At 37.8% G+C, this 72,089-nt stretch overlaps 1 protein-coding gene across 1 annotated transcript; it reads left to right on the plus strand.

Annotated features, from left to right (window-relative positions):
- Nucleotides 1-2,550: 2,550 nt before the first annotated feature.
- LOC102915145 (killer cell immunoglobulin-like receptor 3DL1) lies at nucleotides 2,551-50,390 on the plus strand. The gene is made up of 10 exons (XM_076572342.1): nucleotides 2,551-2,644; nucleotides 2,899-3,183; nucleotides 4,329-4,634; nucleotides 6,269-6,562; nucleotides 43,511-43,795; nucleotides 44,943-45,248; nucleotides 46,926-47,219; nucleotides 49,361-49,486; nucleotides 50,041-50,063; nucleotides 50,166-50,390. The coding sequence occupies exons 1-10, from the start codon at nucleotides 2,551-2,553 to the stop codon at nucleotides 50,310-50,312; spliced, it is 2,160 nt and encodes a 719-aa protein (XP_076428457.1). The 3' UTR covers nucleotides 50,313-50,390.
- Nucleotides 50,391-72,089: the final 21,699 nt, after the last annotated feature.

The raw sequence follows: 72,089 nt of genomic DNA on the forward strand, positions 1-72,089 counted from the left end.
AGAGGTTTTTCTTGTATGCAACAGAAGGATGGGTCCTGATTTCACACCATTCTGCTAGTCTGGATATTTTTATTGAGGAATGGTGTCCATTGATATTGAAAAATATTAATGACAAATGACTGTTGTTTCTTGTTATTTTTGTGGTGGTAGGGGTAGTCTCTCTGTCTCTCTCTTTCTCTGTCTGTGTGTGTGTGTGTGTGTGTGTGTGTGTGTGTGTGTGCTGGCAAGTACATGAACATACATGTTCTTTCATTATTTGCCTTTACTAGTTTGAAATTGTTTATATCCTCTTTTTACATGGGTGTAGTTAGTGTTATTGGGATGAAAATGTCTTTCTAGTATTTCTGTAGGGCTGGATCTAGAGACAGATATTGTTCAAATTTCACTTTATCTTGGAATATGTTGCTTTTCCCATATATGGTGATTTAAAGCTTTGCTGGATGGTAGGTCAAGAAGGGAAGCAGTATATTGAGTGTTGGGAAACTGAACCTATTGAGTTGGAGAGTTACATATGCTGGAGGGCAGCCTCTCTGTTCTTATTGCTGATGGTGGCCTTCACCTGTTCTTCAGAATATTCTGGCCTGTCCATGAGCAGCAGATATATGTCCAGGTTTTGGTGGTGGTTTCTTATACTTCTGTAATTAAAAACACTCTGCAGTTACTCATCATGGGTTTTAGATGTCTCCCATTTTTGTGTTTTCTTCTTGATCTCAACATTGTTCTCTGTAATGTTTTACTTCTCTGATTTTAATTCTTAGGCTCTCATGCATGGATACCTGTGCACTAATAATCATGAACTCCTCTGTCATTTAGAGGAGCGCACTGTTAGTAAGCTGACCTTTACTATTTAGTATAACTGGTGATAGTAGTCAGGTCAATTTGTTGCAAGCCTGGATGGGCTGACTTTGGTGTCAGCTTCTGTAGTTTGGCCTCATTCCTTCCTGTAATTTGAGATCAGCTGCTGTTGCTGAATGTACTTCCTGGTGCTTTAAGAGGCCGGGAAACACTTTGCAATGAAGAATAGTCTCTGGCAAGGATCTATGATGGCTGCTGGGTAGCCAGTGTTGCAAGATGTCTACCAGAGCTGACTGGTAGCATAGCTTGAAGTCTACATGGTCTTCACTACAGATACCAGCTATTGTCTCTTTCCTCAGGAATATCCACAAGGTGGATACAGATAAATGAACAAGATTCATGGGCTGGCCATTATGAGTCCAAATGCATTCTAAATACAAATAAACAAGTTGCTGTGTTATGCTATACTACCAGCATTTCACATAAAATGAGACTTGGAATGATGGAGGAACTATATATTAGCCTCTAGTTTATCACACTTAGTGTAGAAAATGAGCAGAATAACCTCTGTGAATTACAATTTTTACAAATGTACATACTTTTGCATTTGCACCCCCAAAACACTAACTACACCCATGTAAAAATTTTTACAAAAGTACATACATTCAAAAGTACTTTATAAGGGGTAAAGTAGTTCAAAAGACTCACTCCTCATCAATGTTATAAAACTTCTTAATTATGTGCTCCTGGGGACTACCTCTCCATCATCCATGAGTTTTGGAATATTCATGATATACTTATAATCTGAATATTATTAAATTTCTAGAGTCGGTGAATCAAGAGCTGTCATTTTCTGCTCCTTTGGTGGCATCAATTGTGATCTCTCATCTCAATCACACTAACCTTTCCTGCTACATTTCTGGTGTAATTACTTTTTAAATTATAATGATGAAATTTACTTCATGGTACCAAACTTAAAATTCTGAGCTAGAATATCATAACATGGAAGATATAACATAGATGATAGATAGATAGATGATAGATAGATAGATAGATAGATAGATAGATAGATAGATAGATAGATAGATAGATAGAGATACAGATATATAGATATAGATATATTATGTTGGATAACACAATCTTTGTCTTAGATTTTCTATTGCTGTGTGAAGGGACACCATGACCATGGAAATTCTAATAAATGGAGACATCTGATCGGGACTGATGTACAGTTTAAAGATTTTGTCCATTTATATCATGGTAGATAACCTAGCAGTATGTAGGGTGGTAATGATGATGATGCTCGAGAAGGAGCAGAGATTTCTTCATTTTGATCCACTGGCAGCAGACTGAGACTGTATTTCACACTGTTAATAGCTTGAAAATAAGAGACTATACAGTGTGCCTCCACAGTGACATACTTCCTCCACCAAGGCCACACCTACTCCAATGAGGACATACCTCCTATTACTGACATTCCCTATGTGCTGTACATTGAAACAGATGCATCTATGGAAAACATAACTATTCAAAAAAACACAGTTTTCACACTCATCACTTCAAAATGACCCTATGTGTACAACACTTACAAATCTGCTCACATCATGAAAGAAATCCATGACAGACGAAACAGTGATTGCACCAAAGATTAACTCTGTGAAACCATGGATTTACTCTGTTACTGATAGCAGTGTAGATTTGGGGTTACTCACAGAAGCAAGGGTGACTCAAACCTTACTTAAAGCACACCCCAATATGGGTGATGATCAGGAAGCCAAAACCCTGGAGCTCAGTGCACAACTTGCAGGCAGCCAAGAGGTCTTAGACATCAGCACTCAGAGCTCAGCTGGTACAGTGTCTCACTCTTTCTATAGAGCTGGGAAGCGCCACTGATGACTCTTGAATGTTTCACCTTTGCATGACAGAGAAAGTTTGTTTACTTTCTGAATATCCTGAACATCTCAGCCTCTCACATGGATGCAAGGATGTTTCAATTCAGAGAAAAGTGTTATACAAAGGAACAAAAAGTAGGGAAAATTGGAGTCTCAGCTCTCAGGGGTGAAGGAACATCATTAATTTTTTTCTCTGTGCACCCCTCTGCAGGAAGTCATGACAAGCCTTCACTCTCTGCCTGGCCAAGCCATATTGTTCCTTTGGGACAGCGTGTGGAACTTCGATGTGACTCTCATAGTGTCTATTACACATTCAAGTTGTACAAAGAGCTTGGTAATCCTATCCCTCACATCCAGGGAAGACCATTCCAGAGGAAATTTGTCTTTGAACCTGTGACAACAGAATATGCAGGGACATACAGATGCTATGGATTTAATGATCGTTACCCTTTTAAAATTTCAGCCAACAGTGACCCTGTGAAGATCATAATTTCAGGTTAGAGATGATGTTTTGAGTGCCTTTCATTTCCCCAAATCTCCCAACCTTGTAATTTACAGAAACAGTGTTACTAAGAGATTTGGACTCATAAAGGAATATTTAACACAGTCAAATATATAATGTTCTGGGCATAATAAAATATACAACACCACACATTTTTCTAGTCCCTAAGGCTTCCCTTGTGTTAAATAAGTCAAGGAAAATTGGGCTGGAACTCAGATCTTAACCAGTTGATATCAGGATGCAAGAATATCCTGAATTATTTCAGGTCTGTAGAACTACAAGGGTTGATGTAACAAAAAAAGGGAAAAATTCAGTTGTTGGCCAAAGATATCATCATGAGACAAACACCCTGTCGCTAATGCTAAACATGGATGAAGGGTACAAGTGCCAAAGAATGTACGAGACTCTAAAAGCTGGAAGTCAAAAAATGGATACTTTCTTAGTGATTTCAGTAGTTACTATCCCTGAAGAAACCTGATTTATGCCATTGGGCTTTTCAGAATTCTGATCTCCACAATACTTATATTCTTTTTAAGAATCAAATTTGTTGTAATTTGTTATGTTAGCAACTGGAAAGTAATATAGGAACTCAAGTAAAAAGCAAATTAAGTCACAAAAAAGGGATGCTCTGAGAGCAGTAAGGTCAGGATGCTAATTCATCAATGTGTTGGAGGAAACAATGTTCATGATCCTGGATCAGAAATGCCTTATAGGGGTTTGAATCACAGTGAGTGCTAGAAGTCTTTCCCTCATAACTATGTTCAATACTAATTCCTTTAACCTACCAAGGATTATACTGAATCAAAAGTTGCATAAAGAAGACACATAAAGCAGCCTGGTGGTTGAGCTTGCCATGTTTCCTGCACTTTCCAGGCTTAAAAAAGACAATAGGGCCTATGGAAGTAGTACTCAAGAGACACATTCTCATAACAAGCCAGTGGGAAGATATTGTACTAATCCTAGACTCAAATAAGTGGGAAATGGACACAAAGATGGAGGAGTCTGTGTCCAGAGTAGAAGCAAACAAAAACAAGTAAACTGGAGTACTAACAGGGAGAACAGGCCAGTTGAGGGGGAACCACCAGTCTTCAAGGACACAGAGATTTTTGACCAGGTTCATACAATTTTTTTATTCTTAGGAGTCTACAGGAAGCCTTTCCTCTTGGCCTTACAACCTCCCCTGGTGAATTTAGGAGAGACGGTGACACTGGAGTGTCGATCAGAGATTATGTTTGACACCTTCATTTTGACATCACATAAAAATGGAACAATTAAAGACTCTTTCGAGCTTTCTGCAGAACATTATCATGGGGGTTCCCAAGCCAACTTCTCAATAGGTCCTGTGACACCTGATGATGCTGGGACATACACATGCTATGGTTCCTTAAATCACTCTCCATATGAGTGGTCTGAATCCAGTGGCCCCATTGACATAAATATCACAGGTAAGAGCATGTCACCTGCTCATCATTGTCTTTGTGATACAGAAAAATATTCTATACACTAAAAACTAAGGGATATCACCAGAAAAAAAGGAGTGTAAATACTTTACATAAAGGCAACCTTGTTAATTGTTTTACTGGCATAGACAATGAAAAGAAATACAGAAGAACAGACCCTTGGTTATAACATAAAGCACAGATACAGGGAGGTACAAAGTAGATATAAACAGAAAATGACAATTAGATGAGCATAATATGAACCAGAGAGAATGAAGTCTCTCTACTGACATTCAGAAAATTACTGAATTCTACCTCTATAAGAAGTCTGTCAAGACAGCCAGACAGATCATGTGTCTGACCTGAGTCCAAATACTTAATTGGGCTGTCTTTAAGCCTTCACATAGGTGGAACCAGGAAGGGCTGAAAATTAGTAAATATGGAATGTGTGCTAAGAGAAAATCTACAAAAAGACAGAAGCCTGCATGGAAACTTTGATAGTAGAGATGGAAAAATTATAGCAGCTATTAAATATTTTAAGAAAGAGCTTGTCAGACACATGATATGTCTGGCTCTCTTGGTAGAAGTCTTACAAAGGCAGAAGTGAAAAACAAATTCTGAACTAAGTGCTTAGGAAGCAGATGATAGATCACACTTGAACAGTACACACACTAAGTGGAACAAGAGAGGAAAGATCACCATGCTCAATGTTCAAGAGAAATATAGAATTTTATGAAGTATTATGTACTTTGAAAAGAGAGATTAATTAACAGATATGTAAACGGATACAAGAATGAAAAATAGAATGACATTGGATTCTAGATTTTTATTATACATAGGATGGCAAAGTTAAAGGTCATGAAATTAGCAAGTGACCAAGGAAGAAAAATTTAATAAAGAGGGATAAAAAATAAATGAAAAACATATGACATGGAGGAGGAAATGAGGGGAATAAAGAGATCAGCAATGCTGTACAAGGGAGGAAAAAGGAAACTGTATGAGGATAATATAATGAAGACTGTTACTTGGTATGCTAATTAAAACAAAATTATATGAGTAACTCTAATTGAACCCATTGACTTGTAAAACAACTGGAGAAAAAGTGAAAGTATAGAGAAGAACAATTAGAAAAATGAGTGGGATTAGTGGAAGTTTAGGAGGAAGAAAGAATAACATTAATATTGTTAATAGTATCCATCTATAAATATATGTAACAGCAATTTTTAAAAAACATTAAATGATATAGTTCAATTTCAAAAATTAAGAAATATTTTCAAAACAAGCATAAAAATATATTATGCATGCATATGAATATTTCATTATGAAGGTTATTGCTAGATAAAATTAATTATGCTCATAAAAACATACTTTAAAAGATAGAATGACCCAATGCCAATAGAGGCAGAAAATGTCAATGAGCAAAAGTTGGCATAAAATATTTGAGTACCAGTGAGGTCATAGACTAAAGATGGTAACATAAAAATTGAGAGTATGAGAGAAAGAGAGGAGAGGAGAGATGGAGACATAGAGAGGAGGAGATGGTAAGAGGCAGAGAGAGATCAAAGAAATAGACGCAAGCAGAGGGAACACTGAGGATGAATGAACACTGATAACTAACTATCGCTGCCTCTTTTCTTCAGGTTTATACAAGATACCTACTCTGTCAGCCCTGATGGGTCCTGGGGTGATGTCAGGAGAGAACATGACCTTGACCTGTTTCTCTGACCTTCAGTTTGACATGTTCCATCTGTCCAGGGAAGGGGTGCCTGAGGGACATGAGCTGCCTTCAGTGCAGAACAACAATGGGACATTCCAGGCCAACTTCCTTCTTGGTCCTGTGGTCCAGGCAGGGAACTATAGATGCTATGGCTCTTTCAGGAACTCTTCCCATCTGTGGTCAACCCCAACTGACCCCTTGTACATTCTTGTCACAGGTAAGAAAAATTCATATATACCTCATATCTTGTGACTGATGAAATACTGAAGCCATGTTTCAGAATCCTCCAATAGATGATAGAGAGAAAGTAGCATTGGGAGCTACAAAGGACTGCTGTGAGTTCTAATGTCATGTGTGTGGGATTAAACATATATATGTGTGTGTATGTTACATTTATATATGTGTGTATGCATATGTGATGTGTATATATGTACATGTATGCATATATATGTGTGTGTGTGTGCACATATGTCATGTGTACATATATGTGTGAATATGCATAGCTTTAGCCATATATGTAACAATAATTTTCAATGAAAAAGAGGCTATCAAATTAAGAGTGGTGTGGGGATATGAGAAAGCTTGGAGGAATGGTTGCTGGGAGGGACTGGAGAGAGGAAAGGGATGGGACAAAGAAAGATTTATATTTCAACTGAAAACCTTTTTTAAAAAAATCATGGAATTTGGGACTTGGGAGCAGATTACAAAGTAACAGACAGACAGCTGCCTGAACACGTCTTATACGACTTATATGCATCCATACTGGGATATCTATGAATAGAGGTAGATATTGTAATGTGTCAGGACAGACATATTAGGGATGAGGTTCATATCAGTTTGGGCAGAGCAGAGATGGAGCAGCCCTCCCGACTTCTTGCTCACATAGATCTTCCCACAGCAGTCCTATGAATCATTCAAAACTTGAAATCAGATGAGAGAGCCAACACCTAGAAGCAATCCACTAAATGTCATCCTATAACTCTACAGGCTCAGCACTAAGAGGTGGAGTGGGTGGTGGTCATTGTCCAAATTAAAAACATTCCTTAAGGGGAAGGCAGACAGCCTCTGATGAACTTTCTCCCTCTCCTGTCCCCTTCTCTAGTTAACTCAACAAGAAATTGCACTTCATGCACAGAAGTAGACTCCACAAAGGGTGAGTAATTGATTCCTCTTCTATTGTGGAAGCTAAGAGACCCAAAGCTCTTTAGTTTATTTCTATTTCAACTCCATCTTGCTCTGTATTCTTATCATCATCATCTCCCCTCTCTGATTCTTGAACTCTTCAACATTAGATGTTATTTAGAGCAGTATGGGAAATTTAATGACTATTCATCTCTAATTTCTATACCTGAGACCTTGGTGAGTGAAAAGGAGAGTAAATTTTACTCCCTTCTCAGGATCAATGAAGTTCTCTTTCTAGCTCTGTTCCTCCTGAAGAGGAGATGATGGGGACTGAAGAAGGAAACAAGTGAGCAGAAGGGAGGATTTTATATAAAAATACTACTTCTGACAAAATAGCCTTGACTTCCATTTTTCTCTACAAGAGAATTCAATGTCTAGTTCAAGGTGTTGTAGAAGTAGAAGTTGCAAAGCAGCTTAGCTGAGCACTGGAGTCAATCTCAGATGGAGAATCTGAACACATGATTTACATATAGGGTCCTGCAGGTTTCTGCCAATAGCAAAATGTAAATATATCCTTGGATCTGTGCATTCTGCCATAGTTAATTTACTAGTAACAACATTCCTAACACTGACTCTTCTCTGAATAATTACCAATTGTCTATACTACCTTGGCTAGGGGTGGGACTTCATGTTCATCTCCAGTCCCCATGTTAAGATTTTCTCTAACTTGAGCCTGCACTGGTCATGGAAATGCAGTCACAACCTCTTGTGCAGTTCATATATGTGTCTGCCCTACTGTGTCCAGAGACACTTGCCTATAATTGTTCATGTATATGTATATTTGTACATATGTGTGTTTATTCCAGATTTATAGATACACATATGTGGTGTGTATTAAAATACTATACTGAGCATATATATATATATATATATATATATATATATATATATATATGTGTGTGTGTGTGTGTGTGTGTGTGTGTGTGTGTAGTGATATATATCACTACAATATATCAATATATAGACACATACAACAGAAACAAATATAATAATCAAAGAAAAAGAGAATATCAACTTAAGAATGGTGGGTTATATGGGAAAATTGGAGTAAGGATACCTGGGAAGTGCTAGAAAGATGCAAGGGAGAGAGAAGGGATATAATTTTATATCAATTAAAAACTTTTTAAATAAAAACAGATGAAGTTTAATGGGAGCATCCCAAATAGTTCTGACCTTGCTTGGCCAGACACACCAGGACATCGTATGTATATACAGATATAGAAAGTGGTCAGGAAAGACTCATAATGGATGAGGTTGGGATCAGTTGGGTAGAGCAGAGATGGAGCAGCCCTCCTGATATCTCAATCACATAGATCTCTCCACAGTATTCCTATTGTCTCATCACAACTTGAAATCCAAGGACAGAGTGCCAGCCTCTAAGCAAACCATATGAAGGCCTCCTATGACACTGACACTCAGAACTAAGGACAAAGTGGATGCTGGTCACTGACCAACCTGAAAGGACTTTACATAGGAGGAAGACAGACAGCATCATTGACAACCCCCCCTCCTCTTCCCATTACATAGTAAACTCATCCAGAAATTGTTCTTCCTGCACAGAATGAGACTCCAAAACTAGTGAATAAATTATTCCTCTTTTTTTATGTAAAACTGTAGTTAAACAAACCTCTTGGGGTCATGTGCTCTGTCAGCTGCCTCACAGCTCTGTAAAGTTTGCCCAGTCACTTCTCTTCTCTGACTCTCAAACTCAGCAAAATCAGAAATTATCCACTGGCACCATGGGATCCATGGGGACTCTCAATCCCTTATGTCTTCACTTGAGTCCCCTGTAAGTAAAGAGAAGGGGAAATTTGACTCCCTTCTAAATAACAGTGAAGTTATAATTCCTCTCTATAGTTCAGAAGATGGATGATCTGGCCTGGTAAAGGTAGGAAGCAAGGGGAACATTACTAACTTTAGAAATAATATCTGTGATGGAATGGCCTTGACTTCACTTTTTTTCCTTTGGGAGAAGTTAATGTTGGTTCAGTGGTGTTGTAGATATACTAGTTCCACAGGAGATTCAATGAACACTGATATGAATCTCAGATTAAGACACTTAACACAGGACCTTTACAATGTGTCCTGCCATTTTTCTGCCAGTGCCATAGGGGTGATGAGATTGAAAACTTAGGCACAAGTCACATGAAATAGAATTACTTACAAGTAAGGTATAAGAGATACAAATTGATGTTTCTAGTTATTAGAGTCTATCAGTCAAGGAATTTTGTAAAATGACAATGGCATTGTATCAATACTTTCCTTCTGCACAGTGCTTCATGGAAGATGAAAGACAGCCCATCCTGGATTTTATACACTGAAGCCGTAGGAACATACAGCTAAACTATATGGCATTTGTAGTGTAGGCAGAAACAGAGCCCAGGTTATTCTGGAATGTTCCTCCTTACTTCCATTCATACCATATACAGTACATGTTATATTAATTCTTAGAATTACATTTTAGAAAATGCAGAACACATAGTCATAGGACATTTGCCATCTAGATCAATATTTCTTAATACTTGATTTGCATTATTTTTTGACAATTTCAACCAATGGGTTTTAATCATATACACCCCCTTACTCAAATCCTCCTGGACCTACCTAAACCAGGTGTTATCTCTTTTGTCCATGAAGTTCAATTTGTGATGCACATATATTCGAGAATGTGTAGCCTCTCACTGGAGCATGGTCAAATTACTTGTCACAACTCTTTTGAAACTGACTCTCCCAACAGCTATCATTTGCTTATAGCCCCTTGACTAATGGTGGGACTTCATGAATGTGGCCTCAATGGATGCTAGGATTTGGTCTAGCATGCACATGTACTGTTCTTGTGCATGCTGTCACATCTGCATTTGAATTCATCTATGCAACTTCCTTCTTGTGCCCAGTAGATACTATTTCTTTTTAATTATCATAAACCTTTGATCCATCATTTCCACAACTAAGACTGAGACATTGTAGAATTAGATGTCATGTAAATGTCATATTTAGAGCCAAGCGTTCCATAGTCTTTTATGCTCTGTAGTGTGGAGAATTTGTGTTCCCCAAAACATTGTGGACCCTAATAAACTCATCTGGGGTCAGAGAACAGAATAGCCACTAGATACAGGGACCAGAAAATGGTGACACTTACACCTTTAATCCTAGCATTCTGGAGGCAGAGATGTGACTGGATCTCTGAGAGTTCAAGGCCACACTGGAAACACCCAGGAGTGTTAAAAAGAGATTTAAATCCCAGGAAGTGACTGAAAGCAGAAAGGTATATAATGCATGAGGACCAGGAACTAGGCTGGTTAAGCTTGTAGGCTTTGAGCAACAGTTCAGCTGAGATCCATTTGGATGAGGACTCAGAAGCTTCCAGTCTGAGGAAACAGGATCAGCTGAGGAATTGGCGAGGTGAGGAAGCTGTGGCTTGTTCTGCTTCTCTGATCTTCCAGCGTTCACCCCAATACCTGACTCCAGGTTTGTTTTTATTAATAAGATTATTTAAGATTCATGTTACACTGCACTTTGGCTATTGTGGGTACCCGTATTGATCACCATATATTGCAAATATAAACTTCCCTGCTGAGGTTTGAGGGATGCATTAAAATAGGGATCCAAAGCGAAGTCATAGGAGCCAGTTTAATACTGTGTGCATTTAGCAGAATGAGAATAGTAGCGTCTTCATCAAGAATCTTGTCCTAAAGATTAATAATATATTAGTTATCCATCTATCAATAAATGTTAGGCAATCTATTACAGGGATCTTATGATTGTCATCATATTTATTGCATTCATATGTTCCATCAGATAATCATGGGCTCCTGTATATTCTGATTAGACTGTCATTCTACGTGATGGTTTTCTTGCTCATTTTTCTCATCCATTCTTGGTGCCATGCAAAAAGGAATGTATATGAAGAAGGAAGTGAGTGTCATCTGAGTAACATGAGAAACTGAACCTGGAGGAATACAGGTGTGTGATCTTCATTTACTTGGGCTAGTACAGGGACACTGATGTGGGTCTTTGCAGAGAGAACAGCTGAGCCCTTGTTCTTTCCCTCAGTTCTCAGAGCAGTGACTAATTCTTCACTGTATATTCACATTCAAAGCAAACTAATATCTAGAAGAAGGTTTTATGAAAGAGAGAGCACTAAAGAGAAAACTAGGAGCATAGAGGAAGAAAGAGATCGGGCTGGAACATAGAGATACAGAACATCTGGTTCTCATGTATGGGAGAAGAGAAACCTTGGGTTTTTACCATATCTCTCATTAATAAATTGGTACTTGAAATGAGCATGCAAAAGTACTTTCTTAGATGTAATTAGTTACTCCTATGCTCTAAAAATGCAGTATCAATGACCAAGGGTATGAAATGAAAAGAATTTGGAAGGGATAGGTCCTCATGAACTCACACTTTCCCATGAAGGTTGAGTCCTACATCCCCTCATACTGCACAAGAATATGTTCATATAAAAGCACTCAACATTTGCCTCTTTATAGGACCCTGAAGGAAAATAAACGCAGAAAGTGACATGCACAGAATTTGATCAGTGGATCTTCAAACAGCAATTTATCAGGACCAGTTCCTCACAGCCCAAGGAAGACTCCACATGTATCAGGGTGTGCATGGGAGTTATGAAATGATGAGCTGAGATCAAAGGTTGTTGGTACCCTATGAGTTCTCAAAGAAAGATATCAGGAATTCTTCTCTAAAGACCACAGCTCTTTTGGAAGCAAAAATTAATAGACGTAGTGAAATAATTGCTCTAATCATAGGATAGAGGTCTCTAACTTTGGCACCATTTGTCATTATTCTGATATGGATCTTAATGTGGATTTCCTACACTTAAAATGCTATGGTTCTCACTTTTCCTTTGGATAGAAATCAAACTATAATATGATATTAGACTTGAAATGTTAAAGCCTGCTAAGGGTTCATTTTTGTAATTGCCTAATCTTGCACAACTTTAACAAAATTTCTTTGCATGTTTCTGTAAATTAAAGCTTGCTGGGTACCAGATGACCTTCTGTTTGCCTGAAGATAGAGTGTAATGTTAGGTACTCTGCCTTTAAAATCCCCTGATTGAGGTGTCTTGGGGCTGCCTTTGGGAACCCCAAGTCTCAGGTATATATCTGGTATCAGTATGTGAATAAAAACCTTTGCTTTCTTGAAATTTATTAATGATCAGAGAGGTGAATCTCTGAATGAGCCCACTTTCATAACGCTATGATCCTGTAAGTAATCACAATATCACAATACCTTCTTAGTTCAATAAAATAGATCTGTCTGGTTCATTTATTGGATCTGTCATGGGTGCCCTATCTGCTAGAATCAAGAGATGTATACTCTCGTTTTACCAGAAACATTCACAAAACCTTTGTACACACTAAAATTCTTAAATTCAATTTTGTTGCTGTGATAAAAGCCCATGATCAAAAGCTAATTGAGGTAAAGGGTTTCTTTGGCTCACATATCTTAAATATGCCAGGTCACAATCCATTGAGGGAAGCCAAGGCAGGAACATGGATGAATGAAATGAAACAGATGCAATGAAGATTCACCACATACTTGAATGTTCTTCATGGCTTGGTCAGCCTGCATTATTCTGCAATTGATGATGACCTGTCAAGAAGTAGAACTACCCATAGAGGTCTAGGCCTTCCCACATCAACCTTGTAACAAGAAAATTCCCAACAGATTGCCTCCAGGCAATTTGTGTGGATGCATCTTCTCAACTGATAATTCCACTTCCCAAATGACTATATCTTGTTTCAAACTGACAAAAATAAATAAGTAAATAACTGGGACACTACCAAATAGGTTCTCTTTTGCATTTTCTTTGTTTTGATATATGACAAAATGTGTTTGTTAAATGAAAAAGAACAGCTGAGCTATTCAACAGATTGTCTTCTTGTCCTATATTACACTGATTTGAGGGTCAGTCAACTAATGTCTCTCCTAGAAGCAGACATCTTAGCCTTAGTAAGTACTTAATTTCCAATGTGCCATTGCATAAAGAAATGTTGATAAATGATCCCAACTTATGCATCACTGCTGTGACATTATCTTTTGTACACTCTGAAGATAAGTTACTCTCACTGGTTTAATAAAGAGCAAACTGTCTCATAGCTAGGCAGGAATAGGTTAGGCAGGAGAACCAGACTGAGAGAACACTGGGAAGAAGGACACAGTCACCATCTAGACAGAGAGAAAGCAGGATAGTGAGTAGAAATAAGGGAAACTAAGCCACTTAAAAGAATGTAGATTTAAAAATATGGGTAAATTTAAGCTATGAGAACTATTTAGAAACAAACTTAAGCTATCTGCTGAGGTTTCATAATTAGTAAGTCTCCATTGTTTTTTAGGGAGTTCACTAGTGGGACACAAACTTCTTCCTGCACATGGCAGAGTGTAAGCATGATAGAGCAAAAACAGTACAACCCAGTCTTATCTAAGTTTTGAGAATATAAGCTAGATTTCCGGGTGTGATATTTGTAGGTGTATGCTCCTGGGTAATTTTCTGAGACTCGGGTTTTACATTTATCATTTGGGGACCATAAGATCTAACTATGATTATTGATGTGGGGAAAACATTCACAGTACTTGATTTTTGTTATAGTGAAGTCCTTTATCAAAGGACTTTTGGCAAAATATTGAAACTTATTCAGGTCTTAAAATTAAGAGTGAATCTATACTAACAACTAGTGACTCATCTGGACTTTGTTTTCCATAACTTGTAGTTTTCAACAACCCAAATCAAATAAGGAATCAAGGGTCAATCCATCCATTTATTTACTACTAATAAGTACATGTTACAGTAAGTGATGTTTTCTAAAACTTTCTTAAATTTAATAGATTTAACAAAAGATAAATGTGTTTATGACTCAGATATTAGTTTGTTCAATGCAGATATAAAGAAGTGGGATTTGCTCCATACACTTCATTAGATAAGAAGCCCCATCATTTTAATTTATTTTATTTTATTTTATTGGTATAACTTTTTAAATTTTTTTCCTACTCACTGCAGTTTGCCCTTCTACTCTCCTTCCAGTCTCCCTTGTCTTCCCATCTAGCCCTGACTTCCACTCCTCCTCCATATCCATTCAGAAATGGCCTAGCCTCCCACTGGTTTGAACAAGACATGGCACATCAAGTAGAGGCAGAACCAAGCTCTTTCCTGTTCATCAAGGCTCAGCAAGGTAATCCAGCATGGGGAATAGATTCCCAAATTCCAGATAAGCACCAGGGACAGGATTTGATCTCACTGCTAGGATCCTTACAAAGAGCTGGAGCTACACAACTATCACACATATGCAGTGGGCCTAGGTCTTTCCCAGGGAAGTTCCCTAATTGGTGGGCCAAAGTCCATGACTTCACACCAGCTCAGGTCAGCTATCTCTGTGGGTTTCCCAGTCATGGTCCCTCTGGCTCCAACAATTCCTCCTCCCTTTCTTCAGCAAATTTCCTGGAGCTCAGTCCAGTGATTGGCTGCAGATCACAAATCTGCCTCCATCAGTCACTAGATAGAGTATCTCTGAAGACAATTAACAGTAATGGCCAGGTCAGGCACTCTCTCCACTACTGCTAAGAGTCTTAGCAGTGGTTATCTTTGTGAATTCCTGGGGGTTTCTCTGGGGCCAGGTTTCTATGTAACCCTAAAATGCCTCCCGATTATGACATCTCTTTCATTACAATCTCCCTCTGTCCTACCTCCTTCCCGCTTCCAGCACCAGCCCACCAAACTCACTTTTTCAAATTCCCATCTCTCAATTCCTGCTCTCCATTCCCTTCAGTTTACCCAGGAGATCTCTTTTATTTTACGTTCCCTGGGATATCCATGCATCCCTCTTTGGGCCCTCCATGTTATCTAGCCTCTTTGGGGCTGTGGATTATCCTATACTTTACTCCTAGTATTCACTTATCAGTGTATATATACCAGGTTTATCTTTCTGGATCTGGGATACCTCACTCATAATGATTTTTTTGGAGTTCCATCCATTTCCCTGCAAATTTCATGACCTCATTGTTTTCAAATGTACCACATTTTCTTTATGCATTCTTTGGTTGAGAGGAATCTAAGATGTTTCCAGGTTCTGGCTATTATGAACAATGCTACTATGAATGTAGTTGGCCAAGTGTCCTCGTTGTATCTTTGAGCATCCTTCAGGTATATACCCAAAAGTGATATAACTGGGTCTTGAGGAAGATTGATTCCCGATTTTCTGAGAAACTTCTTTATTGATTTTCAAAGTGGCTGTACAAGTTTGCACTCCCACCAACAATGGAGCACTGTTCCTCTTACTCCACATTCTCTCCAACATGACCTATCATCAGTGTTTTCTATCTTAGCCATTCTGACAGTTGTAAGATGGTATATCAGAGTCATTTTGATTTGCATTTACCTGATGACTAAGGATGCTGAGCAATTCCTTAAATTTCTTTTGGCCATTTGAGATTTTACTGTTAAGAATTCTCAGTTTAGATTTGGATCCCACATTTTAATCAGATTATTTAATATTTTGATGCCTAAATGACTGAGGGTTTTTTAAATACATTTTGGAGATCAGCCCTCTGTCAGATGTTGGGTTGGTGAAGATCTTTTCCCAATCTCTAGGTTGCTATTTTATCTTATTGACCATGTCATTTGCCTTTCAAGAGCTTTTCCATTTCAGGAGGTCCCATTTATTAATTATTGATCTCAATGTCTATGCTACTGGTGTTAAATTCAGGAAATGGTTTCCTGTGCCAATGTGTTCAAGGCTACTTCCTACTTTCTCTTCTATCAGGTTCAGTGTTATTGGATTTATGTTGAGGTTTTTGATCCACTTGGACTTCAGTTTGTGCAGGGTGAGTTATATGGTTTGATTTGCATTCTTCTACATGTCGACATCCAGTTATGCCAGCACCATTTGTTGAAGATGCTTTTTTTCCATTGTCTAATTTTGGCGCTTTTTTTGTCAAAAATCATATGTTCATAGTTGTGTGGAATTAGGTCAGGGTCTGCAATTTGATTCCATTGATTCACATGTCTCTTTTAATGCCAATACCAAGCTGTTTTTCTTACTAGAGCTCTATAGTATTGCTTGAAATCAGGAGTGGTGATGCTTTTGGAAGTTACTTTATTAAGAATAATTGTTTTAGCAATTTGGGGTATTGTTTTCCCCTATGAAATTGAGTATTGTTCTTTCAAGTTATGTGAAGAATTGTGTTTGGGTTTAGGGGATTGCACTGAATCTGTAGATTGCTTTTGATAAGATTGCAGTTTTTACTATGTTAACCCTACCTATCAATGGGCAGGGAGAGCTTTCCATTCTGATATCTTCTCCAACTTTTCTCTTTAAATATTTAAAGTTGTTTTCATGCAGGACTTGTTTGGTTAGAGTTACCCAAAGATATTTTATACTATTTGTGACTATTGTAAAGGGTGATATTTCTTAGATTTCTTTTTCACCACATTTCTCCTTTGCATATAGGAGGGCTATTGAATTTTTTAGTTAATCTTGTATCCCAACACACTACTGAAGGTGTTTATCAGCTGTAGGAGTTCCCTGGTAGGATATTGTGGTCACTTATGTATGCTATCATATCATCTGCAAATAGTGAAAGGTCCACTTCCTCCTCTCCAATTAGTATCCCCTTGTTCTCCTTTTCTTCTTGTATTGCTCTATCTAGAACTTTGAGTACTATATCGAATAGATGTAGATAAAGTGGACAGGCTTGTTTTTTTCCTGATTTTAGTAAATTGATTTGAGTTTCTCTCCATTTGATTTGATGTTGGTTGTTAGCCTGCTTTATACTAGTTTATATTGGTTTTATTATATTTTTAAACATGTTCATTGTACCCCTGATCTCTACAAGACCTTTTCATGAAGGGGTGTTCAATTTTGTCAAAGGCCTCTTCAGCATCTAATAAGATGAAAATTGTTTTTTTTTTCAGTTTGTTCATATGGTGGATTACATTGACAGATTTTTGTATGTTGATCCATTCCTGCATCTATGGGATGAAGCCAACTCGGTCATGGTGGATGAATTTTTGTGTGCTCTAGGATTCAGTTTTCCAGTATTTAATTGAATATTTTTGCATCAATGTTCATGGGGGACATTGTTCTGTAATTCTCTTTTTGTTGCATTTTTTAGTGGTTTGAATATCAGGGTAGCTGTAGCTTTATAAAAAGAATTTGGCAATATTCCCTCTATTTCTATTTTGTGAAAAAATTAGAGATGTATTGGTATATGCTCTTATTTGAAGCTCTGTGAGAATTCTGTGATGAAACCATCTGGCCCTGGGCTTTGATTTTAGTTGGGAGCCTTTAATGACTGCTTCTATTTTCTTAAGTTGTTTATCTGTTCTTGATTTAACTTTGGTATGTGGTCCCTATCAAGAAAATCATTCATTTCCTTTAGATTTTTCAATTTGGTAGAGTACACGTTTCTCATGCTGGTACTGTGAGATGTAACACTTTTTTGTGAGTATTATGTCTGTCTGTCCGTCGGTCGGTCAGTCTGTTGATTTGAAACAGGGATGGCCTTAGTGCCCTCCAACTTGGCATAATCCTGCATCAACCTACCAAGAGTTAAGTTTTCAAGGATTTTGAATATCCTGAAGATATAAGCAAGACAGGTATAGCTAGATAATTTGATTCTACTCACATAGCTTTGGAGGGTGAACCCTGAATGGATGTGGATATCCTCTAATTGGATCAGCTGCAAAGACCACTAGGACCATCACCTATCTGAGAGTAGACAAGATGTCTCAAGTAGAAAACTCACTTCCTTCTCCACCTATTACTCAATTTCTTTCTGTCTCTGTCTCTGACTCTCTCTGTCTCTCTCTGTCCCTCTCCTTCCTCTCTCCTTTTATTCTTTTGCATTTATTCTTCCCGAAAGGGAATGAGCAAATATTACTGTTCTCTGGCTTCCAAAATAATTGGCAGGGATTTTATCTCCCATTTGTAAGCTCTACTTATACTAGTTCTTATGTGAATGAAATTGTAGAGCTATTGTTCTGAATATTTTGTTACATTTACTTTTAGTCTTAGCAAACATCCAATAATTCTTATAAATTATTTGACTCAAAGGACTGATTAGAACCTATGTTAATTATGCTGTCTAACTTAGGGGTGTGAACCCTTGTGTGAGAGGCCAGAGTTTCATAAAACCCTAATAGTGGTAATATTTTGTTTGTACTCTACCAAATAAAGCTTGTCTAAAGATCAGAGTGTAGAGCTAGTCACTAGTTAACCACAGAGTCCAGACAATGGGCACCCACCTTTAATCCCAGCACTGGTTTGGAGGAAACAGAAAGTGATAAGGCAGGGCAGAGACAGGTGTTCCCACTTTTTTTGCCTGAGAACTTGGTGAGAGGTAAGAGGTGGCTGTGGCTTGTTCCTTTGCCTCTGACCTTTCAGCATTTACCCAGATAGCTGGCCTCAGGTCTTATTGTAAACACCCATTAGGATTTGGAATACATCTGGGTCCAACTTGTGGGGCACCAATTCACAAAAAAAGCTGATTGCCTGTGACTTTGCAGCTGCCAGGATAAGCCAGAGCTATAAACAGCCAAAGTTGTCACTACCATGGAGGCTAAGGTTTTTTGCTTTTTCTCAAGCCTCTGAGTGAGGTGGGATTTTTCTGTTGCAGCTTGTCTGAGGCAAACTCCAAAACCCGCAGGAGTTAGACACTTTTGCACATTCTTCCATGCACATGGCTGGCTCTTTGGGTTCTTCTCTCTGTGTGGGTTTTGGTCTTTTCCTGGACACCCTCCTCAGGCTGCTGCCACACTAGGTAACTACCTTGAAAACATCTCAGGCTTCTCCTGTTCTACACAGAAGCAGTCAGCCTCATGTCTTACCATCATCATTGGCAGATTTGGTGAGAAAATAGGGAATTCTCAAAAGGAGAATTAATTGAAAGAGAGAGATTCTAGCACATTAAAGAAATGGAAACACTATTACAATAGAAGGAGTTAGGTATCTGTACGATAATATGCTGGACAGTTTGAAAATGGAGCAATTAAATTGGAGGGTAATTAGTATAGAGAGGATTTGCATATTATCAATTATAAATACTATTTGTTTGAAGATTCCTGTTTTATCATTAAAACGTTGGTTAATATGAGTGCCAAGATACAAGTTTTAGAAAAACTTATTAAAACAGATCATAGAAATATTCAGACTCAGGCAGAGGAATTTAAAGGAAAACCAATCTGAGCATTGAATATAAGGTTAGAGAGGAACAGCCTAAGGTTTAAAAACAGCCAACCTGAATTTATCCAGTAACCTCACAGGAACTGCTAAATGATAGTTATCCCCAAGGTGTATAACAGATGAATGGGTTCCTGTGTAAATGTTAGATTTCAGGAGACTCAACGAACTGATAGTGTCATGTGGCATGCATTCATCATATGTGAAACAGATGTTAAACTCATGGTCAACTTCTAATAGAACTATATCCCTCAAGACTGGAAAGATTTGGTTACACCACTATTGGAGCCTGGTCCTCAACTACAATGGAGGACCTGGTGGAAGAATAAGGACCATTGAACAACAAAGTAGGGCTAGAGATATGGAAATCTCCCAAGACCAACTTCATAGAGAGGAATATTATGCTGATGTACAAAGGATATCTCTATATGATGACCACACCATGCCTTTATGCCTTGTACCAGCTTTGAATGCTTGGTACAGAATTGAAGAAGTAGTAAAGAAAAGTGAGTCACTTACTAAAGTTATACAAGGCCCAATAAAATAGTTGAATCTCTGGTTTTTGGAAATGTTAATTTATAATGCAAAAGGGAAATTAGGCCATTTAAGGCAAGATCAGAACCCTTGGAGGGATGAATCTGACATACAGTAAATATTGAATCTCATAACCACTCATAACTATGAGGATACTTAGATACAAAGGTAATTTCCAGAGGTTTAAAGAAAAATTAAAATGTTAGGTGCTTAACAGGATCTATGAACCAAAGGCTGAGGGGCCCCCAACTGGATCAGGCCCCCTGAATGGGTGAGACGGTCTTTTGGCTTGATCTGTTTGGGAGGCAGCTGTGTGTTGGTGCCGGGTCCTGAGCTCATTGCATGAGTTGGCTGTTTGAATCCTGGGACTTATGCAGGGACGCTTGGCTCGGTCTGGGAGGGGGGACTGGACCTGCCTGGACTGAGTCTACCAGGTCGACCTCGGTCCTCGGAGGAGACCTTGATCTGGAGGAGGTGGGAATGGGGGGTATGCTGGGGGGAGGGGAAGGGGGCGAGAGGGGGAGAACAGGGGAATCTGTGGCTATTATGTTGAACTGAATGGTGTTGTAAAATAAATTTAAAAAAAGGGTTTAAAAAAAATAAGAAGAAAAAAAATGTTAGGTGCTTAAAGGTCAATTAAAAATAGCTTAAAAACAGGACTTTCCTACCAAAAAAGTTTTTTTTTCTAAGAACAATCTCAACAGATGACCCCTGCCTTCTGGTCTATGTAGAAGGTGTGGCAAAGTCAGACACTGGACCAATGAATGCAAATCAACAAGGGACAGCCAAGGTAACCCTTCACCATTCAGAAATCCTTTGAGGTGCCTCTTACAGTCCCCCCTGTCAAATTGGGTTCAGTTATTTCCTATCATCATGGAGGAAACTCCTTCTCACAGCAATTAAAGAACCTAATACCTATTGTAAAAAATCACATTGCTCTTGATCATAGAGCAGCTTTCAAAATTAAATTAATATTTCAAGGAAAACCATAAATAATAACTGATAAAGATTAGATTTGAACAAGAGAGTCCTCTTAATTAGCAGAGATGATAGTTTATCAAACAGCATGACCGTTCAATCTAAACTAATTTACATGACTAACAAATGCTTTTCATTTGATCAGCTATAATTTGGAAAAGGGAACTCCCCATGTTAGTGTTGAGGCAGAGTTTTATTTTGTCTTTCCAGGAAAATAAAAGAACCATCTTGAAGAATTTAAAGAACTTTGGATAAATAAGCTTCCAAAGAAGAAGAGAGAACTACCTGAAAAAGTTTAAATATGACCTAATATTTAAGCGTGAAGTCTCCAAAAGGAGGATGGGGCTCCACAGCAATGATTCCAGCAGGAATCTGACAATGCCACTAAGCTGACAAACATCACCTAAAGTTTGTCTTTGGACTGCAAACTGCTCAGGACAATTTCAGGGTAATGAGCTGAAACGATCCAGCTTCACAGACTAATAAGTCTGCTTTTTCCAATTATGAAAAGACTGGACAACAAATGATACAGCTAGCTCTTCCAAGACTTGAAAATTAACCCAATTACTTTACAGGATTCCCTAAAGATGTTGTCATATCCAGACAGCAGGAAGTAATCTTAAGAACACAACCCCCCAGAGGTGAGTATCCGGGCCCAACCCAGACCCCATCTCTGGGCACCAGCCAATCCGGGGAAGACCTGCCCAACTTGGCCCAGGTTCTGGCCACCAGGCAGGTCCACTTATAGCACCTCCTGGAAGGATACCCTTCTCCAAGACCCCTGGCACCCCCTGCAATCTCCATGCCCTGCCCCATGCCCATCTGCCTGAGACCCCAGCCACACCCTGAGACTTAGATACCGGCCCTCAGCTTCCATCCTGCCCCCAACTTTCCTTATGGACAAGAGGTGAGTATCCGTCCCAACACAGAACCAATCCCTGGGCACCAGCCACTCCGAGGAAGACCTGCCCAACTTGGCCCCAGGTTCTGGCCACCGGGCAGGTCCCCTTCTAGCCCCACCAGGAAGGATCCCCTTCTCCAAGCCCCCCGGCAGGCCCTGCAATCACCACACCCTGCCCCCACGGCCATCTGCCAGAGAGCCCAGCCACTTCCTGAGACTTAGAGACTGGCCCCCAGCTCCCATCCTGCCCTGGACTTCCCATCTGGACAAGAGGGCTCCCATACTGGCCTGGACTTCCCTTCTGGACAAGAGCTCACATCCTGACCTGGACTTCCCTTCTGGACAAGAGCTCACATCCTGCACCGGACTTCCCTTCTGGACAAGAGTGCCCATCCTACCCCAGAATTCCTGTCTGGACAAAAGCTCCCATCCTGACCCAGACTGCCTGTCCAGATAAGAGCTTCCATCCTACTCTGGAGTTCCCATTTGGACAAGAGAGCTCCCATCTGGATGAGAGAGAGAGAGACTTCCTGAATCTGTCAGCTCTGTCTGAACCAAGTGCGCTGATAAGACCAAGAACGAACCACAAGGAGATGGGCAGACGTCAAGGCAGATGTACATACAACAAAATGAAGAGCAATACAGCATAACCAGAACCTAGCCCACCTCCAACATCTAGACCTGAACATCAAAAATGGGAAGAAGCAGAAGAAAACAGCCTTATGGATAACATCATGAAGAAGGTAGAGGCTTGTGTAGAGGAAAAGACAAAAAAAAATGGGAAGAATGCTATAAACAACTAGAGGAAAGGGCAAACAAATAAGAAGAAAACAATAAAGTCCTGGAAGAAAAAAATAAAGTCCTGGAAGAAAACAATAAAGTACTGAAAGAAAATCATGAAAAAGCAATGAAACAAATAAAGGAAAAAGTCCAATACCTGAAAAGGGAAATAGAAAAAAATGAAGAAGACACAGAGAGAATGATGGAAATAGAAAATCTGAGTAAAGGATCAGAAACTTCAGATGCAAATATAACCAACAGAATGCAAGAGATGGAAGAGAGGATCTCTGGCATAGAATATACAGTAGAAGAAATAGTTTCATCAGTCAAAGAAAACACTAAAGCCAACAAAGTCTTGAACCAAAATGTCCAAGAAATTTGGGACATCATGAAAAGACCAAACCTATGAATTATAGATATAGAAGAAGGGGAAGAATACCAACTCAAAAGCACAGAAAATATATTCAACAAAATTATAGAAGAAAACTTTCCCAACTTATAGAAGGAAATGCCTATGAAGATACAGGAAGCCTATAGAACACCAAACAGACTAGACCCCCCAAAAGTCCCCTCGACACATAATAATTAAACAATTAAATGTACAGAATAAAGAAAGAATATTAAGAGCAGCAAAGGAAAAAGGCCAAATGACCTATAAAGGCAAACCCATCAGAATAACATCTGATGTCTCAGTGGAGACTTTGAAAGCCAGAAGGACCTGGACAGATGTAATGCAGACACTAAGAGACCATGGATGTCAGCCCAGAGTAATATACCCAGCAAAACTTTCAATCATCATCGACAGAGTAAACAAGACATTCTAAGACAAAGCCAGATTTAAACAATACTTATCCACAAACCCAGCCTTACAGAAAGCACTAGAAGGAAAATTCTAACAGAAGGAAGTCAGATACACACTCAAAAGCACAGGCAATAAATAAAGCCACAGCAGTAAACCCCAAAGAAGAGAAGTACACACACACTACCACCAAAAATAATAGTGATGAACAATCACTGGTTGTTAATATCCCTTAATATCAATGGACTTAATTCACCTATAAAAAGACATAGGCTTACAGAATGGATACGAAAGCAGGACCCATCTTTCTGCTGCATACAAGAAACACATCTCAAATTCAAAGGCAGACACTACCTAAGAATAAAAGGCTGGGAAAACACTTTCCAATCAAATGGTCTTAAGAAACAAGTGGGTGTAGCCATCCTGATATCCAAGGAAATAGACTTCAAACTAAAATCAATCAAAAGAGATCAAGAAGGGCATCACATCCTCATCACAGGAATGATCCACCAAGATGAAGTTTCAATTCTGAACATTTATGCCCCAAACACAAGGGCACCCACATATGTAAAAGAAACATTACTAAAGCTTAAACCACATATAAAACCCCACACATTAATAGTGGGAGATCTCAACACCCCACTTTTACCACTGGACAGATCTCCCAAATCAAAACTTAACAGAGAAATAAAGGACTTAACTGATGTCATGACCCAATTGGACCTAATAGTTATCTACAGAACATTCCATCCTAACAAAAAAGAATATACCTTCTTCTCAGCACCCCATGGAACTTTCTCTAAAATTGACCACATACTTGGCCACAAAGCAAATCTCAACAGATACCAAACAATTGAATAACCTCCTGTGTTCTATCAGACCACCATGATTTAAAGTTAGATTTCAATAACAACAAAAACTACAGAAAACCTACAATCTCATGGAAATTGAATAATGCTCAACTGAATCATCAATGGATTAAGGAAGAAATAAAGAAAGAAATTAAAGACTTCCTAGAGATCAACCAAAATGAAGACACCACATACCCAAACTTATGGGACGCTATGAAAGCAGTGCTAAGAGAAAAATTCATAGCACTAAATGCCCACATAAAGAAGTTGGAGAAATCTCACACTAGTGACTTAACAGCACACCTGAAAGCTCTAGAACAAGAAGCAGCAAAGTCTCCCAGGAAGAATAGACGCCAGGAAATTATCAAAGTGAAAGGTGAAATTAATAAAATAGAAACTAAGAGAATAATACAAAAAAATAATGAAACAAAGAGTTGGTTCTTTGAGAAAATCAACAAGATAGACAAGCCATTATCCAAACTAACCAAAAGACAGAGAGAGAGAATCCAAATCAACAAAATCAGAAATGAAAAGGGGGACATAACAATAGACATTGAGAAATCCAGAGAATTATCAGGTCATATTTCAAAAACCTCTACTCCACAAAACTGGAAAATGTAAAAGAAATGGAGAATTTTCTGGATAGGTACCACATACCTAAGTTAAATCAAGACCAGATAAACTATTTAAATAGTCCAATAACCCCTAAGGAAATAGAAACAGTCATTAGAAGTCTCCCAACCAAAAAAAGGCCAGGACCAGCTGGTTTCAGCGCAGAATTCTACCAGGTCTTCAAAGAAGAGTTAATACCAATACTCTCTAAATTGTTCCACATAATAGAAACAGAAGGAACATTACCAAACTCCTTCTATGAGGCTACAATTACCCTGATTCCTAAACCAAACAATGATACAACAAAGAAATAGAACTACAGACCGATCTCCCTCATGAACTTTAATGCAAAAATACTCAGTAAAATACTGGCAAACAAACTCCAAGAACACATCAGAACAATTATCCACTATGATCAAGTAGGCTTCATCCCAGGGATGCAAGGGTGGTTCAACATACGAAAGTCTGTCAATGTAATACACCATATAAACAAACTCAAAGAAAAAAAAACACATGATCATCTCACTAGATGCAGAAAAGGCATTTGACAAAATCCAACACCCCTTCATGATAAAAGTCTTGGAGTGATCAGGAATACAGGGAACATACCTAAACATAATAAAGGCAATTTACTGCAAGCCAACAGCCAACATCAAAATAAATGGAGAGAAACACAAAGCAATTCCACTAAAATCAGGAACGAGGCAAGGCTGTCCACTCTCCCCATACTTATTCAATATAGTACTTGAAGTTCTAGAAAGAGCAGTAAGACAACATCAGGAGATTAAGGGGATACAAATTGGAAAGGAAGAAGTCAAGCTTTCCCTATTTGCAGATGACATGATAGTATACTTGAGTGACCCCAAAGATTCCACCCAGGAACTCATAAAGCTTATAAACACCTTCAGCAAAATAGCAGGATACGAGATCAACTCAAAAAAATCAGTAGCCCTCCTATATACAATGGACAAAGAAGCTGAGAAGGCAATTAGAGATACATCACCCTTTACAATAGCCACAAATGACATAAAATACCTTGGGGAAACACTAGCCAAGCAAGTGAAGGACCTATATGACAAGAACTTTAAGTCCCTGACAAAAGAAATTGAAGAAGATTTCAGAAAATGGAAAGATCTCCCATGCTCATGGATAGGCAGGACCAACATAGTAAAAATGGCAATTTTATCAAAAGCAATCTACAGATTCAATGCAATCCCCATCAAAATACCAACACAATTCTTCACAGACCTGGAAAGAATAATACTCAACTTCATATAGAAAAACAAAAAACCCAGGATAGCCAAAAGAATCTTGTACAATAAAACAACCTCTGGAGGCATCGCAATCCCTGACTTCAAGCTCTACTATAGAGCTACAGTAATAAAAACAGCTTGGTATTGGCATAAAACCTGACATGTGGACCAATGGAATCGAATTGAAGACCTGACATTAACCCACACACCTAAGAACATATAATTTTTGACAAAGAAGCCAAAAGTGTACAATGGAAAAAGAGAGCATCTTCAATACATGGTGCTGGCATAACTGGATATCAACATGTAGAAGGCTGCAAATAGATCCATATCTGTCACCGTGTACAAAACTTAAGTCCAAGTGGATCAAGGACCTTAACATAAATCCAGCTACTCTGAACCTGCTAAAAGAAAAAGTAGGAAGTAGTCTTGAATGCATTGGCATAGGAGATCACTTCCTAAATATAACACCAATAGCACAGACACTGAGAGAAACAATCAATCAATGGGACCTCTTGAAACTGAGATGCTTTTGTAGAGCAAAAGTTACAGTCAACAAGGCAAAGCGACAGCCTAGAGAATGGGAAAAGATCTTCACCAACCCCACATCTGATAGAGGACTGATATCCAGAATATATAAGGAACTCAAGAAATTAGACATCAAAACGACCAACTGTCCAAATGAGAAATGGGTTGTAGAACTAAACAGAGAATTCTCAACAGAGGAAACTCAAATGGCTGAAAGACATTTAAGAAATTGCTCAACATCCCTAATCATCAGGGAAATGCAAAGCAAAACAACTCTGAGATACCACCTTTTGCCTGTCAGAATGGCAAAGATAAAAATCACTGAAGACACTTTATGCTGGAGACGAAGTGGAACTAGGGGGACTCTCCTCCACTGCTGGTGGAAATGCAAGCTTGTACAACCACTTTGGAAATCAATATGGCGCTTTCTTAGAAATTTGGGAATCAATCTCCCCCAAGATCCTGCTATACCACTCTTGGGCATATACCCAAGAAATCCTCAATCATACCACAAGAGCACTTGCTCTGCTATGTTCATATCAGCATTGTTTGTAATAGCCAAAACCTGGAAACAACCTAGATGCCCTTCAACTGAAGAATGGATAAATAAATTGTGGCACATATACACAATGGAATACTACTCAGCAGAGAAAAACAATGACATCATGAGGTTTGCAGGCAAATGGATGGATCTAAAAAAAATCATCCTGAGTGAGGTAACCCAGACTCAGAAAGACAAATATGGTATGTACTCACTCATAGGAGGATACTAGATGTGGAACAAGGATGACTGGACTGCTACTCACATCACCAGTGAGGCTACCTGGAAAACAGGACCCAAAGAAAGACATGAGGATCACCCAATAATGGAGAAATGGCTGAGATCTACATGAACAACCTGGACATGAGTGGGAACAATGAAGGGCAAAGGGTGAGGGAAAGAGAGCAGGAGATCCCAGCTGGATAAAGAACATAGAGGGAGAACAAGGAATAGGAGACCGTGGTAAATCAAGACCACATGAGAAAAGGAAGAAACAAAGTGCTAAAAAGGCCTAGGGAAGGCTGCTATGTGTTTTCTATCACAAAAATACTTTAGTGGTCATTGGACTATTAACCATCTCTGTTCCTGTTTTTTGGAGCATGAGGGAGTACTTGACTGTGCAGATAATGTAAAGGATTCAAAGACTATTAAGCATCTGCAGTCCTCATTTTGGGAGCTTCATATGGCCTGGCCTTTCAGAGAAAACAGTTTATACAGACTATTAGCTACTTCTAGGCCAGCTTATAGGTAATTCATAGATTCTGCCCCTTCAGACAATAGAGACACCAGGCTATTGATCACTTTTAATTACCAGCTCTCTAGGAAAAAATCAGGATATACATCTGTTTTTTGAAAAGACAACCATGGATGGTTGACATTCCTGGCTTCACTAGTTGGAACTGGGCACAAATATTTTGTTTTCCTAACATGTATACATAATGAAAAAATTAAATAGAAATGTTTTAGAAAACTGGCATCAACTGGAAATCATAGTTTATCCTAATGAGCAAGTTTCAGAAAGATAAACTACCATATGGTGATATTTTATTTGTACTGAAATGTGATTTTAATTATATGTTAATAAATAAAGTTGCCCTGGGGTCAGAGCTATTAGAGCCATAGCAAGAGCATGGTGGTTAGAAGAGCTAGGTAGATTTCTGTGTGTTCAGGGATACAGCCAGTATTGGAAACATACGCGTTTAAGACCTGGAGGGCGGTACTTACAGGCAGTGATGAGGCAGTCATGTGGTTGGGTTTACAACCAATGAGAAGGCAGAACAGAAAGACTATTTAAACACAGAAAAACAGGAAGTAGCTCTATCTTGGGGAAGCTAGGAGCACTGCAGGAGGTAAGATTTTATCTCTGAGCTCTGACCTCTCGGCTTTCTCTTTTACGTTGGCTCTGTGTTTCTTATTTTAAAAAGATGATTGGTTACATCTACATCTGGCGCCCAACGTGACAAGAATCCATTAAAAACTGCTTGGGGCCAGCTCCCTAGCTGGAGCAGCTGGCTCCCTAGCCCGAGCAGCCGGCTCCCTAGCCAGAGCAGCTGGCTCCCTAGCCCCGGCCCTGATCTGCTTGTCCTCAGGCCGGACTGTGAGCTGCTTGTTTAAAGCCAGTGCTACAAACAACTCAGGCCTGCCCTGCCAAACAGGGCCCCTGCCTGTCAAACCAAGCCTTGACTCGGCTCAAGAGGGAACAAGTGGCTGGATTTAAGCATTAGCTGGCTATGCTTTCACTTTCACTTTTGCTTTCACTCCAGTCTCAAAGACTACTTGAATAAGGACTTGAGATAAACCCTGAACTTTGGTATTATACACAGACTGGATAATAATGAAGGATATAGTTACCTTTCCTAGAATTTGACAATTAGCCTAAATTTTTTCTTTCAGGATAAAGATAACTTCACCCATACCCAGCAGGAAGCAATTTTAAGAATGACGCCCATATTCCCAAAGAGGTGGTGTGGGGCGGGTGGTTTTTTTTGGTCTTTTTAATGGGTTTTGGGTCTGGGATAATTTTCATTATTTAGGGGGGTAGGTTACAAGTTGTTGTCAAGGGTTAGGAAAAAGGCTAAGCAAAGTAGATTAGATTTAAGGTTCTTGTTTTTTTAAAAAAAAAGAAAGAAAGAAAAGAAAAGAAAAAGACAATTACTAGTTGTAAATACTTTACATTATTACCAACTATTAGGATATAAAGAAATGAAAGTTAGTAGTTAGACATTACCATAGAGCTTGTAGTCATATTAGATAATGTTTTAAAAATCGAGCAGAGATGTTTTAGACAGGTCATCTTCAAACCCTTCAGAGATCTACCGAATATGGCATTTAAAATGTTTTAATAACTTAGAAAATTTTTCTTTTTTGAGACATGTCGGCTCCTGGCAGTACCAATCTACTTTAGAGAAAATATGGGCATTGAAGAAACTGCATATGGAGTCAACTTTCATTGTGGCAAAAGTTAGCCACTGGACAACAAAGTATCCTCGAATCAACAGGACAAAATGGACAGACAGAACACGAAACAAAGGACTACCGATTCCTGCCAAAACAAATGTGGTTATGGCTTTATCAAAAGGCATCTTCTGAGGCCAGGACAATATGGCACCATCCCTGAAGTGGCCTTCACAATCCGGAAAAGGTACAGTGCCCTTTTCTTCAAAGGCAGCTGAACAGGCAGTGGGCTGATGGCTTCTGTTGTGCAATGGAACAACAATTGAAAGCTCACGCCTCTCGATAGTAGACTGGCATTTAATAGAGGGATGTGGAGAAGAAGGGGATGCTGAGATGAAGCCATATATACACAGCCAAGAAGAATGGACAGCTGAATTCAAAAAACCATCAACAATTTCCAGAATTTAAAATCCTGAATCATGACATGACATTAGTGGAATTCAGGTGTTTCTGGTACATGGACTGCTCTCACCCAATGTGAGGTTGAACTGTTGACCTTGTGTACAACCTACTTCACAAATGAGTCTGTCAGATACGATAAGCCTATAGGCTGAAGATTATGCCCCAAAACTGCGAAGAAACCTCACATGACTGCCCAGGCAGCTGGCTGTTTCTGTCAACTCACAAAATTTTTGGAAGTTGCTTTTGTGCACTTCCTGTTTTTATTTTTGTTAGCTAATATTATTTCCTTCTTGGGTCTCTGAGGGAGTTGAAGTTTAGTTAGTTATAGTTGAAGATTAATTAGGATAGAAAGTGAATTAGATACATTTTGGACTTACTAAAATAAGATAGATAAGGGAATTATTTTCTCTGATTTGTTAAATACAAATGGACTAGACATCGTTTAGGTATTTGTTACTTGTATATATTGTATATAGTTATTGTACTTTTGTATATAGTTTTTCTTTTGTTAGTTATAACCTTTTGCCTATTTTCTTTTTATTAAAATAGAAAAGGGGAAATATGGTGATATTTTATTTGTACTGAAATGTGATTTTAATTTTATGTTAATAAATAAAGTTGCCCTGGGGTCAGAGCTATTAGAGCCATAGCAAGAGCATGGTGGTTAGAAGAGCTAGGTAGATTTCTGTGTGTTCAGGGATACAGCCAGTATTGGAGACATACGCATTTAAGATCTGGAGGGCAGTATTTACAGGCAGTGATGAGGCTGTCATGTGGTTGGGTTTACAACCAATGACAAAGCAGAACAGAAAGACTATTTAAACACAGAAAAACAGGAAGTAGCTCTCTCTGGGAAGCTAGGAGCACTGCAGGAGGTAAGATTTTATCTCTGAGCTCTGACCTCTCGGCTTTCTCTTTTACATTGGCTCTGTGTTTCTTATTTTAAAAAGACGATTGGTTACATCTACACTACCACATATTTCATTATGTTGAATTAAATTAAGAATTATGTTTCTATATTTTTAATTTTATTATTTTTTGTTAGCAACAAAATATAGCATTTATGCCATATATGTATATATATATGTATATATATGTGTGTGTGTGTGTGTATATATATATATATACATACATATATATATATATATATATATATATATATATATATATATATATATAGAGAGAGAGAGAGAGAGAGAGAGAGAGAGAAGAGGAGAATAAAAATTAAGGATGGTGGGAGAGAAGTGCATGTAACAGGAAAGCAGAAGAGATACCAAGCTAGAAGTAAAAAGGAAACCAGCAGGAGCAGTGGGTGTGATCTAAAGTCTTTCAAGAACAAATTCAGGCATTTCTCGGACACATCAGCCCGAGAGTCCTAAAACACTATATAGAGACAAATGGCCATCTTGGAACATCTACAGCAAACCCATCCAAGCTTCAGGGATCATCACAAAAGAAGGCTTTGAAGAGCGCATAAGAACTAGAAGATGGGAAGAAGTACAGTGAGAGGCTGGTCTCTGAACATGACAAGGCTGTTATACAAATGAAAGCACCACAGCTGTAAAACTACCTAGTGGATCAACAGACATGAATGTGCAACTGTATCCATGGTGTGCTGATGACTAACAGTCCTTCATAAATATTCTCAAGAAAGGTGTCCTCTTGTTTCTAAATGTTTTAGGCAATTGTAAATGGCAATATTATCTTGATATATCTACTTGTATGAATTTTAATTTAAAATGTCAACTTGCCAGAAACAAGAATCATTTCAAGAATCTAAGAGTTGTAGAAATCACAGAGAGTTTGCATATGGGCTTGTCTGGAGGGAAATATTCTGGTTCAGTATTATTGGTGTGAAGAGACCTACCCAATATTTAGTGAGTGGCATAATTTCCTTAGGAGGAAGTCCTTAAACCTTTAAGAATGAAGTACACAAGTTAAGTATAAGCATATATTCCTTGATCTGATTTTTATTTGTAGATACAATTTGACCACTGTCTCCTCAGTGACAGTAATTTTGATTCATCCACAATGATGAAATTGCAAGTGAAACAAAACTTTGCTCCTTCAAAAATAAAAATAAAGATAAAAATGGTTACAGGCAAGTATGGTAGTGAACACCTATATTCCCAGATTTGGGCAGGATGGAGGAGAATTAACTCAAGTTTGAGACCAGTCTTGGCTTCATGACTGAATTCTGGTAAAACCTGGACTGCACAATATAGGCTGCCAGGAAAAATATAAAAATAAATTTAAGATGGAAAGAGGGACAGGAATTTGAGCAAACTTAGACATTTATAGGGAAACCCTCCTTTCATGTTGGAAATATAAACAAAAGGATTCTTTCTTTCTTCTGCAACTCTTCACAAGGCTAAGTATTTCAAAAAAGAACTGCTTATTTTGCTATTTCAAAAAAGAACTGCTTATTTTGCATGTGAAGTAACAAATTTAGAAATGTGTGGTCAGTAACTGAGACCTCACACATCCTGTGGGTCCTACTACCTCTCAAGTACCTGTAGTTTTGAATGCACACAAACAGGAAGCTAACTGGACTGCAGCTATATCAGCATTTAAACACACAAAAAAACACCTTCCTGTGTCCCCAGTGAGTCCTTAATGAAAGCAGGTTATCAAGGATGACAAGGCTCCCACAAAAGCTAGACTGTCTCTTAACAGGAAGACTAACTTATTTTAGTGGCAGGCAAAGATAGTCTAACCTCCTAAGCATTCTGCTAATGTGACTGAAACTGTTTCTGGAGTTGTGGGGCTTGGCTGCCTCTCTTCAACCCATGACATTCTGTCTGGGTTTCAGGGTGAATGAACGTTACTGAGAGGACAATGAGTGACTGAAAACTACATAGAAACCCTCAAGACTGTGCTTATTTGAAAAGAAAAGGTGCTGTGAATATACAGAAAGACAGGGGGAATTTCTTAGCCTGGTGTAAGAGCACACACTGATTAAATGATGTGTGAATATGTGCATGTGAGTTATGGTGCTTATAAGGGCAGAAGAGGACATTGATGGGATCCCCTGGAGCTGGAGTCTCAGGCAGTTGTGAGCCTCTTGTGTGGGCACTAGGAACAGAAGTTGGGTCCTCTGCAAGTTCAGAACACACTCTTAATGGATAAATGATTTCTCTAGCCCTGTACACTCAACATTCTTTACCAAAAACACCAGATATGTATTCTTATGTCGTGTTGTTTCACTTCATTGTTGAATGGTTGACTTAGAAATATCTAAGAATGTTTAATATGTATAATTTGACAAATGTTTTTGCATATTTTCAGACATTTTTATTTTACAAGGCTCTTTCCTGACTCTACAGCACTTGCTATTTACTTCAGTAGGACATATGTCATCTCGACAAGGAACCTAGAAAAGAAACATCAATATTCTCATAATAGAGAATATTCTTTCTAGAAGATTCTGTCAGGTGTGAGAGCTACATTTCCATGTATCTATAAGGAGAATATTTACATATTTAGAATGCACTTAGGGATTATACTCATTTTGAGTTTATTGCAATTGATAAGTATGAAGCTATTTGCATTCTTCTACATGCAGCCATACAGTTTGATCAAACCATTTGTTGAAGATACTGTCTTGTTTTCGAGTGAATGTTTTGGGTTTCTTTAGCAAAGATCAGATACACATAGATGTTTAGAATTCTGTCTGGGCCTTCAAATTGATTCCGTTGATGAACCTGTCTGTCTTTGCACCAATACTGTGGTGTGTTTATTCACATAGGTCTATAGTATGACTTGAAGTTAGGAGTGGTGAGACCTCCAGCATTTGTTTGAGTTTTCATGATAGTTTAACTATCCTGTTAGTTTCTCTGTGTGTTTACATTAAAGCCAGAATTTGTCTTTTTAAGATCTGTGTAGCATTGTATTGGAATTTTGATGTGATTGCATAGATGAGATTCTTTAGATTACTTTTGATAGGATGGCCATTTTTACTATGAAATTCCTACTGATACATGAGCAGGAGAGATTGTCCATCTTTTGATATTTTTTCAGCTTTTTAAAACAAATTTCAAATACAGCAAAACCTTACATGCTTTGTTTGTTTGATTTTTAAAAAGTGGAATTTTATTATTCTAAATACCAACATGATTAATTAAGAAATTGAATAACTATAACCTAAAACTTGAATAATAGCAGTATAATCATTTTGACTGACACATTAGGACTATTCTTACAATATGAAAAATAATTATGGGACATGTTGTATAGAATGCCAGAGGAAACACTGAGTCGTGAATTAAAAAGGCAAAGAACACATCAAAAATTTGAGAAAAATAATCAGATTGAACATTTTGAATAAAGGGACTGGGTTCAAGATGCAATTCATTTGTAGTCAGGGTCCATGCCTTTGCTGAAAAGCTAAAGTCTGAACAAATTCCAAGAAGTTATGATCCTCAAAGTCAATGGCAAAAGAGATTTTTTTAACCTACTATGAGAACATACACATTTAATCGAAGCACTTGGGAGGCAGATGCTGGTAGGGCTTTTAATTCAAAGCCAACGTAGCTTGGTCTACAAAGTGCTTTCCAGTATAGCCAGGACGACAGAAAAACCCTGACACACACACACACACACACACACACACACACACACACACCATAAATGAGGCAGTGAGAGCGGATGTTTCTGTTGGTAAGTTTTCCGTGCTGTGGTCAGGTAGACACCTCCAGCCTCTCACATCCTATAAGTTTTATTCTGGTTCTGCCTCTTGTCAGCCAAAGCAGCACCATGCTGTCTGTGCTCCTAAACCTGATCTGTACTGGTGAGTCCTGCTGGGAATAGATGGTGTGCAATAACTGGGTGGAAATATCATTCTGGTAGGCTGAATCTGCCTGCAGCAGAAACACTGGCATCCATGGTTTATATTAATGCATGAGTTCATCTTAACTAAGTAAGTTCTGATTCTAATGTACAGAGGACCAACAGTACAGGGATGTCAGATGGCCAGGCTACTGAAAAGAGAAAGATGAGTTCATCATGAGTTTTTCTTTCCAGGTCTCTTACTAATCCTGAGGACATTGGCACAAGCAGGTGAGTCCATCCTTAAATATTGAGATATTATCCATTGCAATAGATAAGTTTCATTCTAACAGAAGAGCAGGCATCACAGGGTGTTGGCTGTTGGCTTCTGTGAGTGACTTGTTGGTGAGCCTTCTGATTTTTGAAATTAGGACTCTGAAAACCTGCCACTCAGTTCTTTCATACATTGTCCCAGATACAGCTCTTGCCTGAGTCAGGAACCAACACATATTGGATAAATTTTTAATTTCTGGTTTCTCAACACAGGGTTTTTCTTTGTTGCCATGACTATCCTAGAATTTACTTGGTAGACCAGGCTACCCATGAACTCAGATATTCACCTCTGCCTCTCAAGTGGTGCAAATAAAACACCGGGAAACCTATGACATGCATTTATTTCAGCATAAGGGATTCCACAGATTTCCCTGAGCTTACTGTGAAAAACTCTGTCTGCTATAAGTTTTCTGATATAATTTTTATATACTTCATCTCTTAAGGAGAGTGCTATTGACATTTATAGGCAGAGTTTTTCCTTTTTCCACTCAGCTGGTCATCCTGGTCTCCTGTGTCCTGTAGGTGTTTTCTCAGAAGTCTGACATTAGCTGTACTGGAAGTCAGCCCTGTTCTTTTCCTCTTTTGTCAATCTGATGTCAGGATCTCTCATGACAATTATATGCTCAGTGATCTTGATCATTGGATTTGAATTTGTTTCATGTCATTTGACCATCTTTTGTCTGACCATTTTCAGTTTTCTTCATGTCTCAAGAGTGTTGTACAGTAACTTTTCTAAATAAGTTTTTCTCTCCTTTTTTCTAAGCTTTGTTTTTCTGTGTTTTTGTAAATATTAAACAATTTCTTTGTGAATTTCAAATTATATATTTAATAATATTCATCCTGCACCTAAAACCTCATTCTACATTCCACCTCCATCCTCCCAAGGAAAACTCAATGTTCCTTTACACTTTCTTGAATTTTTATGACTTACAATTTGGAATTTGGATGGTTTCAATTTATTTTCTTTGTCTTTTCATTCAGGTTTTGTATTGACATGACATATCATGTAATGCATGCTCTAAGCTCACTCAGACTCCCATATTATAATCAAGTAAACTGTTGGAATGTTCTCTTAACTTTTTAATTTTTACATTTCTTTGGTGAATGTGAGTGTGTGTGTGTGTGTGTGTGTGTGTGTGTGTGTGTGTGTGTGTACATGCACCATGACACAAGTGTGTAGTTAGAGAAAAACCTGCTGGAATCAAATTTCTCTTTTAACCATGTGCATCCTGGCAGTGGCTTTTGGAGAGTAAAACTTACCAGAAAGAGCCTTTGCCCACTTAGACATCAAGTGGGTGCATATGTTTTTCCAATTCAGTGGATGATTTTTTTGTCTGTGGGAGTGGTTTACAAAATGTTTATGCTGTTGGTGATTCATTTCAAAATTTCAAAACATTTTCTACCCAGAGTTTATTTTTTTCATAGTTAGATTGCATCTTTTTTTTATAAAAGATGTTTTTCATTATAAATTAAGTATATGGAGAATTTCATACATAACAGTTCTATGTACATCATTTCCAACACTTGGAATGTATCCAAAGAACTTGACATCCTATGGCATAAATGCTTGTTCAGTCATTATCTGTGCTGCTATATTTTCAATAGCCAGGACTAGGAAACAACCTGAATGTCCTTCAGCTGATGAATGGATAATAATATTTTAACACATGTACACTGTGGAATACTGTTCAAAGTTAAATATCAATGGAATTAGCATTGACATAGATAAATTAAGAAATGTTATACTGACCAAGGTAACCCAGACCCAGAAAAACAAATGGCATATTTTCTCTTTTGTCAGTAGCTGATAGCTCTAAAGCTTTATATGTGTTTTATTCTCTTAATAATTGACAGTGATTTTTTATTCTTCTCTCATATTTTATAACCCTACCACAGTTTCTCCTACTTCCACTTCTCCAGCACACACACACACACACACACACACACACACACACACACCTTCTCCAGATCTACCCCTCCTTCATTTCCCTTCAGAAAAGAGCAAAGCTCCCAAGGACATCAACAGAGAAAAGCACTAAAAGTAAGACTAATCCAGGTGATGGTGGCACATGCCTTTAATCCCAGTATTTGTGAGACAGTGGCAGGCATATCTCTGTAAATTCGAGGCTCGCCTGGGCTATAGAGTGAGTTCCAGGAAAGTCCCAAAGATACACAGAGAAACCCTGTCTTGAAAAAAAACAAAAAAAGTAACACTAAGCCTAGCACATATGCTTGTGTCAACACTGGACAAGGAAACCCAGTAGGAGGAACAGGGTCCCAAATGTAGATATAAAAATCACAGATAGGCCGGGCAGTGGTGGCGCACGCCTTTAATCCCAGCACTCGGGAGGCAGAGCCAGGTGGATCTCTGTGAGTTCGAGGCCAGCCTGGACTACCAAGTGAGTCCCAGGAAAGGCGCAAAGCTACACAGAGAAACCCTGTCTCGAAAAACCAAAAAAAAAAAAAAAATAAAAATAAAAATAAAAAAAAAAAAAAAAATCACAGATAGCATCAACTCCCAATTCTAGGAGTCCAAGAACAAACACTAAGCTACACATCCATAACACATATGCACAGTAACTATACAAGTTCCCTGATGGACTCTTCAGTCTCTGTAACTGCAGGCCAGGAGCCCATCCTACTTGAATGACTGACTCAAGCGCTGGTGATGCCTTTACCTCTTTGGCTCCTACAATCCTTCCTTTCTCTTGTTATTTGGGCTTCCTAGAGCACTGCCTAATGTTTGGGTGTGGATCACTGCATCTGACCCCATCTGCTGATATTTCTGGTTTGATGTTGAGGTCTTTGATCCACTTAGACTTTCACTTTTAAGGGTGATAGTTATCCAACCATTATTATTCTTCTGCATGTAGACATCCACTTAGACCATATGTTGAAGATGCTCTTTTTTCTGTTGTATATTTCTGTCTTTTTATCAATCAACCTCTCTAACCTCTTTTTTTTGCGGGGGGGGGGGTGTTTAAGACAGAGTTTCTCTGTAGATTTGGTACCAAATTGCATACATACAGAGAAATTGGACAACCTCGTGGTTTTCCTGATTTTAATGGAAATGCTTTGAGTTTCTCTCCATTTAATTTGATGTTGACTAAAGGCCTTCTGTATATTGCTTTTGTTATATTTATGTATGTTCCTTGTACCCCTAATATCCCTTCATCATGGAGAATTTTTAGATTAATTTCAAAGACTTTCAGCATTTTATAAGAAAATTATGTGGAATTTTTTCAGAAGTACATGGTAGATTACATTGACAGATTTTCATATGTTGAAACACCCATACATCTCTGTGGTGGAGCCTACTTGATCTTGTGGATGATCTTTTTGATGTGTTCTTGGATGCATTTTGTTAGTATTTAGAGGAATATTTTTGTATCAATGTTCATGAGGGAAATTGGCCTGTAATTATATTTTGTAATTATATTGAAACTTGTTATGGTTTGGGTATTGGGGTGACTATGTTTTCATAAAATGAGGCAATGTTACTTCTGTTTCTAAGAATAATTTAAGGAGTACTGGCATGAGCTCTTCTTAAGTCTGGAAGAATTCTACACTGGAATCTACTGACTCTGTATTTTTTCCTTGGGAAACTTTAATGGAGAACTTCTGTTTCCTTGGGGGTTATAGGGCTCTTTATATTGTTTATCTGACCATGCTTTTACTTAGGAAAATGGTAAACAATGAGAAAATTATTCAATTCTTTTAGGTTTTTCAGTTTTGTGGATTACAGGTGTTTAATGTGTGCCCTAGTGATGCCTTTGTTATCTTAGATGTCTGTTGTTATGTCCCACATTTCCTTTCTGATTTTGTTAATTTGTATATTCTCTCCCTGGCTTATAGTTAGTTTGGATTAGGTGGTGTAGGTGAAAGGTTTCCCCAGCCCTGCCCCACGGAACCCATAGCTGTTTTTTAAATAATCACTTAAACTCAGCCAATTTCTGTGAATCTTTTTGTTGCCATGTGCTCTGTGGCTTTACCTGTTTGCCGTTACATGCTGCTTCCCAGAATGCAGGCCGTCCTCTCCTGACCCAGCCTGCGTCTTCCCAGAATTCTCCTTCTCTGCTTATTCTGCTTATATTTCCAGCCTGGCTACTGGCCAATCAGCATTTATTTATCAACCAATAGGAGCAACACATATTCATAGCATACAGAACATCCCACAACAAGGTAGTATCCATTCTGTTGATTGTCTCAAAGAATGAACTCTTCATTTCATTGATTATTTGTATTATTTTCTTGGTTTCTCCATTGTTGATTTCAGCCCTCGGTTAGATTATTTCCTGCTGTCTTAGATGTGTTTGATTTTTTTTGTTCTAGATCTTTCAGATATGCTGTTAAGTTGCTAACATGAGATCTCTTCAATTTATATATGGAGGCACTTAAAGTTATGAACTTTTCTCGTAGCAATGTTCTCATTTTGCCCATTGGTTTGGGTACGTTGTGCATTCATTTTCATTGAACTGTGTAATGTTTTTCATTTCTTTCTTACCTTGATCTTAACCCAGTTATCATTCTGTATAGGGTTCTTAACTTTCTATGAGTTTGCAGGCTTTCTTTTGTTTCTGTTTCCCTGAATTCCAGCTTCAATCTGTAGTGGTCAGATATAATACAGTGATTATTTCAATTTTCTTGTATCTGTAGAAACTTGTTCTGTGAATTAGTATGTGGTCAATTTTTGAAAAAAAAATTCATGAGGTGCTGTGAAGAAGGTACATTCTTTAGCATTTGGGTGATATGTGATGTAGATAGCTATTATGTTCATTTGGGACATCATGTCTGTTAGCTCTAGTATTTCTCTGTTTAGTTTCCTCCAACAAGACCACAGCAACCCCAACAAGGCCACTCCTCCTAATAGCCCAGTCCATTTCAGGCCATTGCCTTTCAAGTCATCACAGAAGTCTCTTTTGTTACATGTTAGAATGGAAAAACCAACCTGCTTCTTATATCCATTTGCTTAGAAATTCTTTGACCAGTGCTTTATTCTGAGATAATGAGGTGATGTTTACATTCGATATTAGGGGTTTTTCTTGTATGCAACAGAAGAATGGGTCCTGTTTTCACACTATTCTTCTACTCTAGATCTTTTCATGGAGGAATTGTGTCCATTGGTATTGAAAAATATTAATGACCAATGATGGTTAATTCCTATTATTTTGGTGGTAGTAGGGGTAGTCTCTCTCTCTCTCTCTCTCTCTCTCTCTCTCTCTCTCTCTCTCTCTCTCTCTCTCTGTGTGTGTGTGTGTGTGTCTGTGTGTGTCTGTGTGTCTGTGTGTCTGTGTGTTAGCAAGTACGTGAACATATATGTTCTTTCATTATTTGCCTTTATAGTTTGAAATTGTTTATATTCTCTTTTTACATGGGTGTAGTTAGTGTTATTGGGATGCAAATGTCTTTCTAGTATTTCTGTAGGGCTGGATCTGGAGACAGATATTGTTCAAATTTCACTTTATCTTGGAAAATGTTGCTTTTCCCATATATGGTGATTTAAAGCTTTGCTGGATGGTAGGTCAAGAAGGGAAGCAGTATATTGAGTGTTGGGAAACTGAACCTATTGAGTTGGAGAGTTACATATGCTGGAGGGCAGTCTATCTGTTCTTATTGCTGATGGTGGCCTTCACCTGTTCTTCTGACTGCTCTGGCCTGTCCATGAGCAGCTTATATCTGCCCATGTTTTGTTGGTGGTTTCTTACACTTCTGTAACTTAACTAAAAACACTCTGGGAATTATTCATCATGGGGTTTATAGGTCTCCCTTTTTTGTGATAACTTCTTGAGTCTCACCATTGTTCTCTGTTATGTTTTACATCTCTGATTTCCATGCTTATGCTCTTACACTTGGATGCCTGTGCACTAATAATAATAAACTCCTCTGTCATTTAGAGGAGTTCACTGTTAGTAAGCAGACCTTTACTATTTAATATAACTGGTGATAGAAGTCAGGTCAATTTGTTGCAACCCTGGATTGACTGACTTTGGTGTCAGTTTCTATACTTGGGCTGGGTTCCTTCCTGTAATTTGAGATCAGCTGCTGCTGCTGGATGTACTTCCTGGTGCTTTAAGAGGCCGGGAAACACTCTGCAATAAAGAATATTCTCTGGCAAGGATCTATGATGGCTGCTGGGTGGCCAGTGTTGCAAGATGTCTACCAGACCTGACTGGTAGTATAGCTTGAAGTCTACATGGTCTTCACTACAAAGACCAGCTATTGTCTCATTCCTCAGGAATATCCACAAGGTGGATACAGATAAATGAACAAGATTCATGTGCTGGCCATTATGAGTCCAAATGCATTCTAAATACAAATAAACAAGTTGCTGTGCTATACTATACTACCAACATTTCCCATAAAATGAGACTTGAAATGACGGAGGAATTATACATTAGCCTCTAGCTTACACTTAGTGTAGAAAAAAGAGCAGTATAAACTCTGTGAATAACAATTTTTACACATGTACATACTTTTGCATTTCATCCCAATAACACTAACTTCTGTAAAATTTTTACAGAAGTACATACATTCAAAGGTACTTTATAAGGGGAAAAGTAGTTCAAAAGACTCTTTCCTCATCAATGTTATAAATCTTCTTAATTCTGTGCTCCTGGGGGCTACCTCTCCATCATCCATGAGTTTTGGAATATTCATGATATATTTATAATCTGAATATTGTTAGATTTCTAGAGTTGGTGAATCAAGAGCTGCCATTTTCTGCATCCTTGGTGGTATCAATTATGATCTATCATCTCAAACTCATTAACCTTTCCTGCTAAACTTCTGGTGTAATTTCTTTTTAAATTATAATGAGGAAATTTACTTCATGATTCCAAACTCAAAATTCTCAGCTAGAATATCATAACATGAAAGATATATCATAGATGATAGATAGATAGATAGATAGATAGATAGATAGATAGATAGATAGATAGATATAGATATAGATACAGATATATAGATATAGATATGTAGATATATTATGTTGGATAACACTTACAATCTTTGTCTTAGGGTTTCTATTGCTGTGTGAGGAGACACCATGACCATGGAAATTCTAATACATGGAGACATCTGACTGGGGCTGATGTACAGTTTAGAGATTTTGTCCATTTAAATCATGGTAGAAAACCTAGCAGTGTGTAGGCAGTCATGATGATGCTCGAGAAGGAGCAAAGATTTTATCATTTTGATCCACTGGCAACAGACTGAGACTGTGTTTCACACTGTTAATAGCTTGAGCATAAGAGACTACACAGTGTGCCTCCAGAGTGACACACTTCTGCCACCAAGGCCACACCTACTCCAATGAGGACATACCTCCTATTACTGACATTCCCTATGTGCTCTACATTAAAACAGATGAGTCTATGTGGACCATAACTATTCTAAAAACCACAGTCTCTCACACTCATCTCTTCAAAATGACCCTATTGTGTACAACACATACAAACCGACTCATGAAAGAAATCCATGGCAGAGCTGGAGAGATGGCTCAGAGGTTGAGACCACTCGCTACTCTTCCAGAGGTCCTGAGTTCAATTCCCAGCAACCACGTGGTGGCTCACAACCACCATCGAATCTATAATTCGATCTGGTGTCTTCTGAATACATAATAAATAAATTTTAAAAAAAAAGAAATCCATGGCAGACCAAACAGTGAATGCACCAAAGATTAACTCTGTGAAACCATGGATTTACTCTGTTACTGATAGCAGTGTGAATTAGGGGTTACTCACAGAAGCAAGGGTGGCTCAAACCTTACTTAAAGCACACCCCAATATGGGTGATGATCAGGAAGCCAAAACCCTGGAGCTCAGTGCACAACTTGCAGGCAGCCCAACAGGTCTTAGACATTAACACTCAGAGCTCAGCTGGTCCAGTGTCTTACTCTTTCTATAGAGCTGGGAAGGGCCACTGATGAATCTTGAATGTTTCACCTTTGCATGACAGAGAAAGTTTGTTTACTTTCTGAATCTCCTGAACATCTCAGCCTCTCACATGGATGCAAGGAACATCATTAATTTTTTTTTCTTTGTGCATTCCCCTGCAGGAAGTCATGACAAGCCTTCACTCTCTGCCTGGCCAAGCCATATTGTTCCTTTGGGACAGCGTGTGGAACTTCGATGTGACTCTCATAGTGTCTATTACACATTCAAGTTGTACAAAGAGCTTGGTAATCCTATCCCTCACATCCAGGGAAGACCATTCCAGAGGAAATTTGTCTTTGAACCTGTGACAACAGAACATGCAGGGACATACAGATGCTATGGTTTTAATGATCATTACCCTATTAAAATTTCAGCCAACAGTGACCCTGTGAAGATCATAATTTCAGGTTAGAGATGATGTTGTGAGTGCCTTTCATTTCCCCAAATCTCCCAACCCTGGAATTTTCAGAAACAGTCTTATTACGAGGTTTGGACTCATAAAGGAATATTAAACACAGACAAATATATAATATTCTGGGCATAATAAAATATACATCACACATTATTCTAGTCCCTAAGGCTTCCTGTGTGTTAAATGAGTCAAGGAAAATTGGGCTGGAGGGTGGAACTCAGATCTTAACCAGTTGATATCAGGATTCAAGGATATCCTGAATTATTTCAGGTGTGTAGAACTACAAGGGTTGATGTAACAAAAAAAGGAAAAATTCAGTTGTGGGCCAAAGATATCATCATGAGAGAGATACCCTGTTGCTAACTCTAAACATGGATGAAGGGTTCGAGTGCCAAGGAAAGCATGAGACTCTAGAAGCCAGAAGGCAAAAAAATGAATGCTTTCCTAGTGATTTCAGTAGTAACTATCCCTGAAGAGACCTGATTTATGCCATTGGGCTTTTCAGAATTCTGATCTCTACAGTACTTGTATTCTTTTTAAGAATCAAATTTGTTGTAATTTGCTATGTTAGCAACTAGAAAATAATATAGGAATTCAAGTAAAAAGCAAATTAAGTCACAAAAAAGGGATGCTCTGAGTGCAGTAAAATCAGGATGCTAATTCATCAATGTGTTGGAGGAAACAATGTTCATGATTCTGGATTAGGAATGCCTTATAGAGGATTGAACCACAGTGAGAGCTAGAAGTCTTTCCCTTATAACTATGTTCAATACTAATTCATTTATCCTGCCAAGGATTATACTTAATCAAAAGTTGCATAAAGAAGACACATAAAGCAGCCTGGTGTGAAGCTTGCCATGTTTCCTGCACTATCCAGTCTTAGAAAAAGACAATAGGGCCTATGGAAGTAAGATTCAAAAGACACATTGTCATCACAAGCCAGTGGGAAGATATTGTGCTAATCCTAGTGTCAAATAAATGGGAAATGGACCCAAAGATGGAGGAGTCTGTGTCCAGAGTAGAAGCAAACAAAAACAAGTAAACTGGAGCACTAACAGGGAGAACAGACCAATTGATGGGGAACCACGGGTCTTCAAGGACACAGAGATTTTGATCATTTCATACAATGTTTTTATTCTTAGGAATCTACAGGAAGCCTTTCCTCTTGGCCTTACAACCTCCCCTGGTGAATTTAGGAGAGAAGGTGACACTGGAGTGTCGATCAGAGATTATGTTTGACACCTTCATTTTGACTTCACATAAAAATGGAACAATCAAAGAATCTTTCAAGCTTTCTGCAGAACATTATCATGGGGTTTCCCAAGCCAACTTCTCAATAGGTCCTGTGACACCTGATGATGCTGGGACATACACATGCTATGGTTCTTACAATCACACACCATATGAGTGGTCTGAATCTGATGACCCCATTGACATAAAGATCACAGGTAAGAACATGTTACCTGCTCATCATCCTCTTTGTGATACAGAAAAATATTCTATACACTAAAAACTGTGCAAGGTCACCAGAAAAAGGAGTGTAAATAATTTATATAAAGGCAAGTGTTTTACTGGCATAGACAATGAAAAGAAATACACAAGAAAAGACCCTTGGTTATAACATAAAGCACAGGTACAGGGAAGTGCAAAGGAATCATAAGTAGATATAAACAGAAAATGACAATTAGGCAAGAATAATATGAACCAGAGGGTGTGAAATCTTTCTACTGACATTCAGAAAATTATTGACTTCTACCTCTATAAGAAGTCTACCAAAAGAGCAAGAAACATCATTTGTCTGACCTGAGTCTACTTAATTGGGCTGGTACTTAATGAGTCTTTAAGCCTTCACACAGGTGGAACCCAGGAAGGGCTGAAAATTAGTAAACATGAAATGTGTGCTAAGAGAAAATCTACACAAAGACAGAAGCCTGCATGGAAACTTTGATAGTAGAGATGGAAAAATTAGAGCAGATATTAAATATTTCAAGACAGAGCTTGTCAGACACATGATATGTCTGGCTCTCTTGGTAGAAGACTTATAAAGGCAGAAGCAAAAAACAAATTCTGAACTAAGTGCTTAGGAAGCAGATGACAGATCACACTTGAGCAGTACACACACTAAGAGGAACAAGAGAGGAAAGATCACCATGGTCAATGTTCATAAGAAATATAGAATTTTATGAAGTATTATGTACTTTGAAAAGAGAGATTAATTAACACAGATATGTAAACAGACACAAGAATGAAAAACAGAATGACATTAGATTCTAGATTTTTATTATACATAGGATGTCAAAGTTATAGGTCATGAAATTAGCAAGTGACCAAGAAGAAAAATTTAATAGAAAGGGGTGGGAAAGAAATGAAAGACATGTGACATGGAGGAGGAAATGAGGGGAATAAAGAGATCAGCAATGCTGTACAAGGGAGGGAAGAGGGAAGAAAATGAACAAAAGGAGCTGTATGAGGATTATATAATGAAGACTGTTACTCGGTATGCTAATTAAAACAAAATCATGAGTAACTCTACTTGAACCCATTTACTTGTAAAACAATTGGAAAAAAGTGAAAGTATAGAGAAGACCAATTAGAAAAATGAGTGTGATTAGTGGTAGTTGGGGGGAAGAAAGAATAATAGCATTAATATTGTTAATAGTATACATCTATAAATATATGTAACAATTTTTTAAAAACATTAAATGATATAAATACATTAAATGATATAATTCAATTTCAAAAATTAAGAAATATTTTCAAAACAAGCATAAAAATATATTATGCATGCATATGAATATTTCATTATGAAGGTTATTGCTAAATAAAATTAATTATGCTCATAAAAACAAACTTTAAAAGACGGATGGAATGAACCAATGCAAATAGAGGCAGAAAATATCATTTAGCAAAAATTGGCATAAAATATTTAAATACCATTGAGGTCATAGACTAAAGATGGTAACATAAAAATAGAATGAGAGAAAGAGAGGAGAGGAGAAATAGAGACATAGAGAGGGGGAGATGGTAAGAGGCAGAGAGAGATCAAAGAAATAGATGCAGGCAGAGGAAACACTGAGGAGTGAATGAACACTGGTAACTAATTATCTCTGCCTCTTTTCTATCAGGTTTATACAAGAAACCTTTTCTGTCAGCCCTGATGGGTCCTGTGGTGATGTCAGGAGAAAACATGACCTTGACCTGTTTCTCTGACCTTCAGTTTGACATGTTCCATTTGTCCAGGACAGGGGTACCCAAGCTACATGGGCTGCCTTCAGTGCAGAACCACAGTGGGACCTTCCAGGCCAGCTTCCATCTTGGTCCTGTGGTCCAGGCAGGAAACTATAGATGCTATGGCTCTTTCAGGAACTCTTCCCATCTGTGGTCAACCCCAAGTGACCCCTTGTACATTCTAGTCACAGGTAAGAGAAATTCATATATACCTCATATCTTGTGACTGATGAAATACTGAAGCCATGTCTCAGAATCCTCCAATTGATGATAGAGAGAAAATAGCATTGGGAGCTCCAAAGCACTGTTGTGAGTCCTAATGTCACGTGTATGGAATTAAACATATATATATATGTGTGTGTGTGTGTGTTACATTTATATATGTGTGTATACATATGTGATGTGTATATATGTACATGTATATATATATATATGTGTGTGTATGTGTATATATGACATGTGTACATATATGTGTGAATATGCATAGGTTTAGCCATATATGTAACAATAATTTTCAATGAAAAAGAGGCTATCAATTTAAGAGTGGTGTGGGAATATGAGAAAGCTTGGAGGAAGGGTTGCTGGGAGGAACTAGAGAGAGGAAAGGGAGGGGAAAGGGAAATAATTATATTTCAACTGAAAACTTTTTGTAAAAAAAAACATGGAATTTGGGACTTGAAAACAGAATACAAAATAACAGAGAGGGAGTCTCCTCAAAACTCCTTATATGACTTTGCATCCACACTGGGATGTATATATATAGAGGCAGATATATAAATGGGTCTGGCCAGACTCATTAGGGATGAGGTTCATATCAGTTTGGGCAGAGCAGAAATGGAGCAGCCCTCCTGAAGTCTTGCTCACATAGATCTTCCCACAGCAGTCCTATGAATCATCAAAACTTGAAATCAGATGAGAGAGCCAACACCCAGAAGCAATCCACTAAATGTCATCCTATAACTCTACAGGCTCACCACTAAGAGGTGGAGTGGGTGGTGGTCACTGTCCAAATTTAAAAAACTTTCCTTAAGGGGAAGGCAGACAGCCTCTGATGAACTTTCTCCCTCTCCTGTCCCCTTCTCTAGTTAACTCAACAAGAAACTGCACTTCTTGCACAGAAGCAGACTTCACAACCAGTGAGTAATTGATTCCTCTTCTCTATTGTGAAAACTTAGAGACCCAAAGCTTTTTGGCTTATTTTGTCTCCGCTCCTTCCTTACTCTGTCTTATCATCATCATCTCCCCTCTATGATTCTTGAACTCTTCAAAATTAGAAGTTGTTTAGGAACAGCATGGGAAATATATGGACTATTCATCTCTAATTTCTGTACCTGAGACCTTGGTGAGTGAAAAGAAGAGTAAGTTTTACTCCCTTTCCAGGTTCAATGAAGTGCTCATTCTAGCTCTGTTTTTCCTGGATAGGTGATGGGGCCTGAAGAAGGAAACAAGTTAGCAAAAGGGAAGATTTTATATAAAAATACTACTTCTGACAGATTAGACTTGACTTCACTTTTTTCCCCAAAGAGAATTAAATGTTTAGTTCAGAGTATTACAGAAGCAAAGCAGATCTAATGAACACTGATCTCAATCTCAGATTGAGCTACTGAACGCATGATTTGAACCAAGTGTCCTGCAGTTTTCTGCCACTTGCATAACACCAATATATTCCTGGATGTGTGGACCTGTGCTGGAGCATAGTCAATTTACTAGTAACAACACTCCTGAAACTGACACTCATTCTCCAACAGTCACCAATAGCCCATAGCCCCTTGACTAGGGATGGGACTTCATGTCCACCTCCACTCTCCATGATGGGATTTGATCATGCTTGAACTTGCACCATACTTAGGCATGCTATCTCAACCTCCTGTGAAGGTCATTTTTCACCTGCCCTCAGTGTACAGAAGACGGCTTTCTTATAGTTATCCATAGCTTCTTTTTGCAATCTCTTCCTCCATATCTTTAAAAATGATGCTAAACATTTGGAGAATGATTCGAGATGTAAACATCTCATTTAGTGCCATAATTCTATAGTCTCTTCATATCCACAACTTGCCCAGTTGTGGGTATCTGTATTAATCACCATCTAACCCAAATATAGATTCCTCTGACGAGAATTGAGAAATATAGTCATATCTGGGTATAATAATATTTAATTAGAAGTGCATTTAATAGTGTTTCCATTGAGCAGATATTATTAGTGGGTTCTCCATCAAGACTCTTGTCCTAAAGCAATATTTTATCAGTTATCTATTAATCGATAAATACTATGTAATCTGTCAAAATGAGGATACTGAGATATACCTCTTATTGGGTTCACATCTTCCTCCAGATAACCTCAGGAACCTGCATATTTTGATTGGACTCTCAGTTACCATGATCCTTGCCTTCCTCATCATCCTGCTTTATTCTTGGTGCTCTGCCAAAAAGAGTAAGTCTCTGGACCAAGCCAGTGAATGTCATCTGAGTAGTGTGAGAAAACAAGACCAGAGAAGTAGAGGTATGTTTTCTTAATTTATGGAAAATACTTTGACCAAGACAAGGAAACTAAGACAGAGCTTTCTAGAGAAAATCCACAGCCCCTGCTCATCCCCACAGTTTTCAGACTACTGAATAATTCCTCAATGCATCTTCACATCCAAAGCATGCACTAATATCAAGGAGAAGGTTTAACAAGAGAGAGAGAGACAGAGACAGACAGAGACAGACAGACAGACAGAGAGAGACAGAGACAGAGAGAGACAGATTGGGAGGCAGGGAGAGAAGGAGGAACAGAAGGAGGGAGGGAGGAAAGGAGGAAGAGGGCAGAGAGTATTTGCTGAAGAAAGAATTTCTAGGGTACAGCGTTGTAGAAAATCTAGTTCTAATTTGCAGTGGGTGAGCAAACTTGGGTTTTTCCATATCTCTCACTATTACCTTGCATTTGAAATGAGAGTGCAGAAGTACTTTATTACATAGGTTTGATTAATTCTGTCTTCTAAAATGCAGCCATCATGGATCAATGCTCTGAAGTGAGAGCAACACTGAACAGACAGGTAGGTCCTCCTGAGTCTTCTCTCTTCCATACAGTCTAATATACCTTTATTCTGTGTAAGATTATGTGTACACAATATCACTTAATGTTTACCTCTTTCTAGGACCCTGAAAGAGAGGAAGTGCAGGAGGTGACATACTTAACATTTGATCAGATGATCTTCAAACAAAAATTGACCATTCCCGATTCCCAGATTCCCAAGGAATTTTCCACAGATCCCAGTTTATACATGGAAGTCAGGAAATGTTAAGCTGAGATGAAAGATGTTCATCCCATGAGTTCTCAAAGAAAGTTCTGAGGAAGACCACAGCCCTTTCTCCAGTAAAGAACAATAGATGCAATGAAAAAAAGAGCTGGAATGTGAAGACAGAGGTCTCTAACTTAGGGACCATGCTTCATCATTGTAATATGATTCTGAAAGTGGCTTTCCTTTACTTACAAAGGTTATGGTCCTTGCAACCTACTCAACAGAAATCAAACTCTTTTCCTTAGTTCATGGGTCTCTATTTAATTTCTCTCTGGCAGACCTCTATAACCTGACTGGCTGTAAGTTCTTGATGTACTTGAAGCTGTAACCATGTTGAGTATCTCACAATTGCAGATCAACAAGAGGCTCATCTCTTTATTTGTGTATGTTACTAATATATAATCATGTTATACAACATAATGGGTTTCAAAACAATTTCATATATATCATATTCACACTCAGTAACCCAATCTTGTCTTCCTAACTCTGCTGTTAGAGTTATCATTCTGAAAGCCTACGCTTAACATTGGGTTTTACCATTTGCTGTACTGTGCACCCCAAATGCTGTTTGTCATGTCTTCTCTCACCAGAACCAGCCTCATATTTCTTTAATATTTCAATGTATACATCCCCATTATTGAAACATTTTCTAAGGTATGGTTGAATAAGCACTCTTCTTTTTCAATTACATTCCTGTTGAAAAGTTAGTTCCTCAGAATTGGAACATTGCCTTTTGGAAGAGAAATAATTAAGTCACCAGAACTAAACTAAACTAAACTTCAAAAGGCTCAGAAAGATTCTGAAACATACGGAATTCACAAGGGTCCTCCCTAATTTCATATGAGTAATAACAAAAGCTGAGAAGACCCTCCAGTTAACCAAGCTACACAATATGCAGGGATGCAGGTTTTCTTTATCTTCACCCACACTGACATTGGCTTTTGAGGGTGCACCAAATTTTGTGTCACCCATGTTCCCATAAGTATCTCTTAATACATTGGGATGGCTAATGTCACATTGATGGCTAACTATGTGTTTAAAAGTTTAAAATTTCTGTGATTAAGATAACTAGATATCGGGGTTGGGGATTTAGCTCTGTGTTAGAGCGCTTCCCTAGCAAGCTCAACCCTTGGGTTCAGTCCTCAGCTCTGGAAAAAAAGATAATGAGATATCAAAATTGAATTTGCAAATGTTAAAGTCTACTTAGCGATCATTTTTGTCATTGCCTGGTATTATATAAATTTAATAATTTTTTTTCTGTTTCTGCAAATAAAAGCTTTCTTTGTACCAGATGACATTCTGTTTGTACAAAGACAGAATGTTTACTTTAGGTACTTGGCATTTAACAATTACCTGACTGAGGTGTTTGGGAACTGCTTGGTCTCTGGGATTCCTAGTATAGTGTGGTCTCTAGTATAGTAAAAATTATCTGACAAAGTTGTGGTCTTGAATTTGGAGCTCAGGGTAGAGGGTGCAGTTGGGAGCTGTTGGGTCATCTTTAGGGAATCTTAGCTGGCAGTGAGTAGTGTCTTACTCTGGGTCCCTAGATCCAGCCTTGCCTTGTGTAAGAGGAAGGTTTGTTCTGAAGTTGTGGGCTAAAATAAAACATAGGAAAAAATAAATAAATCTCATGAATAATGCCAAAAAAGCTAATAGAAAAAAGGCAGGTGAAAGAATCTCTTCAAGACATGAAAATGGAAATAGAAGCAGTAAAGAAAACATAAAACGAAGGACTTTGGAAATAGAAAATATGAGTAAGTGAACAGGAACTACAGATGCAAACATCACCAGAAGAATATATGAGATAGTAGAGAGAATCACAAGCATAGAAGATATATTGGAGGGAAGAGATGAATCAGTCCAACAAAATGTTAATTCTAAAATATTCTGAACAGAAAACATCCAGGAAATCTGGGACATTATGAAAAAGCCAAATCTATGAATAAGAGGAATATAAGAAAAAGAAGAACCCCAGCTCAAATGGGCAGAAAATATATTCAACAAAATCATAGAAGAAAATTTTCCCAACCTAAAGACAAAATGCCTATGAGGAACAAGGAGCTTACAGAACACCAAATAGATAGGAAAAGAAAAAAAAAGTTCCCACACCATATAATAATCAAAACACAAAATATACAGTAAAAAAGACAGGTTATTAAAAGCTGGAAAGAAAAAAAAGCCAAGTAACATATAAAGGCAGAACTGTTAGAATGACACATGACTTCTTAATAGACACTTTAAAAGCCAGGAGGGCCTAGATTGGTGCTTTATAGACGGTAAGAGAACAGAGATGCAAGCACAGAATATGATACCCAGCAAAAATTTTAATCACCACAAATGGATGGAACAAGACATTTCATTTAAAAGTCAAATGTAAACAATATCTATGCACAAATACAGACCTAGAGAAGGTACAAGCAGGAAAATTCTAACCCAGGGAGGTGAAATATATCCATGAAAACACAGGCAATAAATAAACACACATAAGCAAATCCCAGAGATCTGAAACACACACACACACACACACACACACACTACCAACAACATAATAATAGGAATTAACAAGCAGTGGTCCTTAATATCTCTCAGTAGCAATGGAACTCAATTCCCCAATAAAAAGACACAAACTAGCAGAATGAATATGGAAACACAATCCATCCCTTTGCTGCATGCAGGGAATACACCTCAACACTAAACATAGACATTGTCTAAGAGGAAAAGGATGAAAAAGTGTTTCCAAGCAAATGGACCTAAGAAGCAAACTGATGTAGCTATTCTAATGTCCAACAAAATAGACTTCTTCCCAAAAAAAATCAAAAGGGATAGGGAAGGATATTTCAAACTCATTAAAGGAAAAACCCATTGAGAAGACATAGCAATTCCTCACATCTATGCCCCAGACACAGGGGCATCTACATTTGTAAAAGAAACATACCGAAAGCTTGAATCGCACATTGAACCTCACACATTAATTATGGGAGAATTCAATACCCCACTACCCCCGATGAAAAGGTCATCAGGACAAAACAAAAAGAGACATAATAGTGCTAACAGGCTTTATGAATCAAATGGGTCTAACAGATATCTACAGAACATTTCACCCAAACACAAAAGAATATACCTTCTTCCCATCAAATCTTTCCAAAATTAACCTTATAGTGAGTCACAAAGCAACTCCCAACAGATACAGGAAAATTTAAGTCAGCCCCTGCATCCTCTCAGAACACCATGAATTAAAGATGTATTTCAAAAATAACAAAAACAACAGAAAGCCTACAAAGTCATGGAAACTGAATAACTGTCTGCCTAATCACAACTGAGTCAAGGAATAAATGAAGAAAGGAATTAAAGACTTCCTAGAATGAATGAAAATGAATACACATACTACCAAACTTATGAGACATAATAAAAGCAGTGTTAAGAGGAAAGTTTTACTAGATCCATTCTTTTTCCTGCAAACCTCATGATGTCATTGTTTTTCTCTGCTGAGTAGTATTCCATTGTGTATATGTGCCACAATTTATTTATCCATTCTTCAGTTGAAAGGCATCTAGGTTGTTTCCAGGTTTTGGATATTACAAACAATGCTGATATGAACATAGCTGAGCAAGTGCTCTTGTGGTATGATTGAGCGTTTCTTGGGTATATGCCCAGGAGTGGTATAGCTGGATCTTGGGGGAGATTGATTCCCAATTTTCTAAGAAAGCGCCATATTGATTTCCAAAGTGGTTGTACAAGCTTGCATTCCCACCAGCAGTGGAGGCACTTAGCAGGCAGATTTTCTGTGTGTTCAAAACCACACTAGGGAAGAGAGCCCAGCATGGTGACACATACCTTTAATTTCAGTACCAACCATAGAAATCTGGAGGTCTGTGCAGATGGACAGAAAGTAACAGAGCTGTGTAGGAAGAGGAAATGAGGTATCTGGGCTAAATAGCCAATGAGAGGGCAGAACAACAAGGCAATAAAATCCTGGGTAGACAGGAAGTTGTAGCATTTGGAAGCTGCAGAGTAGGTGAGGAAGGTTGGCTGGTGGCTCTCACTATTTCCCTGATCTAAGGCTTTCACTCCTATATTTGGCTCCACATTTTTTATTTAATAAGATCATTTAGAAATTTGTCAACAAACAGACAAAACATTAGGCAGATCTGAGGGAATCCTGTTGCAGAAGGGGAGGAAGAATTGTGGGAGTAAGACGGCTAAAGGACACCACGAGAAAGCCCACGATATGAACAACCTGGACTCAGAGAGGCTTGCAGAGCCTGAAATGACAACCAGAGAGCTTGCATGGTGCTGATCTAGGCCCTCTGCATATATGTGACAGTTCTATAACTTGATCTTCTTGTGGGACTCCTAACAATGGGAGCAGGGGCTGCCTCCCATTCTGTTACCTACTATTGGAACCCTTTCCTCCTACTATGTTGCCAATCAGGCTTTAACAGGAAGGAGATACATAGGCTTGCTGTGACTTGATGTGCCATGTCCGACTGATATACATGGAAAACCTACCCTTTTCTGAAGAGACAGGAGAAGTGGATGGAAGGAAGAAGGAAGGTTAGATGAATGAACAATAGAAAAGAGGGAGGGCACACTGTGATTGGCTGGAAAAGCTAGTGAATGAATTTAAAAATATAAATAAGAGTACAGGTATCCTCAAATGATGACACTGTCTGGTAAGATGCAAGGGAGAAGAGAAGGGATAGAAAGAGAAAGACCCTCTACTCACCTGCTCTGTCCAGTAAGTTCAGGGTTTTTAATACAAACAAAACTAATTTTACCCATCCAAGTAAAACTCTAACCCCTATGTTATGACTGACCCCAAGTTTGAGGATAATTACATAATTTTAAATTAAGAAGTTATGTATTTATTTTGAGAATAATTTGGTAATATTAAATTAAGAATATTTTGTTTATAAAAAAGTTGTTTGCAGGATTGGAGAATAGCCCAGTGGATAAAAGCACTGGATACTCTTCCATAAGACCTGGTATCAATTCCCAGCACCACATGGCAGCTCACATCCACCTGTAATTCCAACTCCAGAGAATCAAGTGCTGTCTTCTGGAGTCTACAGGTACCAGATGTTCCCCACTGTACACAGACATACATTCAGGTAAAATACCCATATACAAAAAATAAAAATTTGAAACATAAGTTGGTGAGCATCTAATAAAAGGAAATAACTCATTCCAACTATATCAAAAAGGACTTTAGGCAATTTAGTTTTTATATGTTTATATTTATAAGGCACATGCATGTGTATATACAGGTAAATAGGAGGGACAGAATTGTGTAGGTGGATGAAAAGTTAGTAGACAATTTCTTAGTTAGAGTTTCTATTGCTGCAATGAAACACCATGACCAAAGAACAAGTTTAGGAGGATAGGATTTATTTGGCATATACTTCTATATTTATGCTCATCTTCAAAGGATATCAGGACAGGAACTGAAACAGGGCAGAAACATGGAGGCAGGAGTAGATGCAGAGGCCATGAATGAGTGCTACTTACTGGTTTGCTCCTCATGGCTTGCTCAACCTGCTCTGTTAAAGAGCCCATGACGACCAGCTCTGGAACAGCATCATCCACCAGGGATTGGGCTCATCACCATAAATAAGCAATTTAGAACAGGCCTTAAAGTTGGATCTCATGGAAGCATTTTCTCATTTAAGGTTTCCTACTTTCAGACAACTCTAGTTTGTGGTGATACTTTATGTGTGCTGAACTATGGTGATATTTTTTTGTATGTTAACAAGTAAAGTTTGCATGGGGATCAGAGGAAATAGCAAGCCATTAATATAAAAGTCAGGCAGCGGTAGCACACTACAGTGTGGTGAGTTTAGATTAGCTGGTGGCTCTCATTATTTCCCTGAACTCTAAGGCTTTCATCCCTACATTTGGCTCCATGTTTCTTATTTAATAAGACCACTTTGAAATTTGCCTACACTAGTTTGTGTGTCAAGTTGACATAGACTAGACAGTACAAATGATGGTAGATATTGGATGGATATTACGTAGATAGGTAATAGATAAATAGATGAAAGATAGAGAGATAGATGATAGATAGATAGATAGATATATAGATAGATAGATAGATAGATAGATAGATGATAGATAGATAGACGATAGATAGAGATGATAGATAGATAGATAGATAGATAGATAGATAGATAGATAGATAGATAGATAGATAGATAGATGATAGATAGATAGATAGATAGATAATAGATAGATGATGGATAGATAGATAGACAGATAGATAGATGATACATACATACAAATAGTTTATAGATATAGAGAGAAAGATGGAGAGATGGATGATAGAAAAATAGAGAAATCAAACAGCCAAATAGAACATTATGCCTCACATTGTGAGCTCTATACTTATTTTTTATCACACTCACCTGATGGCCTTAAAAGATAAGGTGTCATACATAAGGGAAGATTCAGAAAGCTTAAATTCTAGTTCAACATCTCTTTCAATTTGGAAAAGTGCTGGGACAATGTCAAAGGCCCCATCCAGCTCTAAGATTATCTGGTGATTTTGCCTTGCTGCTGGAGATCCAGCCATTATCAGAGCTACTGCCCTGCTCTGAAGGCCTTGGGAGTTTCTAGACATTCAGACCCTCTTGATGCATTTGCCCATCTGAATTTAATAAGTTGATATTGAATTAACTTGGGAAGTCCATAGTGTAGTTACATGATAATAGGGGGAAATGGTACCAAAAAAACACCACCTGGGTTGGCATTACAAGTATATTTAAGACACAAGGACTATTTCCAGGCATTAAGCAATAGACAACTTTGAATACACAGACCAGCCTTTGCTACTTAGAAGGTGATGTCTTCTAAAAATTGCTGGGGATGTGGTTCATTTGCAGAGTGCTCTGATAACTTATAAAAGACCCAGGGTTGAATTTTAAGCTGTGCAAAACATACAGACTAAAAGTGATGGCTTCCAAACTGCTGAGAACAGGGCTAGAGAGATGGCTCACCAGTTAAGAGTGCTTTGCTATAGCAGAGGGCCTGAGTTCGGTTCTTCTCACTCATGTGTGCTGGATCACAACAACCTAGACTCCCGTTTCAGGGTATCTAACACACATGTGAGTGTACAGACACACATGCACATGGATATAAAATTAGTATTGTAAATTTTTTCTAAAAGTATAAAACTGATCTGAGGAGAAAATGGCATAGAAAAGCTCAAGTATAACTCCTGGGTGTGTGGTTGAAAAGATGGAAAGTCAAAAGCCAGAAACACGTGCACACCCAGGTTTACTACTGCAGTGTTCACAGTAGCCAAGATAGGGAATGAGGACAGATGCCTATCAGCACATGAGTGTGATAAGAAATGCCGTTCATGCATCTTCAATGGATTTTTATGCAGCCATAAAGGAAAATAAAGCTGTGCCATTTGTAGGAAAAAGTATACCACTGGGAAGTCCACAAGGTAAATGAAATAATTTAGGCTATTAAAGATAAATCTGACATTTTCTTTCAAAGGCATAATCATGATTTAAATATGAATGTGTGACATGAAATGTATGTTTTCTCATGGTGAAATTAGACAATTGTATTTATATGTCTGTGGTATAAAATCAGAAGAACTCAGGAGATGTTTTGGAAACAGACAAGAGAACACTGAGGTGCAAAATAAGAGTGAAGAAGATAGTAGAGGGAAGAGACAAGAACATGGTACAATGTGTATTATGAAAATATCATGATCCCATTCTTTTGTACACTTAGAAAATACCTTAATTTCAAAAAAGAAAAATTCATATGTATAAAAATTACACAAGCCTCTAGGACCCAAGTACTGGGACATAAGCAGTCTTAGGGAACCCCCACCCAAATCTCCCCCACAGCTGGCCAGCAGGGATATCTCCTACAGGCAGGCTTCTCCACCAAAACTACCCATTGGACCCAGCAATCTACAAGACCCACACCACAAACCAATACTCATCACCATGCAACATCAGTGGCTTATGAGACACAGAATCTGCCAGCTCTCACTGGAACAAGAACCCTGATAGGACCAAGAGCAAATCAATGAGCCACAGAATCAGCTAGCTTGAACTGGACCAAAAGCAGCTCCCTGCAATAGAGATTCTGCCAACTCCAATTAGACCAAGAGCTAAGAATGGACCAAGAGGGGCCCCCTGAGACACAGAAACAGCAAGCACAGATTAGACAAATAGCAGCTTACTCAGACATAGGCACATCTTACACCTATTGGAGGAAGAGATGGGTAGATGTCAATGCAAAAATACACACAACAAAAAGAGCAATATGGCATCACCTTCTACAACAGCAAGACCTCAACATCACAATGTAAAAGAAGCAGAGAAAAGCAGCCTTAAAAAGAACTTATTGAAGATGCCAGAAGCTTTAAAGGAGGAATGAAAAATCTGTTAAAGAAATTGTGGAAAAGAAAAACAAAAAATTGGAAGAAACTAATATATCCCTTAAAGAAAGTCAAGAAAACAACGAATAAGCAATTAAACATGTGAAGGAAACTGTTCAAGACGTGAAAAGTGAAATAGAAACAATGAAGGAGACACAAACAAAGGGTATGCTGGAAATAGAAAATCAGAGTAAATGAACAGGAAACACAAATGCAAGCATAACCAAAATAATACAAGAGATGGAAGAGAAATTTTCTAGTGTAGATGATACAATAGAGGAAAGGGACTCATCAGTCAAAGAATATACCAAAGCCAAAAACAGTCATAACAAAATGTCCAGGAAAACTGGGACACCATAAAGAGGCCAAACCTAAGAATGATAGGTATAGAAGAAGGAGAAAAATCCCAACTCAAAGGCACAGAATATATTTATATTCAACAAAATCATGGAAGAAAACTTTCCCAACTTAAAGAAGGAAACACCCATGAAGATACAAGGAGCTTATATAACACCAAATAGACTAGATGCCCCAAAAAAGTCTCCTTGCCACATAATAATTAAACAACTAAACCTACAGAATAAAGAAAGAATATTAAGAGCAGCAAAGGAAAAAGTCCAAGTGATATAAAGTTATACCCATCAGAATAACACACAAATTCTCCATGGAGACTTTGAAAGCCAGAAGTTCTTCGACAGATGTAATACAGACACTAAGAGACCATTGATGCCAGCCTAGACTAATATACCCAGCAAAATTTTCAATCACCATAGACAGAGTGAATAAGACATTCCAAGACAAAACCAGATTTAAACAATACCTATCCACAAATCCAGCCCTACAGGAAATACGAGTAGGAAAATTCCAACCTAAAGAAGGCAGATACATCCATGAAAACACAGGCAATAGATAACACCACAGCAGTAAATCCCAAAGAAGGGAAATACACACATACTAACACCAAACATTAACAGAAATTAACAATCACTGGTCATTAATATCTCTTAATATCAATGGACTTAATTCACCTATAAAAAGACAGAGGATAAAAGTAGGGAAAAGAAATCATGACCCATCCTTCTGCTAAATACAAGAAACACAGCTCAACTTCAAAGACAGAAACTACCTCAGAGTAAAAGACTGGGAAAAGACTTTCCAATCAAATGTACTTAAGAAGCAAGCTGGTATAACTATCCTAATATCTAACAAAATAGACTTCAATCTGAAATCAATCAAAAGAGCTAGAGAAGGACATTACATATTCATCACAGGAAAAATCCACCAAGATGAAGTTTCAATTCTGAACATTTATGCCCCCAATACAAGGGCACCTACACATGTAAAAGAAACATTGCTAAAGCTTAATCACATATCAAAAGCCCACACAAAAATAGTGAGAGACTTCAACACTCAACCCTAAACACTAGACAGATCTGCCAGATCAAAACTTGACAGATAAATAAGGGACTTAACAGATGTTATGACTCAAATGCCCTTATATATATACAGAATATTCCATCCTAACAAAAAAGTATTTATCTTCTTCTCAGCACTACATAGAACCTTCTCTATAATTGAACACATACTCAGTCACAAGGCAAATCTTAACAGATACAAAAAAATTGGAATAACCTCCTGTATTTTATCGAACCACCATGGCTTAAAGTTAGATTTCAACAACAAAAATTACAGAAAGTGTATGATCTTATGGAAACTGAACAATGCTCAGCTGAATCACCAACAGGTCAAGAAAGGAAGGAAGGAAGGAAGGAAGGAAGGAAGGAAGGAAGGAAGGAAGGAAGGAAGGAAGGAAGGAAGGAAGGAAGGAAAATTAAAGAATTCCTAGAATGCAATGATAATGAATATACTACATACCCAAACTTATGAGACACTATGAAAGCAGTGCTAAAAGGAAAATTCATAGCACTAAAGGCCCACATAAACAAATTGCAGAAATATCACATTAGTAAATGAACATCACAGCTAAAATCTCTACAACAAAACAAAGCAAAGTTACCCAGGAGGAATAGATACAAGAAAAAATGAAATTGAGAGCTGAAATCAATAAAATAGAAACAAAGAGAACAAAACAAAAAATCAATGAAACAAAGAGTTGGTTCTTTGTGAAAACCAACAAGATAAACAAGCCCTTATCCAAACTAACCAAAAGGCAAAGAGAACATCCAAATTAACAAAATCAGAAATGCAAAGGGATATATAACAGTAGACAATGAGGAAACCCAAAGATTCAACAGGTCATATTTCAAGCACCTGTACTCCACAAAATTGGAAAATCTAAAAGAAATGGACAATTGTCTGAACAGATACTACATTCCAACGTTAAATCAAGACCAGACAAACAATATAAATAGACCAATAACCCCTAAGGAATTAGAAAGACTCATTAAAACTCTCCCTACCAAAGAAAAAGAAAAAGCCCAGCAGTTGACAGTTTCAACACAGAATTAGAACAGTTTTTCAAAGAGTTAATACCAATACTCTTCAAATTATACCACACAATAGAAACAAGGAAAGCTACCAAACTCCTTTTATGGGGCTACAGTTACTCTGATTCCCAAGCCACACAAAGATGCACCAAAGAAAGAGAATTACACACCAATCTCCCTCTTGAACATTGATGCAAAAATATTCAATAAAATATTGGCAAACTGAATCCAAGAACACATCAAAAAAAAAATATCCACCATGATCGAGTAGGCTTCTCCAGAGATATAAAAATGGTTCAACATATAAAAATCTGTCAATGTAATACACCATATAAATAAAGTGAAAGACAAAAACCCCATAATCATTTTCTTAGATGGTAGAAGGGCCTTTGACAAAATCCAAAACCTCTTCATGATGAAGATCTTAGAGAGGTCAAGATTACAAGGAATATACCTAAACGTAATAAAGACAATTTATAGCAAGCCAATAGCCAACATTAAATTAAATGGTGAGAAACTCAATGCAATTCAACTAAAAACCAGAAAAAAGACAAGGCTGTCCACTATCCTCACGGATATTTAACATAGTACTTGAAGTCCTAGCTAGAGCAATAAGAAACCAAAAGGAGATCAAGGGGATACAAATTGGAAAGGAAGAATTCAAGTGGACATTATTTGCAGATGATATGATAGTATACATAAGTGACCCCCAAAATTCCAACAGGGAACTCCTACAGCTGATAAACACTTGTAGTAATTTGGCAGGATACATGATTAACTCAAAAAATCAGTAGGCCTCCTATATACAAATGATAAATGGGCTGAGAAGGAAATCAGAGAAACATCACCTTAAACAATTGCCACAAATAATATAAAATACCTTGGGGTAACTCTAACTGAGCAAGTGAAAAACCTGCATGACAAGCACATTAAGTCTCTGAAGAAAGAAATCAAAGAAGATACCACAAAATGGAAAGATCTCCCATGCTCATGGATAGGTATGATTAGCATAGTATAAATGGCAATTTTGGCAAAAGCAATCTACAGATTCAATGCAATCCCCATCAAAATTCCAACACAATTCTTCACAGTCCTGGAAAGAACAATACTCAAATTCATTTGGAAAAACAGAAAAACCAGGATAGCTAAAAGAAGCCTGTACAACAAAGCCACTCCTGGTAGCATCAGCATCCCTGACCTCAAGCTCTACTATAGAGCTATAGTAATAAAAACAGCTTGGTATTGGCATAAAAACCAACATATGGAACAATGGAATTGAATTGAAGACCTTGACATTTACTCACACACTTATGAACATATGATTTTTGACAAAGAAGTCAAAACTGGACAAACTAAAATAGAAAGCATATTCAAGAAATGGTGCTGACCTAAATGGATATCAACATGTAGAAGATGGCAAATAGATCCATATCTATTGCCATGTACAAAACTCAAGTCCATTTGGATCAAAGACCTCAATATAAAACCAGTTACACTGAACCTGATAGAAGAGAAAGTAGGAAGTAGTCATGAACGCATTGGCACAGGAGACTACTTCCTAAATATAACACCAGTAGCACAGACACTGAGAGAAACAATTAATAAATGAGACCTCCTGAAACTGAGAAGCTTCTGTAAGGCAAAGGACACAGTAAATAAGACAAAAGGACAGCCTACAGAATGGGAAAAGATCTTCACCAACTCCACATCTGACATAAGGCTGATCTCCAAAATATATAAAGAATTCAAGAAACTGGGCTTCAAAATAACAAACAATCCAATTAAGAAATAGGCTGTAGAGCTACTCACAGAGAATGCTCAAAGGAAGAATTTCAAATGGCCAAAAGACATTGCTCAGCATCCTTAGTCCTCAGGGAGATAAAAATTAAAAACAAGTCTGAGATACCATTATACACCTGTCAGCATAGCTAAAAGCAAAAGCACTGAACACAGCTTATGTTGGAGAGGATGTGGGAAAAAGGGAACACTCCTCCACTGATGGTTGGAGTGCAAACTTGTACAGCTACTTTTGAAATCAGTGTGGCGTTTTCTCAGAAATTGGCAATCAACCTTCCTCAAAGCCCAGCTATACAACTCTTGGACATATATCCAAGGAATACTCAATCAAACCACAGGGATACATGCTCAACTATGTTCATACCATTATAGGATTTGCCTTACACTAGAAAAGTGTTTTACCCTTCACTGAGGACTTAGCACTTCACACTGGTTGTCAGCTGTGGGGATCCTTGCAAATGTTATGGGTGGCAAAGAAATTAAACTTGAAAGGCAAAAAGGAAACACGTTTCAGCATGACTTAATTGTTTCCACTGGTACAAACTTCTGAAGTCTGACACCAACCAGTTTGTTTTAAGTATATTGAAACACAGTACACTTTGAGGGAAAAAAATTCTGATATAATACAATCCCTAGTGCAAAAGGAAGTACAATGGCATCTAATGTCAGAACATGGTTTGTTCCAAAAGATAGGCTGTAAAGATAGGCTACCTGTGTTGGGTTAAGGGCCTTGGGTAGACTGTTGTGTGTTCTCTATCACATAAATAGCTTATCAGTCATTTGAACTATTAACCACCTCTGGTCCTGGTTCTTGGAGCCTGAGGGAGTACCTGGCTGTGCAGATAATGTAAGGGACACAGAGGCTATTAAGTTTCTGCAGTCCTCATTTTGGGAGCCTGATATGGCTTGGTCTTTCAGAGAAAACAGTGATTATATAGACTATTACCTGCTTCTAGACCTACTTGTAGGAGATTGATAGGATCTGAGCCTTCAGACAACAAAGATCACCAAGGTATTAATCACATTTAATTCCCATATCTCCAGGAAAAATTCAGGCTATACATCTGTTTTTTGAAAAGACAAGCATGGATGGTTAACATTCCTGGTTTCCCTAGTGATCAGTGGGCATGAATATTTTGTTTCAACAACATGTATTCATAATGAAAACTTAAATAGAAAGTTTACAAGAAAATGGATGCAAATGGGAATCATAATTTATCATAAGAGCAAGTTTCAGAAAGATAAATACCACACATTTCATTATGTGGAATAAAAATTTAAAATTATATTTCTATATTTTTAATTTTTATTCATTTTTAGGTTAGCTAACAAAGTATAGAGTTTCTTCATGGCATATTTACACATATATGTTATACTGTGTATGTGTTTGTGTGTCTGTGTGTGTATGTGAAAGAGAGATAGAGAGAGAGAAAGAGAGAACTAATGCTGTCTCTTACAATGATCCATGAGGCTAATAGAGACAGATGTGACAGAGAAAAGGAGAATGAAAGGGTGGACAATAAAGGATGGTGGGTAAGAAGTGTATGTATCAGGAAAGCAGAAGAGAGAATTAACTAGAAGTAGAAAGGAAACCAGCAGGAGTAGGGGTGGTAGTGATCTAAAGTCTTCCAAGAAAAATTGAAACATTTTTGAGACACATCAGTCAAAGAGTTCTAAAACATTATATAGAGACAAACGGCCATCTTAGGACATCTACAACGACCCCTCCAGCTTCAGGGACCATCACAAAAGAAGGCTTTGAAATGACCATAAGATCTAGAAGATGGGAAGGAGTAGAGTGAGAGTCTGGTCTCTGAATATGACAAGGAAATACTGCAAATGAACTCACAGCAGCCAGGATAAGCTAGTGGATCAACAAACATGATTGGCCAACTGTATGCATGGTTTGCTAATGATAAATTCCTTCAGGAATATTCTCAAGAGAGGTGTAGCACTTGTTTCTAAATATTTTAGGCAATTGTAAATTGCAGTATTATCTTGGTATATCTGCTAGTGTGAATTTAATTTAAAATATCAATTTGCCAGAATACAGAATAATTTCTAGAGTCTAAGAGTTGTATAAATCACAGAGAGTTTGCATATGAGCATGTCTTGGGGGAGGTATTTTCCTGTTTAGTTCAATTGGTGTGAAGGGACCTGCTCAACATTTAGAGAGTGGCATGATTTCCTAAGTAGGTAGTCCTTAAATCTTTAAGAGTAAAGTAAACATTCATTATAAGGAAATACTCCTTGATCTGATTTTTTTTAGTTTTAAATTTTTTTATTTATTTTATTATTATTATTAATTTTTTAATACATTTCAGTTCTACATATCAGCCACAGATTCCCTGAGATCAACCCGGTAGACTCAGTCCAGGCAGGTCCATTCCCCTCCTCCCAGGCCGAGACAAGCAACCCTGCATAAGCCCCAGGTCTCAAACAGCCAACTCATGCAATGAGCCCAGGACCCAGTCCCACTGCCTGGATGCCTCCCAAACAGATCAAGCCAATCAACTGTATCACAAATTCAGAGGGCCTGAACCAGTTGGTGGCCCCTCAGCCTTTGGTTCATAGTTCATGTGTTTCCATTCGTTTGGCTATTTGTCCCTGTGCTTTATCCAACCTTGGTCTCACCAATTTTCACTCATATAAACCCTCTTCTTTCTCGCTAATTGGACTCCCAGAGCTCCACCCGGGGCCTAGGCATGGATGTCTGCATCCAGATTCTTCAGTCTTTGGATGGGGTTTCTGGCACAACTATTAGGGTGTTTGGCCATCCCATCACCAGAGTAGGTCAGTTCCAGCTGTCTCTCAACAATTGCCAGCCATCTATTGAGGAGGTATCTTTGTGGATTTCTGTGGGGCTCTTTAGCACTTTGTTTCTTCCTATTCTCATGTGGTCTTCATTTACCATGGCCTCCTATTCCTTGTTCTCCTTCTCTTCTTGATTCAGCTGGGATCTCCTGCTCCCCCAAGCTCTCTTTCCCTCAACCCTCGCCCTTCATTAACCCCACTCATGTCCAGGCTGTTCATGTAGATCTCATCCATTTCTCCATCATTGGCTATCCCTGTGTCTTTCTTGGGGTCCTGTTTTCCAGGTAGCCTCCCTGGTGATGTGAGTAGCAGTCCAATCATCCTTGTTCCACATCTAGTACCCTCCTATCAGTGAGTACATACCATGTTTGTCTTTCTGAGTCTGGGTTACCTCACTAAAGATGAATTTTTCTAGATCTATCCATTTGCCTGCAAACCTCATGATGTCATTGTTTTTCTCTGCTGAGTAGTATTCCATTGTGTATATGTGCCACAATTTATTTATCCATTCTTCAGTTGAAGGGCATCTAAGTTGTTTCCAGGTTTTGGCTATTACAAACAATGCTGATATGAACATAGCTGAGCAAGTGCTCTTGTGGTATGATTGAGCATTTCTTAGGTATATGCCCAAGAGTTGTATACCTGGATCTTCGGGGAGATTGATTCCCAATTTTCTAAGAAAGCGCCATATTGATTTCCAAAGTGGTTGTACAAGCTTGCCTTCCCACCAGCAGTGGAAGAGAGTTCCCCTCGTTCCACATCTTCTTCAGCATAATCTGTCTTCAGTGTTATTGATCTTAGCCATTCTGACAGGCATAAGGTAGTATCTCAGAGCTGTTTTGATTTGCATTTCCCTGGTGATTAGGGATGTTGAGCAATTCCTTAAATGTCTTTCAGCCATTTGAGTTTCCTCTGTTGAGAATTCTCTGTTTAGTTCTATAGCCCATTTCTTAATTGGACTGTTGGTCGTTTTGATGTCTGATTTCTTGAGTTCCTTATATATTCTGGATATCAGTCCTCTGTCACATGTGGGGTTGGTGAAGATCTTTTCCCATTCTATAGGCTGTCACTTTCCCCTCTTGACTGTATCCTTTGCTCTACAGAAGCTCCTCAGTTTCAAGAGGTTCCATTGGTCGATTGTTTCTCTCAGTGTCTGTGCTACTGGTGTTATATTTAGGAAGTCATCTCCAATGCCAATGCATTCAAGACTACTTCCTACTTTCTCTTCTAGCAGGTTCAGTGTAGCTGGATTTATGTTGAGGTTCTTGACCCACTTAGAATTGTTCTGTGCGTGGTGATAGATATGGATCGATTTGCAGCCTTCTACATGTTGATATCCACTTATGCCAGCACCATTTGTTGAAGATGCTTTCTTTTTTCCATTGTACATTTTTGGCTTCTTTGTAAAAAAATTATATGTTCATAGGTGTTTGGATTAATGTCCGGGTCTTCAGTTTGATTCCATTGGTCCACATGTTGGTTTTATGCCAGTACCAAGCTGTTTTTATCACTCTAGCTCTATAGTAGAGCTTGAGGTCAGGGATCAGGATGCCTTCATAGGTTGCTTTATTATAAAGGATTCTTTTAGGTATCCTATGTTTTTTTTGTTTGTTTTTCCATATAAAGTTGTGTATTATTCTTTCCAGGTCTGTGAAAAATTGTGTTGGTATTTTGATGGGGATTGCATTGAATCTGTAGATTGCTTTTGGTAAAATTGCCATTTTTACTATGTTAGTCCTGCCTATCCATGAGCATGGGAGATCTTTCCATTTTCTGAAATCTTCTTCAATTTCTTTTTTCAGGGACTTAAAGTTCTTGTCATATAGGTCCTTCACTTCCTTGGTTAGTGTTACCACAAGGTATTTTATGTCATTTGTGGCTATTATAAAGGATGATGTATCTCTGATTTCCTTCTCAGGCTCTTTTTCAATTGTATATAGGAGGGCTACTGATTTTTTTTGAGTTGTTGATCTGATTTTTAATTGTGGGTCCAAATTGACCAAATGTCTCTTGAGTGACAGTCCCTGTGATTCACCCAGAGTGATGCAACTGTAAGTGAAACAAAGCTTTTCTCCTTTAAAAATAAAAATAAAGATAAAATGTTTACAGACAAGTGTTAGAATGAGCATCTATATTCCTAGAATTGGGCAGAATTGAAGAGAATTAACTCAAGTTTGAGGCTAGCATCTTCTCCATGACTGAATTCTGGTATAACCTAGGCTAGATATAAGGAGAAAAAAGAGACGGGAATTTGAGCAGCATTAGACAATTTTAGGGTAACCCTCCTTTCATGCTGGAAATATAAACAGAAGGATTCTTTGTTTCTTCTGCAATTCCCCACAAGACAAACTAAGTATTTAAAAAAGTAACTGGTTATTTTGCATGTGAAGTAATGAATTTAAAACTGTGATCAGTAACTGAGACCTCACACCTCCTGTGGGTCCTACTGCCTCATAATTACCTGTGGTTTTGAAGGCACACAAACAGGAAGCTAACAGGACTGCAGCTATATCAGCACTTGAACCCATAAAAAAATACCTTCCTGTGTCCCCATTCAGTCATTAATGAAAACGAGTTATGAAGGAAGAAAGGACTACCACAAAAGCTAGACTCTCTCTTAACAGGAATACTGACTTGTTTTAGTGGCAGGCAAGGATAGTCTAATCTCCATAGCATTCTGCTAAGGTGACTGTAATTGTGTCTGGGACTGTGAAGCTTGGTTGCCTCTCTGCAACCCATGGCATACCGTCTTGGTTGCATGATGAATGAAAATTCTTGAGAGGAGACTGAGGGACTGAAAATACCATGGAAATCCTCAAGACTGTGCTTACTTTGAAAAGAAAAATATGTTGTGAATATACAGAAAAACTTATGATATTTACAGCTACTTAAGAGAATATAATAGGCAGACAGAATGACAAGCAGAGGTAAATAGGTAATGGGTAGAAGAAAGATGTGCAAAAATAGATGATTGAAAGATAGATTAATAAATCACAAATACATAAATAATTGACTGACAGATCATCTGATTGATAGAATGAAGAGTAGAGAAAAAAGATAATGGATAGTTAATAGGTATATATGTATGTAGACAGAAAATAGATAGATATTAAATGATAGATATAGAAATAGATGATGGATAGATAGATACATAAATACATAGAAAAAATACAAAGATGACTAGACACATGATAGATAAATAATAGATTTATAGATGATAGATAGATAATAGGTGCTAGAAAAATAGATACAAACATGATTACAGGTCACAGTTACATACATAATGGATATGCCAAACTTATTAAGTACATAAATAAAATATTGGAGAGGTATAATACAAGGAAGTTAACAGCAACACCAGAAAGCTCTAGAACAAAAAGGAGAAATCACACCCAGCAGGAGTAGAGGGCAAGAAATAATCAAACTCATGGTTGAATTTAATGCAATACAAACAAAATAAATACAAAGAAACAATAAAACAATTTTAGTCATCGAGAAAAATCAATAACATTCACAAACCCTTATCCTACTTAACTAAACCATAGGAAGAATATCTAAATTAAGAAATAAGACACAAACATGGGACATAAAAAATAGACAAAATTAAATCAAGGGAATCATAATAACATACTTTAAAAACCTGTTCTGCACCAAATTGGAAAATCTAGAAGAAATGGATAATTATCTCTATGCACACCACTTATAAAGGATAAAGATTAAGTGAAGATTTGATAAGAAATTTAAGTGAAATCAAAGCAGTCAATAAAATATCTCCCTAGCAAAAAGAAATAGATTTAGTGTAGAATTCTACCAAAATTTCTAAGTGTTGATGCCAATATTACTCAAGTTATTCCACAAATATAAAGAAAGGTTTTTTTCTGAGGCACAATTACTCTGATACACAAACCAAGCTATGGTCCTTAGTAATTGGCAAAAGGCAATTGTAAAAGGGGAGTCTCCTTTAGCATAGTATGAGAGCACACACTGATTAAATGGTGGGTGAATGTGTGCAAGTGAGTTCTGGTGCTTGTAAGGGCAGAAGAGGGCATTGGTTGGATCCCCTGGAACTGGAGTCACAGGCAGTTGTGAGCCTCCTGCTGTGGGCACTGGGAACTGAAGTTGGGTCCTCTGCAAGTTCAGAACACACTCTTAATGTATAAGGGATTTCTCTAGCCCTGTACACTTACCATTCTTTACCAAGACACCAGAAATGTATTCTTATGTCCTGTTGTTTCACTTCATTGTTGAATGGTTGACATGGAAATATCTGAGAATGTTTAATATGTACAATTTGAAAACATGGTTTTGAATATTTTCAGACATTTTTATTTTACACGGCTCTTTCCTGACTCTACAGCACTTGTTCTTTATTTCAGTAGGACATATACTATTCTCGACAATGAACATAGACAAGAAATATCAATATTCTCATGATGTATTTCTAGAAGATTCTGTCAGAGGCCAAGAAGCTGCAAAACACTGCATAGATTTGAGAATATTTGAAATAGGACAGAAATCCTAGGAGTGTAGTATGCATATGTAATATTTAGTATCTGCAATGTTTTATTATATTATTAGGCTTTTTTCTTATGTATTAATCTACATTTCTAAACTTAAAACTTTTATTAATATACTTTTTCAAATAAATCATAATTAAACCATTTTTCCTTTCCTTACTCCTCTCAACTTCTCATATACAGCCATTTTCTTCTTTCAAATTCATCTTTATTTTTAATTACCTTTAAATATCTACATATATTCCTAATTTTATGAATGTAATCAAATTAATGTGTATAATGTTATTTATATTTACATGATTTTATATATACATTTCTAGCAGATGCCACCTCACAGCAAACATCTTCTTGCTCTATTTATTACAATCTTTCTTTCACTGCTTGCATGATGTTGGCTGTGCCTTAGGTGCAGGAGTTCTGTTGTAATAGATGAGCTAGGCCTGGACAATCAAAATCATCTGTTCTCCCTATTTTTTTTGTTTTGGGGTTTTTGTTGGTGTTTGCTTGATGCTAATCAAAGGATTTTTTCCCTTCAGGTGTGAGAGCTACATTTCTATGTATCTAGAAGGAAAATATGTACATCTTTAGAATGTTATAATTGTTTTGGGTTTTGTTGCAATTGATAAGTATGAAGATATTTGCACTTTTCAACATGCAGCCACCCAGGTTGATCAAAATTATTTGTTGAAGATACTGTCTTTTTTCCAGTGAATGTTATGAGTTTCTTTATCAAAGATCAGATATGCATAGATGTTTGGAATTATGTCTGGGTCTTCAATTTGATTTCATGGATAAATGTGTCTGTCTTGTACCAATACTGTGGCGTGTTTATTAATGTAGGTCTACAGAATGACTTGAAGTTAGGAATGGTGAGGCCTCCAGCAGTTCTATTAGTGTTCATGAAAGTTTAACTATACTGTCAGTTTCTGTGTGTTTACATTAAAGCCAGAAATTGTCTTTTTAATATCTGTGTAGCATTGTGTTGAATTCTGATGTGACTGCATAGATGAGATTCTTTAGATTACTTTTGAGAGAATGGGCATTTTTACTATGCAATTCCTACTGATACATGAGCATGAGAGATTCTCCATCTTTTGATATTTTTTTAACTTCTAAAAACAAATTTCAAATACAGAAAAAGCTAACTCACTTTGTTTGATTTTTAAAAAGTGGAATTTTATTATTCTAAATATGTACATGATTAATTAAGAAACTGAAAAACTATAACATAAAACTGGAAAAATTCAATATAATCACTTTGACTGACACATTAGGACTATTCTTACAATATGAAAAATAATTATGGAACATGTTGTATAGAATGCCAGAAGAAACACTGAGTCTTGAATTTAAAAAGCAAAGAGAACACATCAAAAATTTGAGAACAATAATCAGATTTAACCATTTTGCATAAAGGTGGTGGATTCAAGATGCAATTTACTTGTAGTCATGGTAACTACTTCTGCTGAAAAGCTAAAGCCTGAACCATTTCAAAGAAGTTATGATCCTCAAAGTCAATGGCAAAAGAGATTTTTTTAACTTAGTATGAGAACACAAATATTCAATCGAAGCACTTGGGAGGCAGATGCTGATGGGGCTTTGAATTCAAAGCCAATGTAGATTGGTCTACAAAGTGCATTCCAGTATAGGCAGGGCTACAGAGAACCCTGTCACACACAAAATTAATGAAGGTGGCACCAAGGGCGGATGTTTCTGTTGTTAAGCTTTCCGAGCTGTGGTTAGGCAACGCCTCAAGGCTCTTACGACACCCAATATGTTTTATTCTGGTTCTGCCACTCGTCAG

The sequence above is a fragment of the Peromyscus maniculatus genome, chromosome 1 (genome assembly GCF_049852395.1).
Source record: "Peromyscus maniculatus bairdii isolate BWxNUB_F1_BW_parent chromosome 1, HU_Pman_BW_mat_3.1, whole genome shotgun sequence".
Taxonomy (NCBI): Eukaryota; Metazoa; Chordata; class Mammalia; order Rodentia; family Cricetidae; genus Peromyscus; species Peromyscus maniculatus.

Coding starts and splice junctions, on each gene's coding strand:
- LOC102915145 (XM_076572342.1), top strand. CDS start 2,551: ATGGGTGATGATCAGGAAGCCAAAACCCTGGAGCTCAGTGCACAACTT. Junction 4,635..6,268: donor CATTGACATAAATATCACAG/GTAAGAGCATGT, acceptor TCTTTTCTTCAG/GTTTATACAAGATACCTACT. Junction 49,487..50,040: donor TCTGGACCAAGCCAGTGAAT/GTCATCTGAGTA, acceptor AATGCTCTGAAG/TGAGAGCAACACTGAACAGA.